The sequence below is a fragment of the Microtus oregoni genome, unplaced genomic scaffold (assembly GCF_018167655.1).
Source record: "Microtus oregoni isolate MIOR12 unplaced genomic scaffold, Mior012 000052F_001, whole genome shotgun sequence".
NCBI lineage: Eukaryota > Metazoa > Chordata > Mammalia > Rodentia > Cricetidae > Microtus > Microtus oregoni.
In genome coordinates this window covers 126,976-199,064 of record NW_024543813.1, presented here as the reverse complement: position 1 = coordinate 199,064, position 72,089 = coordinate 126,976, and the positions used below count along the sequence as shown (strand labels likewise).

Below are 72,089 nucleotides of genomic sequence, written 5' to 3'. Positions count from 1 at the left end.
GAAAAGCAGGTAGAACATATGATGATGGCATACAGAAAAGACAGAACATCTGCATTTTCCGATCGAAATGGATACAAGAGTTACATATTTAACACTGATAAAGGATGCTGCAATTGCAGTATATTGCCCTACTTCATCCCTCAGCCAAGGAGCTTTCATAAATTATAGATTGATGCTGCAGAGCTGAAGTTGTAGAAAGGATCATCTTTGTAAAAGAAAAGAAAACATTTTCTATGAGAATGATGTTTAATTTCTCATTGCTGTCTCCTTTCATTTAAGCCCTAGGACTCACAAATAGCAAATTACCACCCAGTGTATCTGGAAGCTATGTACTTATTATGTTCAAAAAGCAAGAAGGTCACTTAAATACAAAAGGAAGCAGAAAATTCCTCTGAGCCACCAAAATAAACTAAAGAAATATACTCTGCCTAGCTCTTCTGTTTATTCATTACAGCTACTGAGCATGCGCACTTGCTCTGTGCCTAGAGTTTACTTTTGAACCCTTGCCTCTTATTTGTGGCATGAGTCAAACTGGAATAGATACCGGATTCCCATGTCCCACAGTCAGTGAAAAGCACCAAAGAAAATATAAAAAGCCTTAGCTGAAGCAGGCTGTTCTATCCCATTCGACTTCATTTGTCAATTCCAGCCATCATGGAAATTTGTCTTAAATGCCAAAGGATAAGCCAAGGCAGTGCCAATCTGGATTGCTGTATTTCACATTTGTGAAATGTGTTACATACAAATACACTGTGCACAAGAATTTGTATTCCTTTTTAGCCACAGCCAGTTAATGATCAGAGTGTAATAGCTAATGGAAAAAATATTCATTTCTCTTTCTGTACTTAAAAGGCAAAATCATTAACTAGGAGTAAGTGAAGGCATTTTATTACCAGGCAACGCTAATTCCCTTGCTTTAAATTTCAGCTTCTGAGCAGAACACATGTGGATTATTCTCACCAGCAGAGGGAGGTTCAAACCAGAAAGCTCACAATTGCTACATTTCAGCAGAAGTGAAGCTTTTCTGTAACGTGACTGAGGGGGCCCCTTTAGCAAAGCTGCCTAATTTACAGACATCAAGAAACATCTACTAAGGTAGGAAATTGAGCCAAACAGAACTACCCCACTGACTGCTTCTGTACATGGCTCCAAGAGAAGGTGAAGGAGAAGCTTAGCAATGTCTAAATCTTTCATTAGGACCACACACCCCTCTTATCCTTGAAACCATCGGCCCTGATTTTCAGGTGGAAAGATGTGCATTTCTACAGTGAGACTGAGGACATAAAGGTCTTGATTGGTTTCTTCTAATATTGACATCACTATGGATGAATCCACTTCTGTGGAAGGATCTGGATAATGGTCAGACAAACAGGCTAAGTTCTAGTTGCTTCAGTCCAACATGAGTCCAACAGAGACCTCAATGAGGGCTTGTAAAGGGTCATACCTCTTCAGATTCTCCCAGGAAAATACCTATCATACCAGTAACTAGAATATATAATTAACCACCTCATATCTATAGAGAAAGGGGTTGTGCATGAAGTAGCATTTTGTCAAATCATTAGCATGTTCTTGGAGGCAAGAACAAGAGAAGGCAGAGACAATCCAGCAGAAATCTTAGTTCTAATTTGAATTTGCTGTATAATCAGAGGACTTGAATGAGGAAGGCATAGTGTCTCTCTTTGCCTCGTTTTCTTTATCTGAAAATCAAGAGAAAAAGTGTAAGCTAGAAACTGATAATCTTTATGGGTCCCAATATTCTGAGCTCCACGAATCAACTGAAAGATCTGAATGTATGAATAGCACTGCCTTCCTGAACAAAAGTTAACATGGATGTATGTTTATGTACCATAAGAAAATAGACCCAACAATACCACTTTTGGGTATATACACAAAGGATAATCTATCATACTAAAATGATATGTGCTCAACTATGCTCATAGCAGCATTATTTGTCATAGCCAGAACCTGAAAACAACCTAAATGCTCCTCTACCAAAGAATGAAAAAAGAAGATGTGGTACATGTGATACAATGGACTACTACATAGTGAAAAAATAATGAAATCTTGAAATTTGTGGGCAAATGGCTGGAACTAGAAAACATCATATTGAGTAAGGTAACCCAGACCCAGAAAGACAAATATCAAATGTACTCATTCTTAAGTGGCTTTTAGACATAAAGCAAAGAAAACCAGCCTATAATTCACAATCCCCGAGAACCTAGACAACAGAGAGGACCCTAAGAGAGATATACATGGATCTAATCTACATGGGAATTAGAAAATGAAAATATCTTCTGAGTCAATTGGGAGCATGGGGACTAGAAGGGGAGGGGCAGGAAGGAAGGGGAGTGAAGAAAAATATATATCTCAATAAAAACAAGAAAAAAGAAAACTAAATAAAAAAGAATATATGATAGGCTGATTGCTGAAATTAAAATTAGTTAACCCTCCTTTGTGAATACACTTCCTCATCTACTCAATGTCTCCCTATGTAACTATACTTAGGAACAGGTAGCCTTGCTACTTTGAGCTAGCTGCCAACTCCTCTCAAGGAAATAACTCTTTTTAATTTGGGACAAGGACCATATTTGGTTATAAAGATGAGTCCCCTGGGCAGTGCCTGAATAGTCTTGGCTGAAATCAGATATCAGAGATAAACTACTTGCCATAAGGAAATTCAAAGGCTGGATGGTTGGAAAGAAATGAGCTAGAGAGAAAAAGAGAAAAGATAGAATGAGCAAGAAGTCAGGCATCCTTGGATAGCTATATCACGAACATAAAGGCTAATACATCTAGGGCATACACCCTAGGTAGACAAGAAGTCAGGCATCCTTGGATAGCTATATCACGAACATAAAGGGTAGTACATCTAGGGCATACACCCTAGGTAGACATGTCAAACTTAACTGGACACCTTGTATTTTAATTCCAAGTAAATAGAAATGAGTTTTTAGTGAAAGTAAGACCCAAATATAGCTTGAGTTATACAAACTTAATAGCAAAAACATTTTGTTTATCAGAAAATCTAGTGTTGCTAAATATCATAAATTTTTATTCACTAGATCAGATGATCCTACCATAAATAGAAATGATAAATATTTTTAGACCCTCAAGCTGAGATTGCTCAGCTGGAGTAGTATCAGACCTCTCTCTACACTGCCAAAGACCCACAGAGTTCAGGCTAATTAGGAAAAGGTACTCTTTTTTCTCAAGACCAGGTTAATACATGAGGCTTGTTGAGTAGTTCATGGGGTGGATTTAAACCACCATTGTCTCTTTAATCCTGTCTTCCTTCTCCACCTTTAAAGCTTTAGTAACAGCAGCTTTACAAAGCCCCAAATGAGGAATATGAGGATAGTGAAGGTCCCCTAGCACTAGAATGCAATAGCTATAGGCAGAAATTCAGCAAAGGAAAAGCAGATATATAACAAAAGATAATCTCTAGCGCAGGGGTAAAGATGCAATGGCCATAGAGGAAAATCCAAAGAAGAGCCAGCCGTTGGCCATCACCAAGAATTGGATTAGTGTTAATAATGAGGGCCAAAGTAAAGCATGAAGAAGAGATGGTCCAGAATATGAATGTGATTATAAAACTAAAGAAGGAAATAGACAAGTCATCAAGATGTAGAGGGCTGGAGAAAGTAGAATCCTCGAATCCTAACTCATCCTTTCTGACCAAAGTCAACTAACTATCACATGCTCTGCAAAGCTTTCCAGATAGCTCCAGACAAAATCATCTCTTCGTTCTTAATCTCTTCTATTCTTGGTACCTACCATTAGGGGTTTCACATAGAGAGAAACAGAAGAAAAATAATCTCTCTCTCCTCTCTCTCCTCTCTCTCTCTCCTCTCTCTCTCCCCACCCCTCTTCTTCTCCCTAGCCCTTTCTCTAGTTCATGAGTTCCTTGAAAATCACCAAGACTGACTTAGTAACTTGTTAATTATATGGTCCTAAAATTGACACATTTATGGAAAAGAGAAAATATGTATTAACTTTTAAATTAAGGCTGTAGGACATTATAATAATATTCTTCATTTATATCATGGCTTGTAATATTATAGCCCATGCTCAACAATGCTCTTTTTCTGAATTTCTCCTTAAATCTTACTCTTTCGTTGGAGAAAACAATAGGACAAACATCTCAAAGGAGAGAAGAGAGAACTAGCAGTAGAATGACACTAGTGGCAGGATAATCAACCTTTGGTGCATGCTTCTGAATCCGGGGGGGGGGGGGACTCCTTTACTTTGGTAAGTTTTTATGGTCCTCAGTCAAGTTCTCTTGAAATCCTGGAATCTTGAGTCCCATGACTCTGAGCTATAAATATAGAAGAAGCAAGGGCATCATTCTTCCTGTAAGCCAGTAGAGTCAATATTCCAGGTATAATGTTATGCTAATAGACAGGTGAACTATTACTTCAGAAACATTAACAAGATGATGTAGTTCCAAAGGGAAAATGGGGCCAGCCAGCCGTGGTACTCTGTTGGCACTGAAATATGAACTTTGATTCAACTCTGAACTTTTCCTTTAAGGAGGGAGCAATGGAATAGACTCTTGAAAGCTAATTCGGTCCTGTTGAGTAATCATCTTGTGTTAATTTTGGAAGTACTGGAACCGTCTGAACTCTCATATGAAAGAATTGTAAATAGACATCTGGAAAAAAAAGAAGGGAAGGACAGGTCAAGTCTCAGAATAATATTGCTAATAATGATCACAAGGAATTTTCCTGCCCTACAATATTACATAGAAGCTCTTTTCACCCTCTTCTGCTCATAGTCATCTTAGAGGGAACAATGCCTGCCTCCTTCCCAAGGTTAAGTTCACCCTACTCAGTTCTTTTGTTCACATTCCTCTTCAAGGTTTTCACTCTATTGGGTTTCTTTTTTCTCGCTCTTCTCTTTCCTTTTTAAAATTTTTCTTTCTCTGTTATATTTTTTTGGCCTATTCATACGCTTAGTGTTCTTCCAGGGTTAAGCTACCTCCTTCCCACCCAAACATAATTGATTCTGTAGTACTTGTCCACTAGTGCCCAGTTTGCTGATTCTTCCTGATGAACAAAATGTGCGTCACTCTTGCAGTTTGGTAGGCTCCTGTGGCTATTTCTGACCTATGAATTGTGAGTGGAGAGGAAATGGTGGCAGAAGCTAAGGAGTGCAAGCATGAATTACCAATGTACTCATTTTCTTTGTGTTCCAGACAATATAATAACAAATGATTCACATTTCTAAGTCAAGCAGAGACTTCTCTCCCAGGTTAAAATGATCACAATTGTAAGTGAGAAATCTGACTGCATATTATAATGCTCATATTCGGGCATTGTTTGGTGGGTCTGTTGTTGTGGACGTGGTGGGGGTGGTACTAGCAATTGAACTTAGGGCTTCACACAAGCTAGTCAAGTGCTGTACCACTAAACTATATTCCTAGTCCTGGGGCATTATTTGTGAGCCCATCATCACCTTGCCAGTTCCAATCAGTGCTATCTTCTTTTCTTCTTCTGCTTTCCTACCATGTTCATTCCAATAGTAACAGTCTTGGCAATGGTTCCCTAACAGATCTGAGAACAAGAAGCAAGCCCCGGAAAGCCCCACCAAGCATCCTATCTCCACCCATCCACTCCTGACATATGTGACCAAACCCAACTTTTCCACATGGGTGCTAGATACCCCAACTCATGTCTTCACGCTTGCATAGTAAATGCAGCTCTTCACCAATCCATTTGCCCAGCTCTTTGGTTGATCATTTCTGAGACTTGAGGAAAAATCTGTTCCGTCCTCCTCTGACTGTTGTGGTCATGTGCCTCTTCACAATTATGTATTTGTTTCCAAACTTATCCTTTCTCATAAAAGCACCATTCTTATTACATATTCACTCAGTGAATAACATGATCCCCTCTCTGAGTGTGATCCACTTGCTTCCAACCATAAGTTTTATAAACCTTTGATTTTTTTTTTACAGTTACTCAAGGGTCTTTCTTAGCAAAGAGCTAAGAAAAACTCACTGCACAAATAGTGCACACTGAGGGAGGTAAATGTTGGGGGAGAGAGAGTAGATGGATGTATGGGAGATGCTACAGTGAAGATCTATGATTGTTCTGTTTTCACATTTCCAACTTCATCTTTGATATCTTCACTCAGAAATTTAACCAACACTACAAGACTAACATTTAAAAAACACACAAAAACCTTATCTCCTTGTGAATCAATGATGCTATGTATTTCTGTGAGTGATATATTCTCCTCTTCACCCAGGCCTGCAAACTCTCTGTAATCTGTTTCCTATCCATTTCATCCCCAACATTTCATCTGTTACCAAGTCATCATTAGAACTCTCTTGATACATCTATCAATACTGCTTCTCTTGCCTTACTACCACACATAATCCCTACTCAAATACAATGATCTAACTCCCTTCAACATTTTCACAACGTTGTACAGGATGCAATCACACACATGTTCTTAATGAGAGCAGTCTGATTAGCTTTGGAGACTACCTCTACTTATCTTTCCAATCTCATTTCTTCTGCATTACTTATCACTGAAATGTAACCCACAGTTTTCAGTCCCTTCCTATGCCTTCATTTTTTCAGATGAGAAGCCGTGTATTTACTGAGAGCATGTGATACAGCATTTAGCTTGCACTCCTCTGTGCTATAATTAGAGTACCTCAAATTCAGAAAATCCAGTTCAGAAGACATTTGTTGAATTGAAGTGTATGGTACTCTATACTTTATAAAAGATGCATCATTAGTCTTCAGATTTGCCCTTTAACATTCTATGATCTTCTCAACGTGAACCATTAAATTCTTCATGGTTTTTAACCCTGAGCTAATACAACCAGGGAATTGAGAACAAGTAGCCGTAAGAGCATGCTTCTTGCCCAGTGAAGCGTGCCAGGGAATGCAGAGGAAGGCTGTACTAAAGAAATTATTTGAGGCACTAATTTCAACTTCTTGTATCTTTTTCTCCTATTCGTTTGTCCTGCATGCTTATCTAGCTTTCAGAAAGCACTGACTTCCAGGGTCCTAACCTATTTGATCAATACTCTGGTTATTTAGCCCCCTTTCACCATCCCTCGTTATAAATTATATTCTTCTTCCAGACACAACTTTCTTAGACTCAGATCTAAGACAACATTTGGGGTGGCCCCAGAACCTCAAGACTAGAAATGAGTACTCTAGCCTTTTTCTGTTAGGGACCAAACAATTATGGGGCTACTTTCCGATTTTGTGCTCCAGGGTCAAAATGCTGCCAGCCTCCTTTAACATGACATAATATGGCTTTAACATAATATATCTTGGAAGTGCCCATGTGCCCAACCGCCCATCAGTTATTCCTGAAATTTTGGGTCCTTCTGTGGAAGGTTGTGGAGACCAAAGCTAATTGGTTGGTCCCTTAGCAAAATCTCCTCTGGCACCTCTGTGGTTATTGACCATCGAGGGGCTTTGCATTGATTGCCACCATTGTGTGTGGTATCCTTATCACTTCCCAGCATGCAGCTCTTTTATTGATACTTTTTTCTAGACTGAAAAAAAAAAAGCTAACATCTGTTTTTCCCCATTCTCCACTGCTAAAAATCCTGTCATGTGCTTATGTTTCTGAGATGAGTGATAAGAAGGTCTTGTCTACAGGGCTCCAGGACACTAATCCTGGCAAAGGGCAGATCTAGTTCCAAAGCATGTGTTCTGTTTCTGCCTTCACAGCTTCTGAATCAAAAACAGGGGGTCATGAGGGGCACATTCTCTTGTCCATTCCACAAATAATTAAGGATCTAACCATTACAGTAACCACAGGGAATCCAGATCTTTCCTGCTACAAGTCGTTTAGAGCATAGTAGAGAAGTATCAAATAAATAATTTCTATTCCTTTTATAACCACTATAAACAAGAATTTCTTCATATTTGAGAGACTTCTATTTATCTTATCATCAACTTTTGCCATTTTTGTTGCAAAGGAAATTATAGTCTGACTTAGGGAATTCTGCATTCAGATCCAGTATGCAAAAAAAAAAAACAAAGTATTTCCAAGGTAGTAACTTATTTATATCCTTTCTTTACAGGAATTATACATCCACAGAAAATATTCCATTCGTAAAGAGTTTAATTAATTCCATCTCCCTTTCTTCCATTTCTGTTTTGTGAAAACCCTATTGTAAAAGAACGCAAACTTTAAACTGCCCCATTTTAATGAAGAGATCACACTTACCATTGAGAGCAGATCAGAGATAAAGAGAAGGCTATGGTGCCATAGAAACACAAGCAAACAGGCTTGATACTAAATCTATAGGCTCAGGAATCAGAAAAGTGTTCTTACAGATGTCTTGTAAGCTAACTCTAGGAAACTGAGGGAGTAGAAGAGAGTAAATCAGCTTACACAGTCCAGGAGAAAGGAGAACCTTAGTCCAAGCAGAGAAGAGAGTAGGAACAAAGGCTTGGAGAGAAGAATAGCAAATAACCAACGGCACATGATGTGCGATTCCCCTCTGTGTTCTGTGAATACCATTGGTTAATAAAAAAAAAAAACTGTGTTGACCTGTGATAGGGCAAAAGAGTAGAGCTAGGCAGGGAAAACTAAACTGAATGCTGGGAGAAGAAAGGAGGCAGAGTCAGAGAAAAGCCATGGAGCCTCCGCTAGAGACAGACACACCAGAACCTTGCTAGTAGGCCACAAGCATCGTAATAAAATATAAAACAATGAAAATGGATTAAATTAAGATTAAAAGCTAGCCAATAAGAAGTTAGAGCGAATAGGCCAAGCAGTGATTTAATTAATACAGTTTCTATGTCATTATTTCAGGAGTCTGGGCAGCCAGAAAACAAACAAGCAGCCTCCTCCTACAAGCACATATGGATCTCTGGGATGCTAAGACACAGGACACAAGGCTGGTATGATAGACTGTGTCAGTTCCCCGGTTCCTTAGAAAATAGAAACAACAAAATATATGCAAGTTCTCTACCACTAGTATTTGGGAAAATTTTTCTTCCCGTGTTGCTTTCTCCCATAATGGGATAATAATCATTCTGAGTAGTCTGGGTACCAGTGTCATTTGGGTGTTTCTTAAGTTACTGAAGACATTTTAAATGATGATCAAAGTCACTTGATCTCCTTTGAAAGGACAGAGAGCTTAGGTCCTTCTAGGAATGTATCAAATAATAGTGTTCAATTGTCAAAACTAAAGGACAAGTTCTCATATGAGAGGTAGACCACGTGAGAGGTAAAGTCACTACAGGTGGAGTGATAAAAAGGAAGGTCTCACAAATGGGAACAAAGACAAGATGAGTTGGAAGGAGGAGACAAACCACTCTGAAGTGAACAGTAAATTGGAGGCAGAGCTCTCAGCATGGTCCTTTGGAGATGGTAGATACAGTGAAGCAGCAATGAGGAAAGCAAGATAGAGCCACCTCCAGGCAGATGAGCAAGTTCAGTGAGAAACCAATGGACAACCCAGCACATGACAGGTAGGATTAGTTACCACAAAGTTCAAAACCAGAAAAAATAGATACTTTTTCACAATTAAATGGCCAGCAATTCAAAAACAAGATGTGACCAGGGATGTACTTCCTATAGAGGTTATAGATGACTTCCTCTTTGCCAGGTTTAGATTCTGATAACATGCCTTAACTTTTGTCCACATGATTCCAATTTGGCTCCATCTTCACAGATCTTTGTCCTGTACTGTTCCTATTGTTTCCCTCTTTGTCCCAAATAAAGACACCTGTCCTTATATTTTCTCTGGTAGATAATCCAAAATGATCTCATCATGAGATCCTTAAATTAATGTTTTACAAAGGCTTCTCTTCTAAGTCTCACATTTGTAAGTACTAGCACTTAAGACATGGGTGCATATTTTAAACAAACACTAATAAACCTATATATAAAATGAAAGTGGGGGCTGGGAAGGTAACTCAGTAAAATGCTTTGTTATACAAGCATGAGTACTTGACTTTAAGACTTGAGTTCAGATTCTGAGCATCCATGCTCAAAATAAAAACAAGCCAAGTATGGTTGCATAGTTGTATGTGCTTTTAATTCCAGAATTAAGAGACAGAAATTTTAAGAGTTTCAAGAGTGTACATGTTATCTAGTCCAGCCAATTGGTGAGCTCCAGATTCAGTGAGTGACTCTGTCTCACAAAAATAAGGTGGACAAGTGAGATATAAAGACATCTGATATCAACCTTTGGCCTCCACACACATGTTATATAAACAAACATATCTACATAAATGTGTATACATCAGAGAGAAAGAAAAAGTAAATGTACCCCCAACTAGAATTACTTTCTGAAGTTTAGAAGGAAAAGAAAATTAGTGCAAAAGAAATAAACAAGATTTCAGGTTATTCTGAAAGAAAAATAGCATTTTCTGAGTATGTCCATTCTCATGCACCTTTTAAAATAACTTTTGAAATATTTTTAAGATTATAATATAATTATATCGTCCTCCTTTCCTTTTCCTCTTTCCAACACCTCCCATGTAGCAACACCTTTGTCCTTTCAAATTCATGTCATCTTTTACACTGAGTTGTTCCATATACAAAGGTTGTTATACATATGTATGATTGTATGTATTCATAAACACATAAATACAACTGGCTCAATCTGTATAATGTCCAACTTATCTCTCAATATTAAATGACAATAGAACTATGAATCCATTACTACACAGAAGGGAAGCATGCCAGCATCATCAGTGTCTCTCTCTTTCTCTCTCCCATCACAATTTCCCTTAGACTCATCATAGCACGTATTTATGGAGGAATTTATATATAGCTTACTTGTCTAAGAGTACGATTCATTCCACCATGACATCTTCTAAGGGAGCACATACACTATACATCTTATTCTTCCACTAATTTATCTGTTATCTCTTAGACAGAAAAGCTCTCATTAATCAGCACTCTGTGTTTGTGACTGCATAAAAATTAACCAAGAAAATATTTCAGTAGGTAAAGGAGAAAGTGCCTAAATTTCATATGCCTAGCCAAAAAAATAAATAAATAAATAAATAAGAAGGCTTCACCACACCTGACAGGATCAAGAATTAAACTTTCTCCCTGAAAGGCATTATACACAGAAACTGGATTTGGGGGGGGGGAAGAAACTGGATTTGGGGAAATTAATACCAAATTATATTTTAAAAATTATGTAGTCCAACTGCTACATGACCTTTTCTTCATTCCAGTATTTTGTTTTCAAAGCAAGGTTTACACGAAGAAACAAATCCCAGGAACAATGCTTGGAATGATTCAATCAGCCCTCGTGGCTCTGCCCCATTTGGGAGCTGAGAGGCAATTAGTGATGTCTCTATGCACTCCAGTTAACCACAGAAGAACTCAATTCTGAGAGGCCAACTGTTGCTTACTTGCTCCAATTAAAAGGCTGTGCTTAAATCTGCTCCAGGCCATATTTTCAAAATGGGCCTTTGTGAGCAAAATTCTCAGAAGGAGAAAGTCAGTGAAAATTAATTAGTACTATTCCTAGGTACCAGCAAGGATGTTGCTATTCCACTGTGCTTTGTGAAAGCTCAGCTGGGTTTTGAAGCCCTGCTCCCACAGTGCATTATCTCACCTATTTTTAAAGTTGATTCTTACAAGTGACAGATATTGGCAGGTCAGCTCAGGAAAAGTCAAACTCAAAGAGCACAGCAGTAAGAGTCGGGCTACTACAATATACCTGGTCTTAACCCTCTGCTTTCGAATAGGTCTGTATATCAAAACTAGCTCTTCAGACAAGCAGAGATATGGAAGCTGCTTCTAAGTTGTCAGTGGTGACATGACATTTAATGGTGACAAAAGGAAAGGTAGCACTCAAGTCCACTGTTATGCAACCTGTTGTTAAATGTCAGAATAAATGATGTCACATGTTCAAATGGCTAGCTGTCCCTGCCCCTCGATGCAAAACTTTCTATCTCTCTCCTGTCCCAACTGCTCCCCACACACACCGCAGAAAAAGGCAGCACCCTGAACTGACCTGTCATGAGCATGGAAATCAGCACTGTCTTTATTATAAAATACTGCCCTCGCAGGAACAGAAATTGCCTCCGTTGTAAAATTTGCTGTGACACACTGCCCCTGCTCACTCTCTCCTTCGCTTCTTGCAGTCAAGCAAACTTTGAGGAGATTGTCTCCCACCAAACTTAAAAGACACGTGGAGAGTCCCTAACAGACAGCTGACTGCGAGGGCCTCCCCACCCAGTGAGGGGTCAAAGCCTCATAAACTGGAGGGACTTGTGTTCTGTTCTGTGTCCATCTCACTGTCTAGCACACATTTGGGGCCTCTCAGAGCCCCAAACTGGCTTCTCCTTTTTTTAAAAAAAAAAATATTTATTCTTCTCTCATATATTACATCCTGACCACAGTTTCCCCTCCCTCCTCACCTCACAGATTTCCCCTCCTCCCTCCCATCCCCATTTGTCCTTTCTCCCTTTCTCTTCACAAAAGGGCAGCCCTCCCATGGATATCAACCAAACACAGCACTGCCCCTCACATTAAGGCTGGACAAAGTAACTCAGTAGGAGTAGAGGGGTCCCAAAAGCAGGCAAAAGAGTCAGAGGGAATCCCTGTTCCCACTGTTAGGAGCCCCACAAGAAGACCAAGGTACACAACTGTAACATGTATGCAGAGGGCTTAGTCAGACCCATGCGGGTTCCCTGGTTGTCAGTTCAGTCTCTGAGAGCCCCTATGAACCATGGTTAGTTGATTCTTTGAGTTTTCTTGTGATGTCCTTGATCTCTCTGGCTCCTACAGTCCTTCCGCCCTCTCTTCCATAGGATTCCCTGAGCTTTGCCCAATGTTTGTGTTTGGCTGTGGGTCTCTGCCTCAGTTTCCATTAGTGGCTGGATGGCTGTCTTCTCTTTTTCAATAAGTCCTGCTAGCTATTTCAAATTCCTTTGTCCTTTAAAGAATCAGGGGGTCCCAATCTTTGGACATCTTCTCTCTTTGGTTTCATTTCATGATAGTGACAAACCCAAGACTTTACAGCCACTACTCAAGTGCTCTGCCACAGAACTATAGACTCAGTTTCATGCTTGCTTTTCCTTCAGCAGTTTCCTTTGTCTCCTGCCCTTCAATTCTAACAGGCAACTTCCAAACAGAGACACACTGTCTAGGAGGCAGATGACTGATTCCACCTATCTCCTCATTACTTCTACTTCAATATATCAATAGGCGCTTAACAGCTGTTTTGCACGTTCTATGCTTCATCAGTAAGAAAATCTGTAAAAAATGCATTTTCAGTACTTTTAGGATACAACCAGAATCCCTTTGTTTTTCATAGCCTCCTTTATATCTCCTGGTATAGCCACTATAGTTTATGGCCAGCCTGCTCATTGGCCTGTCTCTGCTCTTGACCACTCAGTCTGTGCAACAGTCAGATTGATCACTAGAGCATGTATCACGTCCTTGCAAAAACCTCTTGTGGTTCCCTATTTTCCCAAAACAGCAACTAAAGTCCCCGTGTTGGCCTGTATGGTTCTCTGTGATCTAGACCATGATGATGCAGTTCCTAACATTATCTCCTATTAAAACAATGCCTCCCTTTCCTCTAGACACATTGTCTCAACAACTTGGCCCAAATCAGAGCCTTTGTGACTATCATACCTAATCTGAAATGTTCTTTTCCTTAGGTATCTGCTTGTATCGGTCCCTGACCTTCACAATGCAAATGGTCCACTTTCAGTGAGGTCTCCCTTTTCTGTTGATTACCAAATGATACCCTCTCCCATCTGCCACGTGAGGTCTCCATCCCACTAGCTAACTTTAGCCCACAATAGTTACCACTAACATACCATATACTTCATATTTTGTTAAAAATGTCTCCCCTGACATATGAAGATTGGCCTGTTCTGTGAAATCAAGAGTTATGTCCATCCTATTCCCTATTCTATCTTAGGCACCTAGACCAGAATACCCAACTCATGAGGAATAATCAATAAGCATATGGATTAGGTTCCCCAGATGAATTAGTCAATTAAAGTATATATACAGAGGGATGGAAGAGATGGCTCAGTGATTAAGAGCACTTGATACTCTTACAGAGGTCCTAGGTTTGGTTCCCAATTTCTACATAACAGCTTTCAGTATCTTTAAGTACAGTCTCAAGGAACCCTGCGCCATCTTCTGGCCCCCTCAGGAACAGCATTCACATGGTGCGCAGACATGTAAAAGCAAAGCACCCACATAAAATAAAAATAAATAAATCTTTAAATATGTATATACACAAGATAAAAACATCTAATAAAATGAATCTTCAAGTGACTGTTAAGTTATCCAAATTGAGAAAAAGATAAAAAAAAGAAAACTTGTTAGCACTGAAGCAATAAAGTCAAGAATGGGAAAGGGTTATCTGAGTGGCTGTGTCCCCAGAACCTTGATCTCTACAAAGGAAACAAAGCCCAATTCTGCAGACCTAAGCAACTTACCAAGTTTATGGTGATGTGTTATTGGTAATTTAATTTCCATACCAAAAATTATACAAATAAACAAAATTACCAAGCCTAATTATTTATCTGGTAGTTCATCACCAATAAAAACAGAAAAGACTCAATAAAAAGAAAGTGATAGATGCCATAGGAGGAAAATGTGGCTCAGCAATTGATGCATAATCACGTTTGTCATTTCTACTCTAAAGTCTTGCTATCCTTGCCACTCATTTCTGTCACTTTATTGGAAAAATTATCTCTACAAAAAATTAAGCCAAGAAATTCATCTCTACCTGCATTTTATTTTTTTTCTTTTTGATGTTTTTATTCCAAGACATACTTTACTCTAACAGAATTTGTCAGATGAAAGCAAAGTTCAAGATAGGTTACTACACACAAGTCTAATTAAAGATTTGAGAAAAATGTGTCTTTTGACCCAGAAAAACACACACAAAAAAATGTATTCATTTCATTTCTAGCAAACCAAATTTTTTAAGGTAGAAGTTTAAAATGGTTGAACAAATACTAAGTATAAACATAGCATATCTGCTGAGGTGGCGTGGTTGGATGGGAACACTGTCGAGGACCCAGAGTCTTGTCGTTCATCCCAAATGATACTGGGAGGTGCAAATACAGAAATGAGTGGCATGTGGCTCCATTATGAAGTACTGTCCTTACACGTCACATTACTGAGAGAAGAACTAGGTAGGGGGTTTTGACTTTGTTCCCAATCTGGGGAGCAAATACAGTTGCTAAACTATAGAGAAGGTATAAGTTTTGAACGGCTCACAAATTTCTTTCATCTTATCTGTTATCTCTTTGGAAACAATATGAGACTTACCTTCTAAGCCACAGCTTTGAGGGAGAATAACTTAAGAATTTCAGAAAAGCTAATGGGCTTCTCTTAGATCTTTTTTTTAATATTCAGGCATAAATGCTTTGCTCTCCATTTGTGTCACAGTAATTGAGCCTGAGTGGCTAGCTGACTTGTAATTGGCCATACCCTTTAAATACAACCCTTGAATCCACAGCGCAGGGTACCACAACTAACCATTTTTAAGAGCCTGGGGTGCATGTCCAGTCAGGCTACTTGCATACTACTGCTGTTTAGGTCAAAAATCTTGAAACCTAACGTGTATAGAACGGTGACCTATGTGTCCCCTTTTATCTCTGCAGTCACTTTATGCCGAGCTACTCTGCTTTGTTTTCTCTGGGGGCTTTTGTTCACCTGAAGATTCTTGTAGAGGTCTTTGATCATGATCAATAGTTGTTCTACCTGTAATTTATAAATAGAGAAGATACTGCTGAACATGTCTCTGCAGTTGAAATGCAAGTGTGCTTCCTCCTGAAATCATCCACTGATACAAACCCCCTTTTCCAAACCATAAAAATGAATGGTCTAAGCTCCCTGGCAGAGCCCAGCTCCTATATACCTGGTGTTGTTGGAAATCACCCTCCTCCCCCCACCACTACCAATGCACTGAGGAAGTTCCATGGCTAGGGCCCCCTCCACTCAGAAACACTCAACGAGACTCCATAATAGTTGTGAATTTTAGCTTCCACTCTAGTGCTCTAAGTATTTAACAAAGATCCAAGTTTTAAGATTATTAAAGAAAAAATAACATTTTATTGAAAACTTACCAAATGAAAAGGACTTCATAGACATTATCTCATTCACTTACTCATGAGTAACCTATTAACTGTCTGACAATTGACCATAAGCAAAATAAAGGGTGCTTCTGCCTCCACATAGCTTGCAATCAAATGTGAAAGGCACATGCCTTCAAATCATCATCTACTTCTTCTTCTAGGTACAATGCAATAAGTCACAGCAAAGAAAGACTCCTGCAGTATTAACTATTTAAACACGACTACATTATAGAAATGATACTCTAAATGCCTGTCTGAGAGAGCTTCGGTACAACTGGGACTAGATGAACTAAACTTCTAGAGAATAGGCAAGCATTCCAAGCCCTGCAATGTACAAAAGAATAAAAGGCACTCTGCAGACAGAAGAAAAGGAAACTACATAGCAACAGAAATTCAGGAAGAAATGAAGAAGAGAATAGGCTCGTATGTGTGGGAATATCAATAAATATTCACTTCATATGGCAATAGTAATACTTTTTATAAACTACATATTAAATAAAAACAATAAAACAAAAACAATATCAAAATGCCCTAAGGTTTCTATGTAGATATGGCAAAATAATAATTTTATTACAGAAAAATAATCCACACATGCATGTTAGAAAATCTAGGGTAACCTCTTAAGTATAACGTATCACTGGGCAGTAGTGGTACACACCTTTAATCTTAGCACTCAGGGGGTAGAGGGAGGCAGAACTCTGAGGTTGAGGGCAGCCTGGTCTACAGAGTGAGTTCCAGGACAGTCCTGGCTACACAGAGAAACTCTGTCTTAAAACAAACAAAAAGAATGCATAAGAAAGTATCAGTAGGCAAATGAACTTTTTACTATTTTGATCAGTATTAACTTGAGAGAAAAGGAGTTTAGAAAATGAACCTAGAATTTTGTGCCCTGCAGCTTGTTCTGCCCCTGAGTTATCTAACTAGTCTGCAACATGCTCTTAAATTAATCCAAATAACAGTAAGAATGACTCTCAAAAAACAAAATGAAGTTAAAAGACATTCTCCCCAATAATAAAATTTACTTCCAAGCCACAGGAATTAAAACATTGTAATGCTGATGTACAGAAAGATGAATGGAATGCAACTGAGAACCAGTCTGTCAATGTTTCAAAACAGTAAACATAACCACCTATAATCTCAGCAGTCTTTCTCTTAGCTGTATACCCAAAGGAGTTAGAAACCTTTAACGTAAATTTTTCAAGACTGGCGAGGTGGGTTAGCCAATAAAGATGCATGCAGCCAAACCTCCAGGTACTGTGAGTTTAATTTGTAAAATGAATATGGTAGGAGGAGAGAACCGAATCCTCCAACAAACTGTCCTTTGATTTTGGTAAACAAATATTCATACACACATACACACACACACATACATAATGAAAGTAAGTGTTTGTAGTACCATTATTCAATATATATGTTCATCAATTAATGAATAAACACTAAATGTTATGCCCATCCACTGGTAACTTTTTAACATAAAAAGTAACAAAATATATATTTTTATACAAGATAACTTCAAATGCATTACACACATTAAGGGAAAGACATATTGAAGACCAAATTTTATTAACTGGCCAAAATAGCCTAATCCAGAAGCAGATAACTTGATGTTTTCTGGGATTTTGCACTGGAGGAAAATTTAAAATGAGTTAATGAGTATAGTTTCCATTAGAGGTGACACAAATATTCTAAAACTAATAATGGTGGTTTCCCTATTCTGAATCAGTCTAAAATTCACTGAACTGAATACATGAAAAGAATGAATTTCATAATATGGAAATTATATCTCAATGTTGTTATGATTTTTAAACTAACTATGATAACATATTTTTAAATGAACACATACGGTCACAAATTAAATAAATATAATATAATAAAATTTTAATGGGCTGCTCAGTATGTAAAAGTGCCTATCACCAAGCCAGATGATCCCCAGTCCCTGGCACCCACATGGTAGAAGGAGAGAACCAACTCCCACAAGCTGTCCTCTGACCTATACATAGACACACATGCACACAAAATAGAAAAATGTTATAATTTTTTAAAAAATTAAAGGGACACAAAAAATAGAACTTTGTTATAATAAAAAGATGGAAAAATAAATCATTCGAACATTAGCCTAAGGAAGCCTGGCTGTCAAAATTCTGTAAATATCAAATAAAGTAAATTAGAAACCAATATTCATTATTACAGATAAAGATTGAATATTAAAAAGAAATCAAAATCCTTCAATACCTTTATAATAGTACGAGGTCAATATCTTATATCAATATCATATAGATATGAGGTGCTGGGAATCAAATCCATAGCTTTCCTGCATGCTAAGCAAGTACTCTATCAATGTCCCATCCCCTAAGAATTCATATTTTTCTCATTGGCACATTTTGGACTTTAAATTTGGAGAATACTGGTTTTCCTTGCTAACTAAGAAGTCATTTGATAAGCAGTCTTATTTTTCAGGTACACTGTGCAATATATATATATATATATATATATATATATATATATATTATGCCTGGCTGAGCTAATCTGAAAATAATGAATATGATTTCTTCCTCATTACACATTTATTCTCATGCCATTTTCATTGATTGTTTTCTCAACTTCTAAAATAAATTATCTATTCATTTTAGTAATCTTTGTATTTGATCATTGTTCTTCTTCAATAGACTGGGGGGTATCAGTTACCTACCATTTTAATCCAAAAACTCTTGTTTTGAGTTGATTCTGTTTCCCACTCAAACTGCTTACCATTTAGCATTGAATTATGTCATCATCTCACTATAATGGGCTAGAGAGATGGCTCAGCAGTTAAGAACACTGGTTGTTCTTCCAGAGGTCCTGAGTTCAATTCCCAGAATTCACATGGTGTCCCACAATTGTCTACAACTAAAGTTCCATAGGATATGATATTCCCTTCTGGTATGCAAATTTTTTCAATGCAGACAAAACACCCATACACATAAATACATAAATCATTCTTAAAAGCTCAATGTGGAAACTTCTCTGGATCATATTTTGGGGTACTCCTTTGAACTCTGAGCATGTTCTAACAACTGTACACAAATCAGTTTCTGAATTATGCCAAAAGATCAAATTGATAGTTGACAAGGATTTAATGCAAATATTTAATATTCTTAAACTTCTATCTTCCTATAAACCAATCAGTTTGAATCAAAGTGTGGCTAACATATATTAGAAGAATGAGCTAATATAAGTTATAAGAGTTAATAAGAAGCCTGAGCTAATGGGCCAATCAGTTTATAACTAATGTAGACCTCTGTGTGATTTCTTTGGGACTTAACAATTGTGGGAACCAGGTAGGACAGAAAACTCAGACTACAAATGGTGCCCACGTGGACAACTGCATCCACATAAAGCCTGACAGAGCTTGGGAAGTAATTCTAGACAGAAAAAAATAGAGTTAAGCATGGTTTATTGATAGCAGCATTTTCTCAGGTGGGCTCTGCTTGCTAGAGGCAAGAGCTCTCATTTAAGAGAGGCTTCCTGACTCAGCATTAGCTCCAAAACCATGCAACTCTTTAAGAGGCCCTACCACGAAACACTTAAATGGTGTTGATGAAAGGCTGGCTGCATGCTTTTTGGTTTTCAGCTGTAGCAGGAAAAAAGCTGTGCCATTTTAAAATGCCAGCTTTCTGAACCATCCTGCCAGCACAAACTCTGACTCTTTCAGGCAGGAGGTCCACTACAGAGCATTTGAGTGTGGTTTGTGAGAAGACTGCCTCAGCTTGCTTGGTGGCAGGGACCTGGAAATGCCATAGAGTTGTGGCAATAAACATGGCTACAGCCAGTACCTCTGCCATGAGCCTGGAATCTCAGAAAGCTAAGGAATGGGCTGCATCCAGCCGTCAAAGCCACGCTTTAATCTTCTCCATATTGCTTAGCAAATTAAAGGCTCATGAGGTCACAAAAAGAGAGAGAGATACAGTAAAGAGAGATGCAAAGATGAAAAAACCTCTAAATGGTTTACAGTGTGCTAAAAATATATGCAAGCTTGGGAGAGTAAAGAAAACGGTTGAAGTCCTTAAAATAAAAAAGAGAGTACTTTAATCCCAACACTTGAAAGACAGAGGTGGGCAGACCTCTACAAGGCATTGTGGCACATAACTTTAACCCCAACACTTGGGAGGCAGAGGCAGGCAGATCTCTGTGAGTTCAAGGACAACCTGGTATACAGAGTAAATTCCAGGACAAAGATATACAGAGAAATTCTATCTCAAAAAGCCAAAAATTAAAAGTGAAAATAAAAGAAATAGAGGTTAAAATAAAGCCACATAAAGATAAAAACAGAGAGTCTGGATACTGTATGTTATTATGCTCTCTTTGAATTGTTTGAATGCTGAGGAAGGAACAACAGCTGCTAAAAAGTATTTGTTTATAAATGCTGTTAAATTAATACTAGATAGGTATTTTGAAAATACCCTGACTTCATAATTGAAGTCAAAACATATGTCACTTTGGAAAAGCGGTTTTGCTTTTGTTTCCACAGGAAATGAGGGATTGTGGGTTCATTCCAGGTTAAGAAAAATCAGGTTTGATAAAGGAAGACCACCTGAGAAATCTCTGGTAGGAACAGATGGCCCAGATGTTTGAGTTCTACATCCAGAACAGATTCAAGATGCTGCCTGAGATGATCAAGCCTCAGAGGATACTCCAGTCAGGACTTGATCATAATTCTAAATTTTCTTTAGGTCCCCATAATATTATCAGTGCCCCCAACCAGCAGGAAGTAGCCTGGAATACTACACCCACATTCCCCCAAAATGGACTATGTATATTTTCCTTTGTTTAAAAAAAAAAGAGGGGGAAGTGATATGGTCTGTATTCTGTCAATTGTATTTTAAATAAATGCTGATTGGCCAGTAGCCAGGCAGGAAGTAGAGGTGGGTCAATGATAACAGGAGAATTCTGGGAAGAAGGAAACCCATTCCTCTGCAGTCCTGGCCAAAACACAGAAGAAGCAAGATGTAACTGCCTCGCTGAAAAAAGTACCCAGCCATATGGCTAGCATAGACAAGAATAATGGGCTAATATAAGTTATAAGAGTTAATAAGAAGCATGAGCTAATGGGCCAATCAGTTTATAACTAATGTAGACCTCTGTGTGATTTCTTTGTGACTTAATGATTGCAGGAACTGGGTAGGACAGAAACCTCAGACAACATCAAAGTCATTATGGTCCTGGGCAATTTGCCATCTTACCTAAAACTCTTGGTCATGGGAACCTGAAGTGAACTCATATAAACTGTGGCCTAGTGCTTGAGGGATATTGTTTTGCCAGTCTTACTTTGGTGTTAAAGCCTTGGTTAATTTAATGCTAAAATCACAGAGACAAGTGAAGATGAAGCTTTAAAAGAGTCACACAAAGCTGGACCCAAGTCAAAGCTGTGACTTTGAGCAAAGTATGTCACCATTTTGAGTCTCATCTCATCTATGAAGTAAAAAGAGAAAAAGAAACAAGTTCAAATCAAAATGTCAAGAAAATGAAAAGCAAATAAGGTGAAGGAACTGGCAAATCACCCGTGTATGGTTCCAATAGTCAGGCATTTCTGAGATGTTGCACACGTTTGAATTAAGTCTCAGCAGTAGCTGATCACACACAAGTTACCACTATCAACTGTGAATACTACTTGGATTGCTTCATCAACTATCTTACTTTCCCTTTATTAATTCATTTCATTCATTTCTGACAATCACTCTGTGAGACAGTATGAACCATAGGAGCTAACCGTTACAAGAGCTTTACAGTCTCAGCCATCTGGATCTGAATTGTAACTCCTCAACTTAGTAGCCATGCAACCTTGGGCAAGCTCTAAACCCCTCAGCTAAAGAGTATCAGTGTCATGATCTGTGAGAGGAATGGAATTACTTCTTTGTGGTACTCTTGGAAGGATTTGAGAATGTTGTATAAATAAAGTTCCTTACACATAACAGGTGTTTAATGCTGGACTACTTCCCCCTCTCTTTCCCAATTTAATAGGAATATGACAACTGTTTTATAGTACTTTATCACTTACTAAATCTCAAAAAAACTAGTTTGTAGAAATAAATGTGGCAAAGAAATTAAAACTCAAAATCATCCTATAAGAAACAGACAGTATAAAATGAGATGTTTTTTTATCTCAGGATTTTTCAGTATTACCCTTGAAAATGGTGTTATTTTTATTGAATGTGGTGTTATTTCTCAGTTTTATTCATTTGACAACTACTTCAATAGTGTTTCCTTGGGGTTGTGTTTACTGAATGAAAACATATTGTGACATTTTAAAAAACCATTTATAGAGGCCCCATGTTGGCCAAATGTAGACGATATAGATGTCAGGCAAGCAGAATAAGAAATCAACCCCGTAGCTAATTTCAACAAGTCTCAAATGTCAATTCCCAGAAATGCTCTAGCTGGCCTCTACCCAGAACTCTGGGACAGGATTCGACCTTGGACAGAAAACTGTTCACAAACTTGTTTCTTCAACTCCCCTCACCCATTCTGAACCTTTATTTCTTACTCCAACTCCTTTCATCCACTGACCTGACAATTCTAACTTTAAATTATCCCATAGTGGAGAGTAGGGGGTAGATAATAAAAGAAGATTCATTAGCAAAAAGGTAAAATGTTTCAGATAGGAGGACTGGGCTCTGCTGATGAATTTCACAGCATAGTAATAGTAGTTAATATAGCATGTCATAGGACTGGAGAGATGGCTCTGGGGTTAAGAACACTTATTATTCTTCCAGAGGACCTAGGTTCAACTCCTACCACCTACATAGCAGCTCATGACTTTCTGTAACTCCCATTCCAGGGGATCCAAAGCCCTCTTCTGGCCTCTGAGGGCACTGCCCACATGTGGCACATAGACAAACAAGCAGGCAAAACAAAACAAAAAGATTCTAAGAGCTAGAAATGGTGAATGACTCCAAGGAAACAACATCTTCCAGATACAAGAGGACTGATGTGCCAATGGACTCACGGAGATTGTGACAGCATGCACAAGACTTGTACAGGTTCAAACCAGACAGAACCCCAGCCCTGGGAAAGAGAAGTAGACACAAAGTCCCACCTATAACCAAGAAGCCATTTGCTCAGGTCTAGCCAGAGTGGAGCATGCCTTTAAAACACAGCATTCAGAAGGCAGTGGCAGGTAGATCTCTGTGAATTCCAGGCCTGGTCTACAGAGTGAGTTCTACAGCCAGAGCTGTATAAAGAGATTTTTCCTCCGGCCAAAAAAAAAAAAAAAAAAAAAAAAAAAAAAAAGGAAAAAAAAGAGGAGGGGGAGGAGGAGGAGAAGAAGGAGGGGGGAGAGGAAGCATCTATACTGATACCTGCTAGAGAAGGGAAATCAATTTTCTCCAACAGAATGTCCCTGGATATATCCACCACATTCCAGAGCAGGCCCAGAAGTAGTTAGCCAACACAAACTAGGTATGTGCTTGTTTTGTTCTTGTATTTTTGCCTTATTAGGCTTTTTTATTAGTTTTTGTTTGTTGATGCTGGAGAGATAGCTCAGCAGCTGCTCTTCCTGGAGGACCTGAGTTCAAATCCTAGCACCCATATGGGAGCTCACAACTGTCTGTAATTCCGGTTTCAGGAATCCAACACCCTCACACAGACATGCATGGAGGTAAAACACCAATGCATATAAAATAAAAATCAACAAGTTATTATATTTTTTTAAAAAAATCTTGTTTAGGCTTTCATTTTTTTCAAGACAGAGGGTTTTTCTGTGTAACCCTGCCTGGGTGTCCTGGAACTTGCTTTGTAAACAGGATGGCCTCAAACACAGAGATCCCCCTGCCTCTTCCTGTCTCTGCCTCCTGAGTGCTGGGATTAAAGCCGTGCACCACCACAGCCACCCCATAATATTTTTTTGAGAGAGAGAGAGAGAGAGAGAGAGAGAGAGAGAGAGAGAGAGAGAGAGAACATAAAGTTGGGTGGGTAAGGAGGTAGGAGAGATATGGGAGAAAGTGGGGGAAGGGAAAGAATCTGATTAAATTATGCTGTATAAAATAATTACTTCCCTTATAGGTGAGATTATAATATAATTGCATCATTTCCCCTTCTCATTCTTTCCTCTAAACCTTCCTGGATCTCTTTCAAATCCATGGCCTCTTTTTTCATTTTTCTTATATAAGTAAACACAAAGATATTCCTATATATAACATGCTCAATCTATATACTGTTACTTGTATATACATATTCAGGACTGATCATTTGGAAATGGATAGCCAATTCATGTGCTCCTCTCCAGGGGAAACTATTTCTACTTCTCCCTACATTATTTGCCTGTAGTTCTTTATGAAGGGTTGAAGTCTCATGGACTTTCCCCTGTCCACTTTGGCATGTGTATTGGTGTTGTCCTTGTTAATATCATGTTTAGGCAGCCATGTTGGTGACACTTTGTAAGTGTCACTTCTGGCATTATCAGGAAACACAATCTCACAATAAACTCCCCAATCCTCTGGCTCTTCCAATCTTTCTACCCCGTTGTCAGAAATGTTCCCTGAGTTTTAGGTGGGGGGATTTTCTTGTAGATATACTCACTATGACTAGGCTCTACAAATTTTTAATTGTCGGTGGTCTTCTGTAATGATCTCTGTGTGTTGCAAAAGAGAAGTTTCTTGGATGATGTGTGAGATCTACACTTATCTGTCAGTATAAGGATAAATATTTAGAATGTAGTTAGGGGTTATGCTAGCTTAGCAAAGTAGTTCGCCTCCAAGATCTATGACTTCTCTAGCCCTTGGTAGTTGGCTAGATTTCTAGTACCAGTAATAGTTTCCCTCTTGTCAAATGGGTCTTGATTCCAACTGTTGGTTGGCGCCAAGGTACGTAGGACACTACTGCACCCTTAGATTATCATGCCATATTGGTCTTTGTTCTGATTCATAGGCATTATAACTGTGTAGGGTTCTTGGTTGCTTCCCATCTTTGGAAAGTTTCATGGTATCTTCTGGTACCATGAAAGCTAGTCCTCAAGAAGCAGGCATTCTGGTTAGAGGCCTCTGAGCCCTGTGTCTGAAATGCATGGTATCTTAAATGATAGGGACTTACCTTCCACCTCTTGCAGGACAACCAACGGCAATAGAAATAGTCTGTAATGTTCTAGTAGTCTCTTAGAAAGCTCCAAGAACTCAAAAGAGGGTTTCTCATATTCACTATTTGGATTTCTGTTAGGTGGTCTTCAAGCTTAAAGGGAGCATTGTCAGCCCAAATGAAAAAATAGCATTTAAACTATATAGTGTATATATACATAGAATTACATGCATTATTATTTTAGGTTAATATGATTCTTGATGACTTTTTCAGACATTCTTACTGTTAATTGACCCTCCTCCCTCCCTGTATTCTGTATTTATCACCCTCCCACACTGTAATTAAAGCCTTTCTTTTCTTCATATAAAAATTAAAAACCTATATACACAAAATAAATCTATAATAACAATAATAATAATAACATATAATATAATCCAGAATTCCTGAAAAGTTGATTTTAAATGTTTTTACCATAAAGAAAAGATGATTGTACAAAGTGATATAGGTTCATTAATTATTCTGCTTTGATCATTGTACAATAAACTATGAATGAAAATATAACATTGTAAACCATAAATATTTACTATTATTTTTTCAACTGAAGAGATAAGACTTTTTTAATTGATCCCTTTCCTATTTGAGTTTCTTTTTTCTTAGGATAAACTATTAACTGAAAACCATTTGGGGGAGGAATTTTTTCTTACAATTCCATGTTATGGTCCATCGCTGAGGGAAATCAGAGCAGGAACTCAAGCGGAGACTATGGATGAATGGTGCTTATTGGCTTGATTCCCATTGCTTGTTCTCAGCCTGCTTACTTATACAACAAGGATCTCCTGCCCAAGGGTAATACAGTTCACAGTGGGCTACACCATGCCATGTTAATCAATTATCCCCCCATTCTTCCATCATCTGTGAAAAAGGAGCATCTCAGAGATTTCCATTTAGTTTTTGGTTTTGTTTCCTTATAAGTTAATACCAGGTTTATCTTCCCTCACACCTGCCTAGAGCAGAGGCAACAATAGGAGGCGTGAGGAATAAACTTTATGGGGCTTCTGTACTGTATTTAAGTATGTTAGCTCTAGTAGTTTTATTCTTTGGTTATTTTAATAAATAGTCCTTATCAATTTTTAAGAATTAATGAACAACAGCATTTGGGAGGCAGAGACAGGTGGATCTCTGCAAGTTCGGGGCCAGCCTGGTTTACAAGAGCTAGTTGCAAGACAGGCTCCAAAGTTACAGAGAAACCCAGTATTGAAAAAGGAAATAATAATAATAATAATAATGAACAAGTGATAAAGCATACTTAATAATTAATAATACCCTAGAATGGGGAAAAGAACACTTGTAAATATACATGGATTTGCCAAAGTCAATTATATATGCATAGAGATCATAATTACATTAACATGATGATTTTTCTCTCACTTAACAATTGTATTTTCCCATAGCTATTATTCATCCTTATCATCCTTCTATTTTGATTTGGTATACATTCATTATATATAATGTTTCAAGAATATCATGTATTTCATATGTTTTCCCATAACCACACTCTCATACTTTCTCTTCTTTCCCCCTATTTTTAACTTTTATTTTAACTTTTTATTGATTCCTTGTGGATTTCACATCATGTGCCCCATCCCAATTATCTCTCTGTCCCTTCATATCCTCCCTCTGACCTTGCAACCTCCCCCTAAAATACAAAGTTTAAAAAAAAATCTCTCATAGATTACAATGAGTCTTTAGTCTGGTTCAAGGTCTCTGACTTCTGCTACACTATTAATACGGTATGCTCCCTGGAACTCCTATTGGATATCCAGCTGCTGCCCTGTGTTGTGGAGATCTGCAACTTTAGATCTGCAAAAGCTGCCCCTTCACATGCTCCAACAGCTCATGTTGGGGTGAGCCAACTCAGAGCTTTTTTTTTATTTAAATTTATTTATTTATTAAGGATTTCTGCCTCGTCCCCGCAACCGCTTCCCATTTCCCTCCCCCTCCCCTGATCAAGTCCCCCTCCCTCATCTGCTCGAAGAAGAATCAGGGTTCCCTGACCTGTGGGAAGCCCAAGGACTGCCCACCTCTATCCAGGTCTCGTAAGGTGAGCATCCAAACTGCCTAGGCTCCCACAAAACCAGTACGTGCAGTAGGATCAAAAACCCACTGCAATTGTTCTTGAATTCTCAGTATTCCTCATTGTCCGCTATGTTCAGCTAGTCCGGATTTATCCCATGCTTTTTCAGACCTAAGCCAGCTGGCCTTGGTGAGATCCCAATAGAACATCCCCATTGTCTTAGTGTGTGGGTGCACCCCTCGTGGTCCTGAGTTCCTTGCTCGTGCTCCATCTCCTTCTGCTCCTGATTTGGACCTTGAGATTTCTGTCCTGTGCTCCCATGTGGGTCTCTGTCTCCTTTCATCGCCTGATGAAGGTTAATATTCATGAGGATGCCTATGTGTTTGTCTTTGGATTCACCTTCTTATTTAGCTTCTCTAGGAACATGAATTATAAGCTCAATGTCCTTTATTTATGGCTAGAAACCAAATATGAGTGAGTACATCCCATGTTCCTCTTTTTGGGTCTGGCTTACCTCACTCAGGATAGTGTTTTCTATTTCCATCCATTTGTATGCAAAATTCAAGAAGTCCTTGTTTTTTACTGCTGAGTAATACTCTAATATGTATATATTCCATACTTTCTTCATCCATTCTTCCGTTGTTGATCTCCAAAATATATAAAGAACTCAAGAAACTAGACCGCAAAAGGCTAATCAACCCAATTATAAAATGGGGCACTGAGCTGAACAGAGAATTCTCAACAGAAGAACTTCAAATGGCCAAAAGACACTTAAGGTCATGCTCAACTTCCTTAGCGATCAGGGAAATGCAAATCAAGACAACTTTAAGATACCACCTTACACCTGTCAGAATGGCTAAAATAAAAAACACCAATGATAGCCTTTGCTGGAGAGGTTGTGGAGAAAGGGGTACACTCACCCATTGCTGGTGGGAATGCAAACTTGTGCAACCACTCTGGAAAGCAGTGTTTCGGTTTCTCGGGAAATTCGGGATCAACCTACCCCTGGATCCAGCAATACCACTCTTGGGAATATACCCAAGAGAGGCCCTATCATACAACAAAAGTATATGCTCAACTTTGTTCATGGCAGCATTGTTTGTAATAGCCAGAACCTGGAAACAACCTAGATGCCCTTCAACTCAGAGCTCTTGTTCTGGGCCCGGGTGGTAGTGGGTTAGTCAACCCACCAGCTTTCCCTCATTCTCACCACCAGGGTGAGCTCTCCAACACTGTCTCAGCTAGCTCACACAATGTAGCAGGCAACAAGGCACAGGGCCATTTCTCCCACTCTTATGTCCTCCAACAGCTCAATGGCACACACACCCACACACACACCCACACCACCAGGGCCAGCTCTACTGTGTTGCTCAGGTGAGGTGCAAGGTGCCTGATCTCCCAAGTGCTACAGCTGGTGAGAGACAGTACCAGCTCTCCTGCTCTTTGTCCCCTGAGGCCAGCTCTCCTTCCTGCTGCAGGTGGCAAGAGATAAGTATGGGGCACAAGGGAGGAGCATCTTTCTCCCACATCACCAAGTGGCAGCTGAGGGGGAGGAGCAAGGCCAACTATCCTGCTCTCTCATCCTTGGAACTGCTTGCCCTCCTGTCACAGGTAGCAGGGGGAGGGTGGGAGTGGGGAAAAGGGGTTATCTTTTCCCTGTTTACTAGTTATCTTCCTCCTCTCAGTCTCCCCTTTACTTCATGTCATACGCATATACATAAAATGTATATATACACCTTAAGTATTGATGTATACAATCTAGTATGCACAGATTTTTATTTTGTAAATTTCAGATGTCATTAAGCTTTCTTGAAATTAAAACAACTGCTCCAGTTTAAGGTTATTGGAAACTATGTTATTTTTAGATTTTTGTAAGCATTTATTAAGACCATAGTTCATATTCCACACTAATAACCAGTACAAGGTATACAATTTAATAATTTTAACACCTTAATAATTCCATTATTTCAATGAATTTAAAAACATTCTGACCATCAGTAACATCAATGCCCCTTTTCTTCCTGGTTTTCCCCTTAGGTTCTTAGCAGTTACTTATCTTTCTGTCTCTGTGGATTTGCCTCTTTCAAACCTTGTATATAACTTGAAAGATATAATATGTCTCTTTTCTGATTGACTTCCATGAGTTAGAATAATTGTTTCAAGGTTTACCCATGTTGTAGCATTTTTAAATATTTCATTTCTATTAATTCCTGGACTATATTCCATTGCATGGATAGGCCATATTTTCTGAACCATTTGTCTGTTTGATGGATACTTGTGTATTTGTGCTTTGGGACTACAATAATAACTACAATAAATATCCTATGGTGCAATTATTTTGTGCTGTCATAATCAACAGAACTTGTAGAAAATGGGCAAAGATGATAAACAGACAACTTACCAAAGAGAGAACACGAAAGTATAAAAAGCATAAAAAATATATGCTAAACATGCATATATTACCACTTTAATCCATTTTAAATCAGAAAACAATATAAATAGGATAATAACATCAATTGGCAGGCGTGAGCAGTATAAAAGTCTACATTCACTCCTGGTACAGCCAATCTGGAGAGCAGCAGCTGGTGATATGTAGGCAAGGTAGTGCAATAACTGCACTAATAGAAGAAAATAGCTTCGGGTAGTAGCACACACCTTTAATCCCAGCACTTGGGACATAGGTGCAAGGAGATCTCTGTGTGTTCAAGATCAGCCTGGTCTACAGAGCGTGACCCAGTCTCAAAAGATAAATAATTAACTGTGCTTGTACCAGCTACTGTGTTACTGGATATAAACCCCATGAAGAGTACCACACTGTCTCCTCAAGGTACTCATAAGAAGTAATCAGTATTTTGGAATTTGGGTGTTGGTTACTGAAAATTTACAGTATTATACATGCCAGACAGTAGTCAGACTCATTAGATAGGCATATAGAAATAAAAATGGTTATTAAGTTGATAATACTGCTTTTTAAACTTAAGAAAAATAGGCATACTGCATAAGACCTGTATAAGAGCAAGCCAAAGGGCTCCCAAGGACACACCTCTAGCTGTGGAGGGAGTTATTGACAGTTGATGGCTGTTTAGGGAGGAAGAGTCTCCTTTCTTTGAGGATGTTGCTCTTGATAGCTTGCCCATGACCTAGTAGACGCACACATCCCCATCCATACAAAGTCAGTACTAACTGAACTTGGAGTCCATAGCACAGCAGAAATAAGAGAGACCTTGGATCTTAGTTAGCTTTTCTATTGCTGTGAAGAGACAACATGACCACAGCAACTCTTATAAAGGAAAAGATTTAACTGAGGTAGTGGCTTACAATTCAGATATTCAGTCCTTTATCATCATGGTAGGAAGCATGGCCGAATGCAGCAGACATGGTGCTGACTACATCTTGATCAGAAGGCAACAGGAAGTGTACTGTGATACCTGGCAATATTTGAGCATAGGAGACCTCAGAGACCACCCCCATGGTAACACACTTCCTCCAACAAGGTCACATGCACTCCAAAAAGACCACACTTCCTAATAGTGCAATTACCTAGCTTTATGGGATCAATTACATTCAAACTACCACATTCCACTCCCTGGCTCCCATAATCTTGTAAACATATCATAATATAAAATTTATTTAGTCCAACTTCAAAAGTCCCCATAGTCTGTCACAGTCACAATGTTTAAAAGTCTGAAGTTCAAAGTCTCTTCTGAGATTCATGCAATCTTTTAACTGTAATCCCCTGTAAAAGAAACATAAAGGCACAGGATATACATTACTATTCCAAAATATGGGGAAATGAGCATAGTGAGGAAATACTGAACCAAAGCAAGATTGAAAACCAGCTAAGCAAACTCCAAACTCTGCATCTTCATGTCTGACTTGTAAGTCCTCTTCAGATCTCCAACTCCTGCAGTTGTGTTAACTGCAACACACTTTCTCTTGGACTGGTTCCATGCCCCATTAGCAGCTCTCCTTGGAAGGTATCCCATAACTGTGGAATCTCTAATCTCTTGGGGTCTCCAAGGCAATCTAGGCTTCAACTTCACAGCTTCATACAATGAACTCTCTAGGCCTCCATTCAGGGACACCTCTGACAGATGCCTGACCTCAGCGGCTTTCCCTAGGTATGGAGGAAAATTCCATAGCTCCTTTCTTCTATCTTTAATTCTAAAGGCAGAACCACTTAGCCAGAGTTTCTACCAAGTTCTGATACTTGCTGGGTCTGGAACATTGCTTGCCTTTTCAACTACATCTTCAAAATCTTTCCATCTTTCACTGCTTAAGCCTGGCAGTCCTGCAACTTCTCTGTAGACTAAACTGGCCTCAAATACAGAGATCTGTCAGCCTCTTCCTTCCCAGTACTAGGATTAAAGGCAGACACCACACCTGGCCCTAAGCTTTTCTTTAGTTCCTTTTCATAAATTGGAAACTTAACTTGGTAGGATCTTACCCTGAGGTCACCACTCCTTTTATTCCATTTCTTAATCTGTTTATCTTCTTAGACAAGAAACTTAGCTCCATTCCACTTTATGGTGCTCTTTTTCTCCTCAAATATTTTTCATTGTTCAGCTTGCTCCTTTCCACTATAAAAATCTTTATCAAGTTAATACTAATAACCACATGAGAGTCTATACTAGGCTGTTTTAGGATTTCCACAAAACATTCCAAAGGAATTAATCCAAAATTCATCACTTTAGCCTCAGGAAGACTTTTAAGACAAGAGCAAAAAGCAGCCACTTTCTTCACTGAAATAATCTCAAAACCAATCTCTAAGCAACATGCTAAAATTCCTCTCCTCTGAACTCTCTTGAAACAGCCCCACATATTCCAAATCATTCTTAGCAGCATTGTCTTCCATGCTCCTGCTAGTATGGCCCATTAAGCTGTGTTTAAAGCATTCCACTGCTTTCCAAACCTTAAGTACCAAAATCCAAATTCCTCCAAACAAAAACATTGTCAGGCCTTTCACAGAAATACCCCAGTCCCTGGTACCAACTTCTGTCTTAGTTAGGATTTTTATTGCTGTGAAGAGTCACTATGACCATGGCAACTCTTATTTAAAAAAAAAAAAAAACAAACATTTAATTGAGGCTGGCTTACAGTTTCAGAGGTTTAGTTCATTATCATCATGGTGAGACATGGCAGCATTCAGGCAGACATGGCATTGGCTACATCTTGATCAAAAGGTAATAGGAAGCAGACTGTGACACTACGTGGTATCTTGAGCATAGAAGACCTCAAAGCCTACCCCTACAGTGACATACTTCCTCCAACAAGTTTATGCCTACTTCAACAAGGTCACAACTTCTTAATAGTGCCACTCCCTATGAGCTTATGGGGGCCAGTTACATTCAAACTAGCATACATGTTTCAAAAAATAAGGTTGAAGGACAAAAACAACTCCTAAAAGTTGTCTCTGAACTCTACACTATACACATGCACACCAATACACACATACACATCCAAATGAATAAATACGAATAATGAAAATAAGTAATCACTAAGATGCACAAACTATCACAAATTATATTACAAAGCTATAGTGACAAAGACAGCATGGTACTGGGACAGAAAAACAGATGTATCTTAAAAAAAAAAACAGAAGAGAAGACCCAAAAATAAGCCCATATATATATTGTCTTAGTTAAGGTTTCTATTGCTGCAACAAAACACCATGACTAAAGCATCTTGCAGGGGAAAGAGTTTACACAGCTTATGCTTCCACAACACTGTTCATCATTGAAGGAAGTCAGAACAAGAACTAAAACAGGGCAGGAACCTGGAGGCAGGAATTGATACAGAAGACATGGAGGGGTGCTGCTTACTGGCTTGTTCTCCATGGCTTGCTCACCCTAGTTCTTTAAAGAACCCAGGACCACCAGCCCAAGTCCAGCATTACACACAATGGAGTGGACCCTCCCCTATTAACCACTAATTAATAAAATGCCTTTTAGGCTTGCCTACAACCTGACCCTATGGAAGCATTTTCTCAATTGAGATTGCCACCTCTTTGATGACTCTAACTTGTGTCAAGTTGACATAAAACTAGCCAGTACATATGGCTACCTAATATTTGACAAAGCTATCAGAAATATAAATGGAGAAAGAGCCCGTTCAACAAACATCACTGATGAAACTCAATATTCATCTGCAGAAGAATAAAATTATATCCCTCTCTGTCTGTCACTTTGCCCAAAAAAACACTTCAAAATGGATCAAAGACTTCATTTAGAATGTGAAACAGTTAGAGGAAAACATGAGTGAAATACTGGAAGATGTAAGAGCTAGGGGGACTGTTGACTTTTCTCCCATTAGAACCTGTATAGCACCTTCCAGTACTGTGAAAGCTAGCTAGCAGATTAGTTCCAGCTTCATTTCTTTATATCCTGCAGCCAAAATATGTGACATCTTTAGGCATAGGATCTTGCTATCTAGCTCTGGTGAGCAACTAAGGGCAATGGCAAGGGCCTATATTGTTTCAGGAGGCTCTAAAACAGCTCTGACCAATAATTCATCTGAAAAATTTCCAAACCTTAAAGTAGGATTTGTATTTAATAACCTATGGTTTCTAGAAGCATCATTATCCACCTATTTCTCTGCATACTAATAAAAACTAAACAAAATAAAAATTAAAATGCACTATCTGCTTACCAGTAAAATCGTATTTAAGAGGGGGGAAGGTTAAGGCACCAAAATCAAAGCAAGATTTCACACTTCACTTGAAGTGTTAAAATACTAATACAACAGACTACAGCAAGTGACATAACAATATTTTAATACCCACAGTGATTGCTTCAAAAATTATATAAGATATTCTTTTAAAAACTATAAATAAAACAAGATGGAATCTTCAAACTCCCACAGAAATACGTGAAATAAAAGCAGACAGTAAAAACTAGAGGTGCAAGAAGACAAATAAGAAGTAGGGGATCCCAATTAGCCCTGCTTAGGAGTACCCGAATTGCTCAGTAGCTCCTGAACCATGTGAGAAATCCCCTACTTAGGCTCACATACACACTCTGGAAACCAATTCCCGGGCTGCCAGCCTCCTGCACAAGGCCTATATCTACAAATAGCTCCGAGAAATTTTGGTCGAGGAGTCCAGTTGTCACAGTTTCCTGCAGCAAATAGGTGAGTCCCACATCCCCCGCTGAGGCCTCTCTGCTACCCTAGGATTTCCTGCACCAAAAACCCAGCCTTCGTGACCTTCTGAACCCTTCCACTGACTAGGCCCACCTTCACTGCCCAGAAACCATGCTCCAGCCTTCTGCAGAGTCCAGGATTTGCTCCTAGAGCACAGCCCATTCAGCGTCCTGCGGTAAATAGGAGACTCTAACTTGCCTTGTTTAGGTGCACCTATGCCACTCGAGAACTTCCTGTCCAGTGTCCTTGTTTGCTTCTCTATTTCTGTGATAAATACCATGACCAAAAACAATTTGAAGAGGAAAGGGTTTATTATCTTTTACAGGTTAAGTCAGGGCAGTAGTTCAAGATAGGAACCCGGTGGCAGGAATTGAAGCAGACACCATGCTTCTTACTGGTTTGCTCAATCATCTTATCCAACCCAGGCTCACCTGCCCAGAGATAGCACCACCCCCAGTAGGCTATCCTTTCCCACATCAATCAGCCGTCAGAAAATGCCCCACAGACTTGCCTGCAGGCCTGTCTGATGGAGGCATTTTCCCAGCTGAGATTCCCTCTCCCAAGTACGTCTAGGTTTCTGCCAAGTTCACAAAAATTATAACAACCAGCCAAACAAAGAAAAACTTGCTCAGCAGGCTTTATTTATATATTTATAAATATATATTTATATGTATGTATATATGTATGTATATAGCATGTATATAGCAACAATTAAAGAAAGGAAGGCCATGAATTTGAAGGACAGCAGGGAGTACATGGGATGGGTTGGAGGAAAGAACAGGAAAGGGTAAATTATGATTATATTATAATATCAAATAATAAAAATATAATTAAAAAATAAATAAGATGTTGAAAAATAAAATTAGGAACAATATATGGATGTCTGCTCTCTCCAGTCCTGTCCAATATAGTCACTGAAGTCTCAGCTAGAACAATAACACAATAAAAGGAGATACAGAGAATAAAATAGGAAAGGGAGAGATCAAAGTATACTTATTTACAGATGATATAACTCTATACATAAAAGACACAAAGGACTCCACAAGAAAATTTCTGCAGCTGATCAATACATTCAGCAGAGTAAAAGCATACAAAATTAATATAGAAAAATCAGTGCCCTTCCTACAAACCAATGACAAACATACTGAGAAAGAAATCAGGGAACTATTTCCACTCATAGTAGCCTCAAAGAAATATTATAATATATCTAACCAAGGAAGTATAAGAAAGAAAGGACCCTGAAGAAAGAAACTGATAGAAAGACACCCCTGTGCCTGTGGATCAGTAGAGTTAATGTTGTGAAATGGTCATTCTACCAAAAGCAATCTACAGGTTTAGTGCAATCTGTCGAAATTCCAATGCAATTGAAAAAAAAATATTAAATTTCATATGAAAACTCAAAAGATCCAGGATACCCAAAACAATTCTGAACAATGAAAACAGTGCCAATATTACCATCCCTGATTTCAATTAATATTAAAGAGCTATAGTAATGTTAAAAAGCATGATTCTGAGGCATATATGTGTGTGTGTATGTATGTACAAACTCATACACCTGACCCTAAGGGGAATTCCAAGGCATGTAACAATATTCAATAATCAATCAAATGAAATCCACATTTTCAAGAAGTTAAAAAAATAAATAAGACTCGATAGCTTAGGCCTATACTCCCAGCTACTTGAGAGGATAAGGCAGAAGGATCAGAAGTTCTAGGATACAGAGTGCATTCAAGATCAGCTTGTGTAACTTAGAGATGCTGTTTCTTAAAATGAATACTTAGAAATGAGTCTGAGAAACTTGCCTGGTAAATGTGATGCCCAAGATTCAATCCTTAGTGAGGAGGTGAAAAAATATAGTTGTATTGGTTGCATGACATCAAAAACACAAATCTACCCAAAGTCTGGAACTAGCATCATATTTATTATAGAATGACTAAATAGTCTCCCCAACAAGACCAGGAAAAATCAAGGGATTTTTGTTCTCACCACTATAATTCAACATAGTAGTAGGCAAGCTAGTAACTGAGCAAGCAAGAAAATATATAATAGCATATAAACTGCACATGAATAAATAAAAGGATTTTGCAAGTAATATGTCTATTTGTTGATAACTTCAAGTAACTTTCAAAAAGGAAAAAATGTCTCCTGCAACTAATAACTAAATTCTGCAAGGCCAGAATGTAAATCAATGGGTAAAATCAATTAGGCCCTTCTTCCAGACTGTTGATACAATATGTCCAGCTGACCTCCTGCAGCCAGGCCTTCCCCACTATGATAGAAATGCATTCATCCCCTCAAACTGTGAGCCAGAATACGCCTTTCTTTCCTTTAAAAAAAAAACAGTTGGATTCTTGCTTAGTAAAACTGAATATGTGAAAACATAAATTAAAACCCCAGTAGCAAAAACCCCTAGAGTAAATTATTAGTGATTAGAACAAGGTTGCAGGACACAAGGCTAAAATATAAAAGTCAACTGCTTTCTCATTTAGTAGCAGTGAACGAGTGGAATCTGGCATTTAAAACACAAAAGGCCATTCAGATTAACATCATCAAAAACAAAATACTTAAATATAAAGATAACAAAATAGCTACAAGATTTATATGAAGAAAACTCTAAACTTTGATGGAAGAAATCAAGGAACCAAATAGAGATATTCCATGTTCATTACTAAGACTCAATACTGTCAAGATGTCAGTTCTTCCCAAGACAATCTATACATTCATTGCAATTCATATTTAAAAAATAACAGCAAGCCATTTTATGGCTGTCAAAAGACTAATTATCAAGGTTATATGGAAGCATAATAAACCTAGAAAGAGAAGCAAGAACCCAAATGCTGATTTTACTGTACTCCAAGGCTTACTGTAAAGCTACAGCAGTCATTAAGTATGGTACCCTTGAAAGAATATATAAATAGATATATGGAATAAACAAAGAGCCTAGAAACTGCTCTACATAATACAGTCAACTGATCTTTGACACAGGAACAAATATTTCAACAAATAAGGAAGGACAAATGAACAATCACAAACAAAAAAAAGAGTTTAAGTACATACTTCATACACTTGAAAATTTCATCTCAAAACTTACATTTACAGACTTAAATGTAAGTTACAAAACTCCTAGAAGATAATATAGGAGAAAATAGAAATGGCCATAGGTTTGAGGGGAACTTTCTACATGAGACACTAAAGACAAAATTCATGAAAGAAAAAAGAACCTATTGTCAAGTAAATGTAAGGGAAAAGCCACAGAGTGGGAGAAGATGCCTGTAAAGAAACATCTGAACAGAGGCCCTTGTCCAAAATAAAGAACTCAAACTTCAATAACAAGAAAACAAAGATTCTCATTAAAACATGGGACAGGGACCTTAAGACACATTTCTCCAAAGATATACAGGTGACAAAAAAAAATGTTGGGCATTTTGTCACTAAGGAATTTCAAATTGAAACAACATGGCATCACTACATAAACCTCTTAGAATGGCCAAAATCCAGAATACTGACAACACCAAGTATTTGGAAGGAAGTGTGCAAGAGGAAATCTCATTTAGTGCTGTGAGGAATGCAGAAAGACAGATTGGGTTTGTGGAGATGCAACTTCAGATCCCAGTACTCACCCATATGAAAAAGCAGTCCTCCTGGAAGTGCTCCCACAGTTCACACACGTAATTGATCCCAACTCCATACACAAAAGCACAGAAGTAGTTGGACTTCGTAAGATATTTTTAAAAAGAAAAGAAGATAAAGTTGGAAGATCTAAATTTGAGATCTAAAATTGAGAAGGTAATGTGTTAGTGATGGGGTGTGGAAACGTAAATGGTGGCTTATTTCATCTTATTTCATTGAATGTGTATAGGAAATCTCTCAAAGAATAAAAAAAAAACACAAAAGCCAGGCATGATGACATGCACCTATCTTGGTCATTCTGACAGGTGTAAGATGGTATTTCAGAGTCATTTTGATTTGCGTTTCCCTAATGATTAAGAATGTTGAGCGATTCCTTAAATACCTTTGAGCCATTGGAGATTCTTCTGCTCAAGAACTCTAGACTGACAGCTGAGAAACCTGCATGGAACTGACCTAGACCCTCTGCATGTGGATGACAGTTGTGTAGCTTGGTCTGTTTGTGGGGTCCCTGGAAGTGGGACCATGATCTGTCCTTGGCACCTGAGCTGGCATTTTGGAACATATTCCCTATGGTGGGATGCCTTGCTCAGTCTTGAAGCAGTGAGGAGAAGCTTGGTCCTGCCTCAACTTGATGTGCCAGGATGTTTTGACTCCCCATTGAAGGATTTACGCCTTTGAGGAATGGATGGTGGGGAAAGCAGGTGGTGGAAGGAACAGGAGGATAGAAGGAAGGGGAAACTGTGGTAGATATGTAAAAATAAATATTTTTTTTAAAAAAAAGTAATAGAAGAAGATATCTGAATTTAATTTCTGGCCTCCACACATGCATACACAGGTGATAGCACACAAACACACACACACACATACATACACACAGAATCCGTGTCTCATAAAAGGAAACATTTTTCTGTCACATGGATCTCCATTCTTCATTATTTTCTAGAATTTTTCCACATCTTAATAAATACCAAACCACAGGTCCACAAATCTCAATGAATCTCAAGAACACCATATATTATTATAGTCATTTTCTGAAAAAAATGTAGTAAAATAGTATCACCTTCTCATCAGAAATAATGCCCCCTGGAAAACAATAACTTATTTAATATTCTGAATGAGAGAAACTTTCTCAACCTTATTCTATAACCATCCAAATATTTTAATGAAGGTAAAACAAAGACATTTTCAAATAAGCACAAACTGAGAAAACTGTATCATGGCTCCTACACTATGAAAATTCTTCAGAGTGATGGAAATAGCGCAGCTGATTGGATTTTGCTTCTATACATAAAGAGCTCCAGAATGGAGATATCTGCTCAAACGTAACAGATCTCCCTTCATTTGTAATTTCTGTGAAAGACTGTTAGCTGTTTACAAGCAGCAAAAGTGTAAATGATATAATTTAAGATTTCTAAGATATATAGAAGTAAACTATATCAGAACAATATCACATGAGGCTGGAGAAAGGGCTCTGTAGTTAAGAACACTTGTTCCTATAGAGAACCAGGCTTCAATTCCCAACACCTCGATAACAACCTACAACTGTCCGTAACTCCAGTTCTAAGGGGACTCTGACACCCTCATCTGGCTTCCATTGGACACTGTGCACACACATGGAGCACAGACATACATGCAAGCAAATAAACAAACACTTAAAATAAAAATAAGTTTCTAAAAACACCTGTAGCACCCAGAGACAGAAACTGGGGTTCAACCTGAAGGTCAGAAAAACAAAACAGCCAGCCACTGGCTCTTACCTCTACCTCAGTCAGAAAATGGCTATCCTACCTCCAGGAATCTCGGAATTAGACCATGACTGACACCTGCCTCCTCCTGTCTTATATTCCTCTCTAGGGATGGTATTAAAGGCATGTACCACTACCACCTGGTTTCTATGCAAACTAGTGTGGTTACTGGGATTAAAGGCGTGTGTCACCACTGTAAGGCTGATCGGTACAGCTGTTTTATTCCCTGAACTTCAGGCAAGCTTTATTTATTAAAATACAAATAAAATATCACTACAAATACCACAAAGAAATACAGGTAATTTGAAATATAATATTCTGAGATTTTTCTATTGGAAATAAGAGTCATCACCTCTAGTTCTTAAACTCTGTCTACTATTACACAGTGTTCCCTTAGCTGTCACGGAAGGGACATTTAGGGCTGAGTGTTCTAAGGTCTCTCATTGTCTATGTAAATTCTTGCTGTGGGTCTCTGCATTTTTTCCCATCTGCTGCAGGAGAAAGCTTCTCTGATGATGGCTGAGCAAGGCACTGATCTGTGAGTAATAGCAGAATGTCGCATGTTGCTACAGTCTTTTATCAAACAGTAACATTTGGTTTCACCCTGAGTCTCCAGGCTATCTAGTCTCAGGCTCTTGATCACATGAGCAGTGTCAGGAATGGGTTCCATCTCATGGAGGGGGCCTTAAATCAAAACAGATATTGATCGGTTACGTCCGTAACCTTTGTGCTGCCATTGCACTGGCTTATCTAGCAGGCAGAACACCATTGTAGATCAAATGTTTTCTGACTGGGTTGGTGTTTCTTTCTCCTTTGTTAGGGTTCAGAGTACTTTCCTGTACCAAAGACACTAGCACATAGGGGTGAAGGCCGTAGTTAGGCTCGACTTACATATGTCCAAGAATTATGTACGTACTCTCTTCAGCAACTGAGCATACTATCCGCTTGTGGAGAGTGGCAACAGCCTGGTTGTTCAGGGCTTCCCATGCGACCTCTTTGGCCAACAACCCATTAAGAGGTAGTCTGGTACTTGAAGCTTCCTTTGGTAATAAGAAACGTCCAGTTGGAGGTGTGACTCCCCCATTATTAGGCTATTTTCTTTATATTGCCCTCATATATGTATTCATTTTACTGTATTAGGTTTCCATACCACCCCTCAAATGGCTCTTAATTTTAGCTGTATCTTTCCACATTCCCCCTCCCTCACCCCATCCCCCCAACTTGATTCTCCTGTTTTGGCCACTCCCTAAATCTATTCATAACTATCTATTCTATTTCCTTTCCTAAGGAGAAGTATCTGTCCTCCCTAGTCCTTTATTCTATACCTAAATTCTGTGGTTCTATGGATTGTAGCTTTGTTATCATCGGCATGATAGCTAATATCCACATGTAAGTGAATACATACCATATATGCCTTTCTGGGTCTGGGATACCTTGCTCAGGATGATTTCTTTCTAGTTCCATCCATTTATATGTAAAATTCATGGTTTCTTTTTTTAATGATTGCCATTGTGTAGATGAACCACATTTTCTTTATACATTCTGCTGACGGGCATATAGCTTTTTTTCCAATTTCTAGATCTTATGAAATACAGCAGCAGTGAATATGGTTGAGCAAGTTTCTCTGTGGTTAAAAAAAAAAGAAGTAGCCTTTGGGTATATGTCCAAGAACTGGCTCTTGTTGTAAATTGATTCCCATATTTCTGAGGAACCACCACACTGATTTTCATGGTGAATGTACAAGTGTGCCCTCCCATCAGTAATGTATGAGTGTTCCTCTTACTCCATATGAGCTGTTTTATTAAACTTAGTCATTATGACATTGTAAGATGAAATCTCAAAGTAGTTTTGATTTGCATTTCCCTGATGACTAAGGACATTGAACATTTCCTTAAGTGTTTCTTGGCCATTTGAATTTGCTATTTTGAGAATTCTCTTTATATCTATATGCCATTTTTAATTGAGTTGTTTTCTTGATGTCTAGTTTTTTGAGGTCTTTATATATTTTGGATATTAGTCCTCTATCAGATGTGGAGTTGGTAAAATCTTTTCCCACTCTGTAATCTGTTGGTTTGTCCCATTGACAGTATCCTTTGCCTTACAGAAGCTTTTCCGTTTCTGGAGGTCCCATTTATTAACTGCTGATCTGAGTGTTCAGAAAGTCATCTCCTGTGACAATGTATTCAAGGTTATACCTCATTTTCTTTTCTATCAACTCCAGTGTATCTGACCTTTGATCCATACAAAGTTGAGTACTGTGTGGTATAAATCTATTTGGATTCTTCTATACGCAGCCATTCAGTTTAACCAGCACCAATTTTTGAAGAGGCTGTCTTTTTTTTTTCAGTGTCTATTTTTGGCTTCTTTACCAAAAACCAGGCATCCATAGGTGTATGTATTTATGTCTAGGTCTTTAATTTCATTTATTAATATGTCTATGTTTACCATACTATTTTTTTACAGTTCTGTAGTACAATCTGAGTCAGAGACTAGCAGTTTTTTTATTTTCAGAATTGTTTTAGCTAACCTGAGTTTGTGTGCGTGTGTGTGTGTGTGTGTGTGTGCATGTGTGTGTTTCCATTTGAAGCTGAAAACTGTCCTATGTGTGAAGAATTGTGTTGGAATTTTGATGGGGATTGCATGGATGTTGTATAGATATACATGTATATTTCTACATAAATACATACACATATAGAGACAGGATCTATATGTGTTACTATACTGGCACATGGCACAAGAAAGATTGTAAATTATTGCAATAAAGGGAATAGCATATCTTTCAGAATTATAATTTGTAAATTCAGTTTATAAACATACTTAACATATTTTAATATAAAGGATCAAATAAAGGATTCCCTTTTAATGTTTAAGTTTTATAGTATTGCTCTATGACAAAGATAAAATTATTTCCAACTGATAAACCTTGCTGTCAGCCAACGGTAGCCCTGCCCCAGTGACAAAAGCCCATGAAACCCAAGGTGCGCTTCAATGATGAATCCTGCTCATTCTCTTCACTTGACCTAAGAAACCTCTGGAAAGAGCCCAAAGGCCCACTGAGGGATCTGAACAGGAATTTCCCAGAAGTAAATCCAGTTCAACTTGGACTTTGGAATGATTGATCAGCTCTGACACTTGCACAATCCACTAACAAAGGTCATGCAGCACCTGAACACCATCATGGCAGAATCACCGGGCCTCATCACTGTCTTCCTTTTGGGGTATCTACTCGGCGCTGAATGTGCAGGTTTGTTTCCTTTTCAAAGCTACATTGAATCTGCTTCTCTTTCAGATACAGAAATATTTAGAACCGTTGCTTTCAACTAACCAAGATTCCGTGATTTGACGCTATAGTTTCGATTCTAGCAGGCAGCATGTCAGCTGGCAAATATCGGCTGTCCGGTAACTTCACCTTCATTTTAAAAATGAGCTACATTTACAGTGCTTGTGATTCATTTGTATTTAATAGATACAGTTATTCTGATTATTTGACAATACAATTTCTCTTAAAATTTCTTTGTCCTTGGTTTTAAAAAAATGAAAGTGGAAAAATCTCTTAACAAAGAAATTGCTGAAGAAACAGAAAACCCTGTTATTTTGGGATTTTAGACTCACCACCTTGAAATCAAAAGGGGAAACATCAAAACCACAGTGATCTTATTTACAGAAAAAGTATTTCTTGATCTACATGTGTTTCAATGCTTTAGAGGTAGATGGCAAGGCATTGTTAGAATATATAAAAGTATATCTTTCCTGTTGAATTTGTCAATTAAAATTGGAAGATCAACCTTTCTTTATTAAGTTATCTGTTTATTAAGCTTTTCCATGGATGGGAATAAACAAGCTCCTCTGTGAGTTCACAAGTCTCAGAACTGTTGTTTAGAGAACCCTAGTACTTATTTAGCGACCTCCCCAGGGGACAACGCAAGTCAAGTATACAAATGGCTAGAAGGAGTAGGAACTTAGTTCATACAAAGTACAACACAGTTGGTTTTTGTTTGGTTTCCTTTTTGCAACAACAGTGACTTTCCTCCCCAGGGAGAGGTGCACAGGGAAAAACTTACTGCATTTAGACAAACAGCCTGCTCACTCGGGATGCATTTATCACGCTTACTTGTAACAGCAACTCCAGCAGCTGACAGTGCCAGGATCAGGGGTGCCAACCCTGGACATCCCCAGAAAACAGGCTGCTCTTCTGGTTTCCACTCCAGACATGATGTCAACTGTGGAATCAGACTGAAAGGCTGAAGTGATGACAGGAAAATGTGAAGGTTAAACTGCTCTAGCAAAGTGGGTAGAGTAAGAGATGAAAAATACATGTTTGACAGCTCATTGCGTGGATCATAAAGGCAGGTCATTCAACACAACTAAGTGAGGACAAAAGAACCTAACACTTTTTTATAAATTAGTGCTAAGGGGATGGTGTGCATCAGAGGCCTGCTGCCCACCAGAAGACCTTGGATAATGGTAAGATAATAGAAGAGTCAAGATTTCAGAGCTGCAGCAATGATGACTAGAGATAATCCTAAAGAGATGTACTAAGGATTTTAGCATCATTGCAATCAGGAAGCCGGCAGCACTGTATTCTGTTAAACTGTCATGGAGCTTCTGCATGTTCATGACTAGTGCCTTAGTGTGCCAATTTAGAATTGGAAATCAAAATTAGTCTGTGAAATGAATTTGATTTTACTAAGTATACAGATCAAAACTGTCTTTCATGCATTCAGGTATGTTAAGACATTCATTACTGTTAAGGTGCCTGGTACCATGACGATCTTGCTCCTCAAGGCTGCTCCGCCCGCTTTCTTACACATCCCAGAACTACCAGTGCAGGGGTGGCATAGGCCACAGTGAGCCTGGCCTTCCTATATAAATTATCAATCAAAAAACACCCCACAGGCTTGCTCACAGGCCAATTTTATGGGGGCATATTTCAAAAGAGGTTCCCTCTTCCAAAATGACTCTAGCTTTTTGTCAAGTTAATATAAAACTAGCCAGAACACACACATCCACCCATCTACACACTCCACATACACATGTATATGTATAATATCATATATATAATCATATAGAGAGAGCAATAAAAATAATCACTAATGTTGGCATTTTATGTAGATAGTAACCCTCACACAGAAAGAGCCACATCCACAGTAATGTAAGTATTCCAGAAGTTCTGTCTGGTTTGAATATTAACTGTTAGAAGTGAGGCAAGAAAATGAGATGAACTAGATCATAATACTTTTTAAAAAGGGTCCTAATCTAAAGAGATTGAACAGTAGAGAGCAATGTGGAGGTGTAACAAATGTAAGTGTAAGAAGCACACCCCTACCTGTGTTACAATGCTCAGTGTGGTGACACTCTAGAACTGATGAGGCTCCAGGCTAGCAGGTCCAACCTTAAGTCTCTTGCAATTATCCAAAGGAATCAAAAGATCAGAATCTGGACAGTAGCCATAGAAAGAAGACAGACAACGGAAGTGGTAATAATGAAACAGAGCTGAAGTGGTTCAATAGCCACATGCTCATGAAAGGGTTAGGAGACATACATAGAGGATCTGAAGGATCGAGTGCAGTGTGTTGATACCAACACAGCACAGGGTCTGGAGTCTGGCTTTTGACTTGAAATCCAGGGCTAATCCTCTGTTGTGTGACAGGAAGTAGTCAGGAAATACATGAAGTCAAAATGATTCTTTACAAGATTGCTACCAATAATGACAATAATAATTTCCTTGCACAGAGGGCAGGGAGGAAGTAAAGGTACTACAAAGTGCGTAGCAGAACTGGAGAAAAGAGGAAAGCTCAGAGGAAAAGAAAAACAGCATGCAAAACATGGGGGGAAGAGAGTAACCAGGGATACACTGGCTTATAATTTATCTCAGAGATCCTGTCAACATGATGATGAATACACACTTAACACTGTTGCTACGCCCATTTTATATTTGAGAAAGTTAAGGTCCAGGCATTATAAGTCTTATCTATGTTCACACAGTAAAAAAAAAAAAGTCAGATACATGATGATTCAAATCCTGTTCTATCTAATTGCAAACCTTGTTTTTCCATTCGTCCACATTATAAATTACTACCATCACAGATGTTCTATATGAATGGCTTGAACCAAGCAAATAAATTGCGGTGGGAACTTAGATATAAATACACAAAGGTACCCATAGGCAATTTGGTGAAATACAAACCTGCCTCGCCTCGAGACTGCCTGGCAAGAAAAGTGCTAACAAGGAATGGAATGAGTTGGGGAAGTTGGCAAGGGAAGAATGATGGGAAGATACTTAAAGTAAATTCAGGGATTGGAGAAGTGTTCCCAAATGGATTCAGAGATCAAGGATGTCAATGGACTAGAATGTTCCATAAAGAAAATTACTTCCACAAAAAAATAAGGTAATAAAATTAAGTTCCATTTCTCCCTGTTTTTGTTAATGAAAAACTAGTACTAAATGCCCTAGAGAGTTCAGTTTGAAATATTATCAGCTACATTGATGCTGTCTCTAAGATTTATTTATTATTTTTATTTGTGCCTGCATATGAGATTAAGTTTATGTACATCACATCCATGCTGGTACCTATCTATAGAGGCCAGAGGACATCAGATCCCCTGGTACTGGATGGAGTTACAGGTAGTGGTGAGCCACCTGATACAAATACTTATGTGATGTGATGATTATGTGATGGGAATTAAACCCAGATCCTCTATGAAATCAGTGTTTTTAGCCACTGAACAATTTCTCTAGCCCCAGTATAGCTTCTAAGGAAAGGAGCAACTCCAAGCAGCTTTTCGGGTTCCTGTTATTGATTATATACATTATATACATGCATCAACATATGTAAACATATACACATATATGCCTACACATATACATGTATATATGCAGAGGGAGAGATACAGAGAGATAGGAATAGATACAAAGATGCAAGGAGAAGGAAAGGGAAGAAGGCAGAAAATTCAAAGTCTTCAGTACTCAAAAAAAAAAAAAACAAAAAACAAAAACCAGAAGTGTCCTACAGAGTAGGCAGGCAGCGATACCTAAAAGAAACCACATCATAAATTTCAGTGAAATGTTTCCATCACTGGAATTCATATACCAACTAAAGACATCATCTTCCTGAAGATAAACTCAATTACTGCATGATTGTTTCTCAATAGCCCATGAGAGGCACTGGGGTCCCATCTGCAGCTGGCCTACAGTTGGGATTTTGTTGATGTTGTTGCTTAATATATTTTGGTATAAAATACTCTGATTATCTTTCCCCTCTCCAGCTCTTCCTAGATCCTCCCTATCTCTTTACCTACCCAACTTCCAACTTCATGTTCTCATCTACTCCCCTACCTACCTATTATCTATTTATCACCTATCTATCTCCCAAAACAAAAACAAAACAAAACAAAAATCAAAGCAAATAAAGACAGGCTTCTGTTTTTCACCAGATATTTGTTGCAAAGTCACTGGGAGACTACGTCCTGGAAGCAGCGCAGTCATAGTGATGATGGATCACCTTGCAAGGATCCTGCACTGAGCTATTTGCAAGTGATGACGAAGTGTGAAGTTACTACTTATTTGAGAACTTTCTTTTTCATCCAAAGTTAAATACAAGTATGGCTGAAAATGTGACCTTTGATTATTAAAGCTCTACTGACTAAAAGTAAAATTGAATTTTAATTCCTAAATCTCAATGTGTATATAGTACTGTGAGAACATTGAAGATTTTGGCTCCATTCCCCAAAGAGAAATTGGCTATAGAATTACTTGGATTGAAAATAAACATTTTCTTAAAAGACATATATCATTTTCAGAGTGCTCTCTCTCGCTCGCTCTCTCTCTCTCTCTCTCTCTCTCTCTCTCTCTCTCTCTCTCTCTCTCTCTCTCTGTCTTTCTCTCTCCCTTAAAACTAAAGAAAGGCTCTTTTAAATTTCAGTTTTCCTTGATCGTGAAAATGCTACCAAAATTCTTATCCGTCCAAAAAGATATAATTCAGGGAAACTGGAAGAGTTTGTTCAAGGAAACCTTGAGAGAGAATGTGTAGAAGAAAGGTGTAGCTTTGAAGAAGCGCGAGAAGTTTTTGAAAACACTGAAAAAACTGTGAGTATACCCACATCATACCAGAGCAATATGTCCCCAAGCAAAATATGGAAACCTTCATTTTAAAAAGGGAGTGGGGAACTTGAAAGATGGCTTCATGTCCTATTCCAGAGGACATAGGTGAGATTTCAAGTGTCCACATGGAAGCAGACAAACATCTCTAACTACAGCTCTGGGAGCTCCAACACCCTCTTCTGGCCTCTGTGAGTATTGCATGCACATAGTGCCTGTATGCAGGAAGCCAGAACACCCATACACATAAAATAAAATGAAAACTATTTTAAACCGATTTTAAAAGAAAGAAAATTGTATTTGAAATCTTAAAATATCAGTACATATTAAATCACAAATGTTATAAAAGAAAATGAATCCACATCAAAAATTCTTTAAACACTATCATTAAGTTGTCCTCTTTTTTTTTTCTTACAGACTGAGTTTTGGAAGCAGTACGTTGGTAAGCAATTCATTTTATTTCCTAGCTGCTATCTGAGACATTTGAGAATTGTGCTTTTTTTTCTTTATATAAGTAGAGGTTGTAAAATCTCAGTAACAAACTATAAACATAGAAAGAAAGCAAAACAATTACATCTCAGAGCTGAATGAAAGTTCGCTGTCATTAGTGGAGTTAAAGTTGCTGACTACCAATGCTTTCTATGTTAAATCCTAATCATTGGGATGGTCTTCAATGCCCTCCATGGCTTGACTGTCCAGCCCTTCCTGTTGCCCTTCTGCCCACCTCTACTCCTACTCTCACTCCACAGCCCAGCCCCTGCACATCCTAGCAGTGTTCCCATGTTACAAGACTTAGTTATCTGCTATCCCTGTTAGCTGACTCTCCCCAGCTTCTGCTAGGTTCACTTCCTTACCTTGCCCAAATTCCTCCAACTCAATGAGTTCTCCCTTTATCATATATTAATACTTCAACCTGTTCCCTGGCAGCTCTGCCATTTTAGACACTTGTGTCCTGGTTTTTGGATTTTTTTAAATATTTACTTATTATGTATACAATATTTTGTCTACATGTATGTTTGCAGGCCAGAAGAGGGCACTAGACCTCATTACAGATGGTTGTGAGCCACCATGTGGTTGCTGGGAATTGAACTCAGGACCTTTGGAAGAGCAGGCAATGCTCTTAACCTCTGAGCCATCTCTCCAGCCCTGTTTTTTTTTTAACTACAGGTTTGGTACCCCTTATCTAATATACTTGCAAACAAAAGGTCTTTAAATATGTAGTCTGAAGATCATGTCATACAATAATTTTAATAATTTTGTTTATGAAGTAATTTCACAGCATGGGATTTTCCACTCATAGTATCATGTTGGTACCCCAAAAGTTTTAGATTTTGGCGTGGTTTTGAATTTGAGCTTTGAAATTGAGGCTACTCAACCTGCAGCATTTTCAACACCAATTTATTGTCCATTTTCCCACTCTATAGAATGCAAGCTTAGTTTTGTTAAGAACTAACCTCACTTACGGATGGGTCTTGACACCTACAGCAGTATCTGCAATGGAGGCAGGCAGTTAATATCTGCCCCACGAACTGACCCAAAGGAAGAAATGTAACGCTTTCACAACAACCAACTTCTTACATTATATCTTTGTACATTTTTAAATTTTGCCTGCAAATACAAATTTTAAAGAATTTAAATCCAGATGTAGAATTTTGAGGGAACTTTCACAGGTTCACCTCCTTTATGCTATCTGCTTAGACAGAAACAAATGAACTGGGATGCCTATTCATTGAGCTCCACCAACTTAAGGTCCAATTTGATTTTTCTACAGTTCCTTTTGTGGAGGAAAATAGACAGTTCCATACCCTCAGAACTCCTTCTTGTTTCTCCATGCCCCGTTTGAAGTCATGGAAGGAAAGAGGTTCACTCTGTCTTTCCTCCTTCTCAAGGATGAAAGCTGCCATGCTCTTTTCTTCTGAGTGGCCCCTAAAACTTCATCCAAACTCTATTTACACTGAAGTTAAAACTTTGAAGTTTATGGATTGTTTTTCTGTTTTTCTTTTGTTTTGTTTTTTAAAGCAAACCATGGGCTTGGGGAAGCAAAGTACGTTTTGTTGCTTTAATAAACACATAACCAAAATGCCACTCGGGGAAGAAATCAGTTATTTGACTTTCTTTTTTCCCTCACTTTTTATTGATTTTTATTGAGCTCTACATTTTTCTCCATTTTTCTCTGCTCCTCTCCCTGCTTCTCCCCTCCTCTTCAACCCTCTCCCAAGATCCCTATGCTCCCAATTTCCTCAGGAGATCTTGCCTTTTTCTACTTCCCATGTAGATTAGATCTATGGATGTCTCTCTTAGGGTCCTCGTTGCTGTCTAGGTTCTCTGGGCTTGTGATTTGTGGGCTGGTTATTGGACTTTCACTTACTGGTCAGATTGAGGGAAGTCCGGGAAGGAACTGAAGATGGAGCAATGAAAAGAACTGCTTACTGGCTTGCTCAACTATGTTTCTTACACAACCCGCATGGAGCTGGGCCCTCCCACATCAATCATTAATCATAAAGATGCCCCACACACCTGCCCACAAGCCAGTTTGATGGAGGCATTTTCTCAATTGAGATTCTTTTTTCTAAGATGGCACTGGCTTTTGTCAAGTTAACAAACAAACAAACAAACAAACAAACAACAAATTGTTCAGCCAGCATAGATGAAAACCTGAGTTTAATCCTCATCACCAACCAGTTTAGTTATTTGTATGTATTTGGTATAGTTTCAGGACTGACCATTTTGTACTAGATAACCAATAAAGAAGGACGATTCTTAGAGAGTCTCTCTCTCTCTCTCTCTCTCTCTCTCTCTCTCTCTCTCTCTCTCTGCAGTTGCCTGTAAGTCTTTGTCTAGGATGGAGACTTTTTCCCCCTCCCACATTAACATGTCCATTAATACTGCCATTGTCTAGATCTTGTGTATGTAGCCATTTCTAGGAGAGACTATTTCACAGCAGACTTTCTGGTATTCTGGCTCTTACAATCTTTCCCTCTTCTGTGATGCTCACTGAGGCTGTGATACAAATGCATTTACTGGGTCTGCCCTCCCCGTGATCCATTGATCTCTGCATTGTGTCCAGTGGTGTTTTCTGTGATTGTCCCCATTTGCTGTACAGAGAGTCTTCTTTGATGAAGGGTGGGAGCCACACTTGCCAGGTAACTACACTAAAGAAAGGATTTAGGATAAAGTTAGAAATTATTCTCGTCCAGCAAAGTGGCAATAGTAGATTCTCTTCTAAGATCTATTAGTTTAATAAACCTGAAATCATACATACAAAGAAAAGAAAAGGCTGTAGGGATAAGTCCCGCCCCTTAGGGGGCGTGTTCGCCTCGGGCTAATGTTGGCCTATAAATTTGGCAAGTGTCTCTTTCTGCTTTCCTGGTCTCCGCTGGAACGGTGGTTCTGTAAGTCTATTTCGCCATTAAAGCTATATATATTTTTACAATCTGTCTGCATTCGTTTACGCCGTTACAAAAGGCCCTAGTAGGTTGTAGTTAAATATTTTTTCTTGGATATGCATGCATGTATGTATGTATGTATGTATGTATGTATGTATTTTAGCAGTAATAATCAAAAAAAGATTACCAATCACCCAGGATTGACTTCTACATACATACATATATACATACATACATACATACACACACACACACACACACACACACACCAAAGAAGCAAAACTCATATCAGCCTTTACTTTAGCTACACTTGAACTTTTATGATTCCTTCACACTGCCAATTAGCATACAAGCCAGTCCCAGTCCCAGTCCCAGCTCCTGCCCTAGTCCCAGTCCCTGCTCTAGTTCCAGCCCCTGTCCCTGCCCTAGCTCCTGCCCCAGTCCCAGCCCCTGACCCAGAGCCAACCCCTGCCCCTGTCCCAGTCCCTGCAAAATATTTTTAAGTTGGGCAATGGCTTTCTCGGTGAGCTAGATGCAATGTTTGCTATACCTTGATCACAAATACCCATGAAACATCAAGGCATACTTCTGTCTCTACTATTTTCACTACCAAAACCTAAACAACACAAACAAGCACAGAAAAGGAAAAAAAACATGCCTGTTTTCACATGTAGTTAAGATTCGATAAAACTAGCCTGTGCTACTCAGAAATAGCCTGGGCCCGGGCTCCTTATTGCTGTGTCATTCTCTAACATGGCCTCATCAGACAAAGAGCCTGAGGAAACTAGCGTCTGTCAGGCACCTTGTAGAGTACAGCTCACAGAAGCAGTCTACAGAATGCCTAGCACATTTAACCCTCACACATTCCCACGTATGAAGCACTGTGAATTTCGCTTCACAGAGAAGGAAACAGGCATAGAAGGGGTAAGGGATTTGCCTTGGGTTACCCAGCTGGAGAGTCACAAGACCTGGAAGAAAATCCAAGTTCTCTTCCCAACCCCTTTCTTTCAGTACAACACCTCATGACATTGGAATCTGAATGTTCTTATTCATTAAATAGAAGCCCAATAGTCTGTTGTTGCTGTTGCTTCTGTTGTTGTTGCTGCTGCTGCTGTTGTTGTGGGTTTATTTCTTTTCATTTGATGTACATAAGTATTTTGTTTATATGTATGTATTGTACCATGTGTGTGCCTGGTAACCACAGAGGCAAGAAAAGTGGCATCAGATCCCCTGGAACTGGAGTTATAAACTGTAATAAACAACCATGTGTGTGGTGGGAACTGAACCCAGGTCCTCTGAAGAAGCAGCAAGTGTCCTTAACCACTGAGCAACCTCTCCAGCTCCAAAACCCAGCAGAATTAAAAGAGAATCTCACATGTCTTGTCTTGTCTTGTCTCCTGTTGTCTTTGACCCCTACTAACTATGATTTTTTCCTGGTCTATAGTACACAAAGATAGGAACCCAAAGGAGGACTAAATGCAAAATATAATGACACTCATTTTGAAGATATGTCTCAGCAAATGAGTTTCCTGTGTGGCTGGCTGCAAGCCCAGACCCTTCCACTGAAACACCCTAAATAATTCAGATTCATTGGTCTATAATATAAAGTGCAAATGTAGCTCGTTTTTAGACCAGTTCTGAACATCAATAATAATAAACCAGAGATAATGTATTTTGTTTTCATAGAATTGGAACAAATTGCAGTATCTGTGCAAAAGCACATTGGATCAAGGGGCAGAGAGGGCAAGGTCTAATTTTTACAGCAATCCAATTTTCCAGAGAGTTTATTTCTGAAAAGGATTCTATTCCCTTAGTCAACAGAACATAGACAATAGACACATGCTGCTATCAGACAGTAGGGAAAGAATATGAGAACCTACACAATTATGTACCCAGGAGTTTGGCTATATATAAGAATGACTAATAACTGGAAATTTCTCTTTGATTCCTCCTTTTTTTCTCTCTTTGATTTTGATACCATTTTATTTCATTGTTTCCTTCTCATATGTGGAGTCCTACAGGCCTAGTTCGCAATTTTTCTATAGCTCAAAATGCATAACTCTCTCCTTCTGGTTGGATTCACCCTCTCCCTGTGAAGCTTTCTTAATAGTATGAACGGAGGCCAAACACTAAGGAAGAAGACTTAAAGGTTTCCTTCTGCTCCCCTATTGCCTATTCCTTCTTCCTGTTTTTTGTTTGTTTTGCTGTCATTGTCTTCAAAGACCATAAATGTAGCAACTTCAGAAAACAGAATGGAGACAGCAAATCCATTCATAAAGCACACCCAACAGTACTTTTAAGTTTCTGATGATGCGCTGACCATGGTTGTCCACTCAGAACCTAACTGGTAGGCAGACAACTATCTTTAAGCTTCTGGCACCTTCCCTGTTCTCACAGACTCTTGCTTCATATGATAGGTAAGTTGATACATTTGCCCTGTACCTGCGCTGCCAGTTCCTTGTGTGAAAACATCTTTATTGTCTAACACAGCTTGCTCTGCAATACCTGCATTAAAATGTCCTCATATGAAGTATAAATAGTAATTATTGAAGTGGATGAGTTTGATTGACTTGCGGTTAACCTGTTTCCATTCCATAAAGAAACATGAACAACCTCCCTTGTTGTCTGCTCATATAGTAATTTCCATGCAAACATATCTCCCCTCTTCCTTTGGATTGAATAAACTGTGTGTGTCTCCCTATGTGCAACTTTCAGGATAGCATTGGCCTTTGCTTCAGTGGATTTTAGAAGCTCAGAAAAACAAGTGCATCACTTGCCCATATGCAGTTAGCTTGCAGCACAGTGGTTCTTCTCTGATCCTAAAATCAGACATCTATTCAGGGGAGGACTAAGCAATTTATCTAATAATTCCATTTTCTAACCTGTCTTAAAGATGGAGATCAGTGTGAGTCAAATCCTTGTTTAAATGGTGGAAAATGCAAGGATGATATTAATTCCTATGAATGTTGGTGCCAAGCTGGATTTGAAGGAAGGAACTGTGAATTAGGTAAGTAACATTTTTATTATTCATGGTTCAAAGTTTCCTTCTTAAACCAGATGAAACAGGAAATTGAAATATTTATGTACCTATCATTTCTCCTAAAACAAACTTTCAAAGCTTATAAGCATTCATGTTCTCTGTAGTCAGTTTTCAGGGTATGAATTCAGTCTAGTATTGAGTGGTAATGTTCCATTCCCTTTACTTATTAATCCTTAATACAGTCATATGTGCTCAGTACCATTATTATCCCCGTTTGAGGAACATTAGAAGACGACAGCACAAACAGAAGAGGTATAAATGGTTGAGCCAGGAAGTGAACTTCAGCTGAACTGTGCACAAAACTGCATCTATAAAATAATTTGAACTTGTGGCTGAGTCGCTTTTGATCTAGGCTGTGGAAGTAGATAGTCTATATAGATCTCGGCATGACAGGTCCCAATGTAATAGGAATTCTTCCAGATAGATAAAACATTTTATATGTTAAATTTGTTATAAAAATCAGAAATTGTTCCTCAATTCATCATTATTGATTATATCAAAGAGTAACAGGGGAAAAGTAACTTGCAAATGTAAGGTTTTGTTTACCTTTTCATTGCCTAGAATCTTTTTTTTTCTTGAGATATTTGTAATTTGAGCAGTAAACCCCAAAGTCCTTTACCTGCTGATTACTCTGGATGCAGTATTTCAGACATTGTGACTGAGAAAAGCACGTGGTACCAAGAAAAGACTTTGTTCTCTGAAACTCTAGGAGAATAGATGTGCAATCTGAGGGAAGGAATTTAACAGCACAGGTTTCATGGCTAAGGATAAAGGGTAGAAAAGTATCAGGACACTCTTAAGGCTATATAGCCATCTCTCTGACAGATGAACAAGGCAGGAGATGAAATGAAAGGCGGCAGCTGCACTTGTCCTATTGAGAAAGGGGATAAAAGTCCCTGGAAGATTGTTCAGGACCACGGGAAAGTTCATTGATCATCTTCCTTTGAGATCTGAAAGATCTCAGAATGAAAAGAAAAGTTGAAAGGGCAAAGGAATTTAAAAAGAAAGAATGAATGCACGCGGGGGAACTAAAATGCTCAGGCTGGACTTCCATTTGTTTAGCATCCCTGGTGTAGCAATAAACCACAGCTTGGGTTTCCCCTCCTGGGGCTGTGTTAATTGGCTCAAGATCTCTAAAGTGCCATTTGTTCTGAAAGATTCTAATTTCAAACTCAGACTTACTTAGTGAAATTTAGTCCTCCTATGCCAGGTATATACGGGAATACTTTGAGTAGTTACTCATTATTGCCTCAAATGATGAAACTATTGGAGTGAAGGGAATAGATAACTCAGTCTGTTATAATTGAAGGACACAGTGTAGTAGATGATCGTTGCAAGCATAAAGGTTGGGATGGAGAGATGATTCAACAGTTAAGAGCATTGGCTGCTCTTCTAGAGGACCTGTTCAGTTCCCAGAGCCTACATGGTGTCTCACAACTAGCTGTACTTCTTCAGCATCCGCAGGCTCAGATATGCACGGGGTACATAAATTTATATGCATATAAAACTTACCCATGCATATAAAAATATAGTGATGAAATAATTGTAAAACCATGTCTATCTACTTTGATATATTTATTTTTATTTTATGCTTAAGGATGTTTTTTCAGCATGAATAAGTGGGTACCATGTCCATGCAATGCCCAAAGAAGCCAGAAGGTGGCAGGGGATCCTCTGGAACAGGAGTTAAAAGTGGCTGTGAGCATCCACGTGGATTTTAGAAACCTAACTTGGTTCCCCGGGGAAAGCAGCAAATGCTCTTAACCAGTGAGCCAGCTCTCCGGTTCTCTACCTCGTTTTAAAACAGACAGTTTAAAAGGAGGACGAGAACAGCCTCGAGGAATACGAACATAAGTTCAAAAATGTTCTAACAATACGAAAGAGGTTACAGTCCATAGAGAAAAAGTGCTGGCAACATCTCAATGCCCCTTGGTTCCCACGTTTCTGTTTGGCCAGGGCTCTGTAGCTGTACTACAGCCACCGCCACACTTAGCCTCTGGGGTATATTGATCAGATTCAACCAATTCGATAAAGGGTTTTTTAAAAAAATATTAGCTCAGCTGATTCAGAAACAAAATGGGAATTCTGTCAGAATGCTCTTCATCACAGACACTAGAGGAGAGCAGCAACAAAGTATATCCAAACTCCCGCTTAAGCTTCTCGCCTCAAGCTGACTGAACGTGCCCCTGAGAAGTCATGAGGCAGCACAGCAGCCAGGTGTGTGGGTCCATGCCTCACCCTGCCTAGGAAATGCCTGGATTTCCACTAGTGTGGCTTTTTGATTTCTCCCCCACCACACCCTCCGTTTATCAGAGCTCTTAGTCAGGGGAGTGGGGAGCAAACATTTGGGGCATGCCTTCTAGTCAGAAAAAAAAAAAACAAGAATTAATTGGCTACTGGCTCTCTTTGGCTAGAATAAAGATCTCCGGATTTCCTCTGCTGCAGAAGAAATCCAAATACCCATTATCAGGAAGATCAAGGTCTTTGAGACTCTAGCCACCCTTTCCTCCTAAAGAATATGAGAAACATTTCCAGACAGAAAAACAGAGTGGGAAGAAAAAATTACAAACAAAAGAATATTCTCTGAGGTTGTTTTTATGGTTTGGGGGTTTGTTTGTTTTTGGCTTTGTTCTAATTTTTGCAGGACACCACAGACCCAACTTTCTCATTTACTATGGTTTTTTTTAATAGGAAAAATGTTTTGTTTAGCTGAATAGCATCATGTTTTCTGGAAAACCTATTCGACAGAACAAAATTTTGTTAAGGCTCTGGCGGGCAACCTGATGCTGTCAAAACCAAGGAAAATCCAATACCCAACCTAGTGTTTGCCGTCTAAGTGCTCAGTAGCTGACGAATGAGCTCCGTGCTCTTTCCCAGGTCTCGCTCTATTGACCTCTTCCCTGGAATGTCTTGTGCTATAATTCTATTTCTAGAATCCTGAGCCTTTGGCCACAGGCAAAAGATCGTTGATGCTTCAGCAACACATCCCCCTATGTGCACCAACCAGGCCAGGGATCAAGAGCAACACGCTGAGCCAGAAAGGGCAATGGCAAATTAAGGAAATGATTGAGAGGTCTGGTTGCTTAACCAAGGACACGGAAGCAGAATGGAGAAATCCCACCAAGTTTACTCATTACTGTCACACTTGCCCTGGACACAACTAGTCTGTTCTCACCGCCCACCTCTGTTACCTTATCACCATCTCCTATTGATGGAACATTCTCTACAAGTGGTATTTGATTTTGGCTGAACACTTTAGTATTGCTTTGTAGCAATGATATGATAGCTAGGAACAGGAAAAGAGCCAGAGATGCTATCAACATTCATGAGGGAAAAGGTCCTAAAAACTAACTAAATGCAAAAGACCAGATGCCATTTTTTTTTATCATGCACTTAGTGGATTATTGGTAGCAAAAACGAAATCTCAGGTTGGTTCCTCTATTCCCTTCCCCAATAACAGTTTATCTTCCTCTCCTGATTTACTGGGCTACCAGTAAGCACTATGAGCTATTTATCAGATGAACTTTAAACAAGTAAAATAAATAAACATATGGAAATGGTGCTGAATATGGAAACAATATGTAAATACCAGTTGTGTTTATACCAGAATAAACAGAAAATAAGTTGTGGAACAGAGTGAAAATTAAGTGCTTAGTAATAAAAGAAAGATGTACAAATACTCTAAACACACTCTGGCTTCTGTGGATACCACACACACACACACACACACACACACACACACACACGCACATTAGTAGTTTTAAAAAATAATAGAATAGATAGATAAAATTGTATTAATACAATGGCCTACTACACAGAAATATAAAGGAAGTATTGCTATACAAAAGCTTATAGATGAATCACACAAATACATTGCTAAAAGAGAAGAATATATATGTTGTTTACATGAAGTTCATGAACTACCAAAGCTATTTACCATGTTTGAAGCCCAGGCAGTGACAGAGTCTGTAAAAGAGGAAGGGTAGTATGATTGGGAGGGAACATTAAGGGACTTGTGTGGGTTGATAACACCGTATGCATGAACCTGTGCGGCATTTGAACCAGTGTTATACATAAATAAATAAGCGTCTAGTCGGAGCTCATGATTTAGCCAAAGTACAATATCGAGTTATTTGATCATATGCAGAATCAAAATATTGCCATCACCATCTTCATGAATTACTGAGAGTGTTATTTTACCTCATTTTCTACTCTTAGCTCAAGGCTTCCAGATTGTTTCAACTAATGTTTAACATACACATGAGCCAATAGTTCTGTGTAATTTTGAAATATATGTCAGACAAGACATTAGTTTTTTTTCTTTTCTTTTAGATGCAACATGTAACATTAAAAATGGCAGGTGCACGCAGTTTTGTAAAAATGGTGCTAATAACAAGGTAATTTGTTCCTGCACTGAGGGATACCAACTTGCAGAAGACCAGAAGTCTTGTGAACCATCAGGTCAAAACCTAAATAAGTTGTTTAACAAAAATCTGTGTTTGAATCTTTAACACTTAAACTACTTTATTTTAGACTTGTAAAAGGATTTATTTATTTTTATTATATATATATATGTATGTCTTGTGTACATACATATATATATATATATGAGTGTCTTGTGTGCATGTATGCATTATACAAGTGTGCAATACCCATGGAAGTAAGAAGAGGGCATCAGATCCCCTGAAGTGGAGTTATGGAGGCTGAGTGGGTTAACACGTAGGTGCTTCACTAACCCTCTATAACTCTAGTTATAACCCAGATTCAGGTCCTCTGCAGAAGCAGTGCTCCTAACCACCGAAAAAAATCTCTTCAGCCCCCCTAATACCTTATTTCAATACTTACTTGTATCTACTCCTTTTTGAAACTGAACAAAAGATTAGTAGCTTGAAATGAACAAATTGATTTTCCAAATGGCACCATCACTTAAGTTCAATAATTATGTACAGCCTGAATTCTTTTCTGAGACCATGTTTTTTTCTCTGATTTCTGTATCACAAAGAAATTGACATGTGTGACATCTATGTGCAATATTTGAGATTCGGCAGATCTAACTAATAATATACTACCATAGCATAAAAGTCATATAAATACTTGGCTGATTAGTAAATTTCTAATGAAAAGATGTTAAGTCTAAGTCTGTTGGAGGCCTAGTTAGTTCCATCTATTAAAATTACTTCCTGACTTGAGTCATCAACTGGGGTTCTATACTTTCTGTCAGACTGGATCCAGCAATAGTTTATGCTCTCCTAGCCCGAGGCACACAAGCCTTTACAGTAAAGGGCAAAGTAATGTTTCATAGTTGTGTGAGCATGCCACCATGTTGACAGATAATTGTTGTGTTTCAAATAGCTCCACATTCATTGGTCACCTCTGAAGCCATAATTTTGATTTGGGGAGGAGGGAGACAAGCTTTACAAGACTAAAAGAAGGAAAGTAAAATGCTTGGTGTGCACACATGAGGACCTGGGTTCAGATTCCCAGTGCAGAAAAGCCAGGCAGTGTAAATCCATGGCCCCAGCACTGAAGGGAAAGATAGGACCAGTCAGAAATAGCGAGCTCCAGGTTTGGTGAGAGGCCCGGTCTCCAAAAGTAATTTATAAAGCAGAGAAATAAATGAGGACACTTTATGTCCACCTCTGACTTCAACACCTGAAGGCTTGGGCACTCATACCCACACACATCCACCACACCCACAAATGAAAAAAAGAAGAACAATTTTGAAGCAAGCCAGGTACAGTTTCTCTTGCATTTCCAGGGCAAGATCTTTTATTAAATTGGTACATTAAATTATGAACCATTCCTCTATAGCTGTGGGCTTGATACCTATCTCAGCAATGTACCAGGCAGAGGAAATTAAAGACAGGCCCAGCATACAAGAGTGTGTCTGCTGCAAGCAAAGGGGAGAGTCTCAGATGCTTCACCTTCTGCCTGCTTCTTCACATACATTGCCTTATGCACAGCTTGCCTTAGGAGACTGTGTGTGTGTGTGTGTGTGTGTGTGTGTGTGTGTGTGTGTATGTGCACGTGCAATTAACATTAAAAAGGCTAACTTCCAATGAAGGCAGCTGGCACTGAAGCTTAGCCCTTAGAAGCCTTTCTATGTTCTAAGAGAGGAAAACTAAGATTGAAAAGCACCTCCAACTATTAAGAGTTCCATTTGAATGTAGCCTTACTTTGGCAGCGTAAGTAGGCCAACCCTAAAATAAGCCGCTCTGCCTTTTCAAAGATAACAGTCCTTTTTCTCAAGACATTGTTGATCCTGTATACTTATGCATACGTATTTTAAACTAATTTTCTATTTTTTCAACCACAAACTGTCTTCATGATACTTAACCATAGCTAATTGCTATAGAAATAGCTGGTATAAGAGATGTAACTGGAATGAGAGGAAAACATGAAAATGAAGTGTGAGGTGACTTTGTTTGACTAAAAAATTGCCATTCCCAGTGTATCAGCAGCTGATTTGTTGGGAAATAAATGAAAGCAGGGGGAGGGGGAAAAGATAGTCAGATCCAAGTAAATGTAGCTTTGGTTATCATATTTGTAACCTATACCCATTTGGTAAATTTTCGACAAACACAATTGAATCACAATGAGCTTTCTTCAAAAATTCCATGTTGGAACCTCTGCTGCATTAATGGTCTACAAAAGAAAGCCTGTTAATAACAATCAGTAGAAGCCCCTTTTACCTTATCCTAAAAGGAAAGTTACACAGAATTCCTTCCGGATTTCCATTAGAGGACAGTAAGACTTTAAGAAGCTCGGGAGACAGTAGTAAGATTTGATTTCAGAACACCTATTTTATTTCCATAAAGATGGTGGATTCCAGAGCCAAATGCTCTCACCCATGGAAGTTTTAAAAACTTTGCATAAAAATAATACGGTCAGCCTTTTAGTTTCTTTCAGCGTTGATGGGCCTACTTCTCCAAAGTGACAGCAACGAATGAGCTTCCTTCTCAATGTTTGTAATGCAGTTCCATTTCCTACTGTGAAATATCAGAATAATGTTCTTTTTTTCTATTTCTGTAGTTCCATTTCCATGTGGAAGAGTTTCTGTTTCATACGGTTCTAAGCTCACCCGTGTAGAGACTACTTTTTCTGATATGAGCTATGAAAACTCTACTGAAGCTGACTTCTTTCTGGATGACTTCACTAACAGTACCATTCTGGATAATGTCACTGAAAATAGTGAACCATATGATGACTTCCGTCGAGTTGTTGGTGGAGAAAACACCAAACCAGGTCAAATCCCTTGGCAGGTACTCTTTATTGACAGTGCGTTTAAAAGCTCGAGCTCAGATGGCAAGAGAGAGGCCAGATGAGGAATGGTGCTAGGACATTAGAAAGACCTGTGGGGATTGTAAGATGTATTTAGGCAGATTTCACCACTCAGCAAAAGAAAAACCCCTATAGGTAAGCATCTGGTGGAAGGCATGTCCGGGGATGGCTACCAGACAGGGTCAAAAAGGAATTCAGTACCAAACAAATAGTACAGTAGGATTCTGAAAACTGCTCAGCAATAGCAATGCTTACAAATGAGCTCTCTCTCTCTCTCTCTCTCTCTCTCTCTCTCTCTCTCTCTCTCTCTCACACACACACACACACACACACACACACACACACACACACACATACACACAGAGAGACACACACACACAGAGACACACACACACACACTGGGACTGGGACTCAACAAACACCTTCAGCCCCTGTGGGGAGGAAAGTAGTAAAGAAGTCCCTAGGCCCAGACAACCTGATGGGAATAGAGAAAAGGACTCACATTGAAAGGGTGAAAGCAAAACCTAGTTTCCTGGAATGAACATATGAGGCCTGATCTACTGCCACGTTTCTCAAAGACAGACAGTATGTCCAGATCCCCAAGAATTTGTTAGGCATGCGCTCTCACACCTCATCCAGTTCTCACTGGATTTGAACCGCTAGAGGGAGGGGCTCAGCAAGCTGCTGGGGTCAAAGAAGCACTCCAGGTCATTCTGGTGTATACTTTAGCTTGAAAAACCATGTTTCTAAAGGAAGCATACAGAAACCAGCCCCCCAAATGCCAATCGACTCAATCTACTCAGCCCTCCAAGTGTGTTCTGCACACAAACCGCATATACAGTATTTGCTGCCTGTATTTTTTCTATATATAACCAAGAGTTAGATTAGTAGCAAACCAAGGACTTAACTATACATTTAGCCAAAGCTTAAGTGATTCCATCTGTGAGGAGAGACAGGCCAACTCCTCCCACCTCAACATAAGGAGCTAGTTACATGAAACTGGACTGGTCCATAAGTAATCAGCACATGTGGTCACTTAAATTTACTGGCTAAAAAGATTTGGTTCCTCTGTCACTTCTGCCACACTTCCAGGGAATAGTGGCCACAAGTGTCTGGTGACTATTCCACTGGACTAGGTAGGTATAAAGAGAATATTTCCATAGTTGCATGTATCTCTGGTGGATAGAAAAGGTCATGCGTGGTTTTGTCTAGTTTAAAACCCCTTAGGCCATGATCAAAATTTGGTACTGATTTCAATGATTTTAATGATCCTTCACACCAAAATATTATCTCTACTGAAGTATGGACTTTGATTGTCAGAAACCAATAGCTTGGCTGGCACTGCAATCTTCAAATTAGCTGGGCAGGTTTCACATGAGACTTGTTTGAGCAAATGCTTTGGAACTGTTGAGTGGCCGAGCCCTTCTGACGGCAGGAGCAGCAGTCCAGATGAAAATCCGTGGGCACAGGCTAGGGGACTCGGGGAGCCTGGTAACCATGTCTCTCTCATTTCTCACCTTATTCCCAGGCTTCCACTTCATTTGCCTGGCCTACAGCAAGAGCCTAAGGGACCTATCAGGACAGGTTGACAGGATTACTCCCTTGGAACTCTAGGGGTCCTAGGCTGCGCAGCTACCCAGTTCAGTCTCAGAATCCTCCCCTCCTCTCCACCCAGGCCAAAGGTGCAAACCAAGCAGAAGAGCTCTTTCCTTTTTGTTCTTGTGCAGGGAGATCAGAGCTCCTTGGAAAAGAAGCAGGGACTTGGAAGGAACACTTCAGGGCGTAAGAGGGGAAGCTAGAGAGTTAAGTGCACCACACGGTAACAGAAACACATTTTTCTTAGAGACCGTATCTAGCCGACTGAGAAACTAAAACAGCTATATAGGAAAAAATAAAAGCTTTGGAACATTAGGGGGCAGGAAAGGCAAACTGTAACGCCTATATTACTAGATCACTTTCATCAACAACTCTAAAGCAGAGGTTTGAGAAAACAAAAAGGTGCCCGTCTAAAGCTTTAATTGAATTGTTTTTCTCCCACAATCATGGCTAGGCGGACAGCTCTGAGCACGCGCAAATCTCTTCTGCTTTCTGCTAAGGCCTGTGTAGCTTCACCTAAGAAATAGCTGCCTTTTTAAAAGATGGATTTTTATCTTGATTTTGTAGTCTTGGCATAAATGTTCTCCTTAAATACCTTCATTTCCCCATTCTCAGCTTTCCCCAGATGAGTGCCCAAGCTATCACTGAAGTGACCTGCACAGATCTACTCCTTCAACCCCATGACAAACAGCAAACTTAAAATATGAATAAGCCAGAGATGTTTTCTTTTACATGACGATCATAGTTCTACAGAAATGGTTTACTTCTCTATGTGTGGTTATGCACACCTTTAGTCCCAGCATTTCAGAGGCAGAAGTACATGGGTATCTGTGAGTCCGAGGCCAGCCTAATTTGTATACTAAGTTCCAGGACATCCAGGGCCACATAGAGAGACTCTGTCTCAAAAACAAAACAAGAGCAGGTAGTGGTAGCTCACACCTTTAATCTCAGCACGCAGGAGGCAGAGGCAGGCAGATCTCTGTGAGTTTGAGGGCATCCTGGTCTACAAAGCTAGTTCCAGGACAACCAGGCTATCAAAGAATCTCTGTCTCAAAAAAGAAAAAGAAAGAAAAGAAAAGCAGGAAGAACTAAAAGAAATGTCTTACCTGGAAAAGACAATCTTGTATTGTTCCTAGCTCAGATGATAAAATTCCAATTCGGGGAAGAAAGAAAATAACACGTGTAATCTCGCCTGCATCTACAAAGCTAGTTTTAACAGACCATTTGAGCTATTAACCTGCAGTATTGTTTTATGAAGTACACATCAATGGCCATTGTATTTAATGATTATAGTTAACCATTATAAACCAAAATGAGTATCCCTTATGTACCCAACAAAATAACCTATTGCCATGAATTTGGTGAGTAACAGCCATAGCCTAACAAACAGTACATCATGTATTTTACTTTGTATAATAGAAAATTAGAATAAATGGTGTTATTAAAAAGCTAGAACAGATGACAAAAGAGAATAAGGGTTTTAGTGAACTCAGGGAAAGGCTAGGCTGGAATTAAAGGTGCAAAAGAGAACAAACAATGAGACAGCTGCTATTGTGGGCTGCCATTGCCATGGAGAACAGAAGTACAAACTTTTGTATTTTGTCATTGTATATAGGTGTGTTGGAGAGGGGGCGGTGATGCACAGAAGAAGGCTCTAGACTGTGGCCATGAAAATAATTGACAGATCAGAACTCAGATGTTTTGCTCAGAATATATGCTTTCCTATTTTTTCCCCATCATTCTCTGAAGTGTTGCAAGAACTTTTCTTTGGCTAAGCAAATAGCTCATCTTCCAAGTAGCTAATATTGAGATAGCTATGGTCTTTAGGTGGCCAAGCAAGCATTCCAAACCACGCATTTGTAATATTTTAATTGTAAATATATCTTAGTTCCTTTTTCTTGGCAAAGGTGTTCGCTAAAATTTCTAATACCAATTAGGGATTGGCAAAGAACGCTCTTCAGGCTTAAAAGGACACAACCATATTTCTCAGTCAGGCACTGGAAAACAGCAGAATCTCCAGGCAGCATCCCTTTGGGAAAGTCATATAAAATATGTTATTGTCTATGTGCCCAGGGGCTGGCTATCCTTCACGTTGACCTACCCTAACCCACTAACTGGGAAGTGTTCAGTAATCCTACATTAGTACCTAAAAACATTCCGTTTTGTCATGCTAATTCTACTTCCAGAGAAAGACATGCTGGATTGTAATATTCAGGATAGAACCATGTTACCCAAATTTCCTTGATGGTAAAATTATTTGGAATCAGAATCGGCCACTTCATCTTTTGAACTTGTCCAGTGTCTATAATGAGAAGAGTCTCATATCAAAGGTTTAAGTGGCTTGTATTTGTGCTCCATAACAGAAGTCTAAGGAGACAATAGAACATGTGGTGAGGGCCTGGACCCCTGGCTTGTTGCAGTCACATCTTTTTTCACCTCCCATTCTCCTACCCATGGTGCCTCATAGAGCCTAGTTGCCCAGGACCATTGCCAATCCCCAACCTATGGTACTCATGAAAACTTCTCAGTGTTTCAACCCAAATGTCAAGGCTGTGCTCCCTTCCTAACACCGTTGGCACAAGCAGAGGGAAAATTGAGGTCAAGTGCACATACTCTATATCATTTGTGGAAAGATGCATAATCCATTCACATCTCCAGACCCAGAATATGCCTCTCCCAGCACATTCGGAGAGGGAGCAGGAGCTTCCAGGGCCCATCCACATTCTGACATGAAAGTGCATTTATTCGGGAATCACTTCCCTTGATGGGTGTGGTAGTCTATCAAGGGAAGACTGGCCTCCTCATCCTTGTTGGGAGTGGCGTGAGGACTGTGTGGATCATCTGGAGCTAGTAGACAGTGGGATATCAAGACCACATGTGAAGGCTTGGAGTCAGCCAGCCAATGTTCCCATGCTGGAAGGAATATAGCACTAAATAAGCTTTAAATGATGGGTTAGAAAAGCTACCCTAGAAGCAAAAGGAACACTTTCTATTTCAATATCTTCAACAGCGATTTTATCCAGGCTTTTATCAGATGTTTGCTTCCCATTTACCCTACAAAGCATGTTCCCAGCCTGAGTGAACATTTTTAACCCATAAAGATTACCAAGCTATGAGAATCTGGATTCACTAGCTATGTAACACTTCTCAAATGTAAGCACTCGAGGAATGGAGTTCCACTTTCTCCAGTGCTACCCACAAAATATTCTCATTAAATCTCTATGACCCCCCCAATCTGTTTTTATAAGAAACTGAGATTTTCTCTGACATTTGGTTCTTAGACCACATCTAAGATATTCTGAATGTTCAGGAACATAAACACTGGGGCCAGGCAAGTGTATGTAACACACATAGGCCACAGCACACATGTGGAGGTCAAAGGACAGCTTGCAGGAATCGGGTCCCAGGGACTGAACTAAGGTCACTAGGCTTGGTGGCAAGCACTTTTACCCACTGTGTCATCTCAGTAGCATGAGTGCTTATGTATTTTTAAACCTCAGTTTGCTCACTGAGCATGTACAGAGTAATATTTCACAATGATTGTGTTTGGGGTTACAAATGTGTATAAGTAATACAATCATTAGCCTCAAATAATCATTCAATAAATGCATAAAATTAGGAAGATTGTTAAATCTGGGTGGTAGAAATGCTGGTGTTTATTATATCATTATTGTTTTTTTTTGCATTTTTGCAATTTTTCAAAATGTAAAGCAATAGCTAAAAAGAGCCAGAGAGCCTGAGAGTGGGAAAGGGGTCAGAGGGTTGTGACAGTTGGGTGACCCTCTCAGGACTTTAGCTACAAAGCTCGTGCTTCAGAGTCCAGGACAAAGTGGCCATTAAGTAAGTTGAATTTGGGCCCAGAACAAGTCCTTCAAAAGGACCATCTGTGCCCCATATACAAAAGAACCAAAACCCCCACCCCTTTGTCGTGTTTAGGGACAGGTTTCGCTGAAGGGCTACTTAAGACTTAGGCTAAGGGCATCAGTTCACAGAGGCTAATGGGCTTCTGAAAAGAGTTTACTGAATGCTGAGTGTGCCCTCTAGTGTCCACACTTCTCAGCTTTACCTCTGAAAGTGTGGATCAAAAAATGCCTTTGTTTACAATGGAACTGAAATTCTCTAAGTTGATTTAGACATTGATGTGGCAAAAAAAGAAAAGAAAAAGAAAAGGAAGAGAGAGAGAGAGAGAGAGAGAGAGAGAGAAAGAGAGAGAGAGAGAGAAATTGATGGTCCTCTTTATGCTGTGAATGTGGACAAGAAAGAATGGATTAGCCTCTTATCCAATAACGTACATGTTTAAGGTCACACTCCAGATAATTTTGTTCACATTGTCTCAAAGTCAAGCACAGCAAAGCAGACTTTTTAGAACAAGGACAGCCTCCATCTGTAGCCAGAGGACGCTGGCTGTGATTAAGGGAGCTGGAAGGAACGTGTGAGTCCTGCTGGTGGTCAGCACCTAGGTGACTAGGAAACGCAGCCCCTGTGGAGTCCTTAGGTCTCATTTTATAACATTCTCATTTGGAGGTTTGAAACAACTCCTGAGAAACTGGTCAGTTTTTTTTCTTTCAAGTGACCTGTAGCAAAGAGATGTCCTCATAGGTCCTCATAGAAGGCAAGAGACTCAATACTGATTATTCATCCTGGGGAGTTAGTATTTTCTCCCATATCCACTGTAGCTCCTTGAAACGTGTGCCAGGAGGCTCTAAATAGCATGGTAAAAGGAGCTCAAGGGCCCCACATCACAGAAAGTAGCCACTCGTCAGATTTGCCTCACCCGGAGCACTATCCCTGCCACACTAGTTCTCATTCTGTATTCACTTCGAGATCAATAGAGAAACAGTAGTTTGGTCTGTGCTCCAGAAACACTAACTCATCTGCAGAGCCGACACTTTCCAGAAATCCTCTGCTTCTGCCAGCACCAAACAGCCAACTTTTCCTCACTCCCGAAAACAGCATATGTATTCATTTTTCTCTGGATCAGATACCATCTGCAGTGAGATTCTTAATTTTATTTCCACAGGTCATTTTAAATGGTGAGGTTAAGGCATTCTGTGGAGGTGCCATCATTAATGAAAAATGGGTGGTAACTGCTGCCCACTGCCTTAAACCTGGTGATAAAATTGAGGTTGTTGCAGGTAAGGAAACAAAATAGATAATAATTGGCAACATCAGCATTATGATGGACATATCCTATTGTACAAAGGTCCAATAGGATTGCTACTGAATAAATTGGGCTAATGGTAGCGGGGTCATAATTTCAAATTCTAACTTATTCCATCTTCCTAGCCCCATATTTCTTTTTGTGAACCCATAAGACACCCTCGGCATAGTACAATTATTTATTGGTGCATGAATTTTCCCACCCACTGTATTAGATCATTGAGACTTGGTTGCTAGTGTTCACTGACCCCAAGCCAAATGTAGACCCACGGGAAATGTGTCTATACAAAAGACAATAAACTATGAGATTTGTTTTCAACAGGTGATTATAACATTGATGAAAAGGAAGACACGGAGCAAAGGCGAAATGTGATTCAAACTATTCCTCATTACCACTACAATGCAGCTGTTAATAGGTACAGCCATGACATTGCCTTGCTGGAGCTGGATCAGCCTTTACTTCTAAACAGCTATGTAACACCTATCTGTGTTGCCAATAGGGAATATACCAACATCTTCCTTAAATTTGGTTCTGGCTATGTAAGTGGCTGGGGGAAAGTCTTCAACAAAGGGAGACAGGCTTCCATTCTTCAATACCTGAGAGTTCCACTGGTCGACCGAGCCACATGCCTTCGGTCCACAACATTCAGCATCTATAACAACATGTTCTGTGCTGGTTACCGTGAGGGAGGCAAAGATTCTTGTGAAGGGGATAGCGGGGGACCTCATGTTACTGAAGTGGAAGGGACCAGTTTCTTAACTGGCATTATTAGCTGGGGTGAAGAGTGTGCTATAAAAGGAAAATATGGAATATATACTAAAGTTTCCCGGTATGTCAACTGGATTAAGGAAAAAACAAAGCTAACTTAATGAAAAACCTATTTACAAAGGAAATTCACTGGGATTGAAAATAGACCAAGCCCTTTACTAAACTAGTCATTTTTTCCAACTCTTGTTAAATATATAAGTTCGATAAACACTGGTTTCTCTGTGCAGAGGAAGAACCCATCTAGAATCTATATTGTACTAGATCGAGTAGGTTATCAAATGTAATCACTAAAGAAATAGTTTGGTAAGAGATTTTACTGTCTCCCTAAGTCCAGCCCTTGGTAAAATGAAAAAGTGATGTTTTCCATGGTGCCCAGCAGGAACCCTAGTCCTCAACTGTGATGACTTATCCCATTCTCCTTCTTAGCGGCAATCTATGTTTTAGAGATCCCTTGCCTCTCTCAAATTTATTGATTGTGAATCCAGAATCTTTAGCCCATTTAAGGCCAGCAGCACACAGGAGCAGCTAATAGGTCAAAACTCATCAAATGCGCTACTTCCTCTCCTTTTTTCCCCCCTGGATACTGCATCTTTTCAAACTCCCAACCCCCAAATCAATGTTCCCCTCCCCCACTCCCACGCCTTTGGAGAAAGAAGACAGTCTTTTTTTAATGCTGTACACATATATACACGACCACCAACCCCATACTTACTTCCAGATTGGTCTCAAACTTCCTTTGAATAATATGGGGATGAGGTACACTGCCTAAAATCATAAGAGGAACTTTCCCTTTAATACCCTATCCAGGATAGTTCCCCAAGAATGTGTAATTGGTGATCATGGAGGCCTGACCAGGGATGGTTCTGAGAAGGCAAATTTACATGGCATTGCAAGTATAAAAAGCAATGACATTGATCAAAATATATTGGCCCCATCTGATAAAAAAATTCATGGTAATAGAAAGTTAATGATGAACCAGACAGAGTGGTGCATGCCTTTAATCTCAGCACTCAGGAGGCAGAGGCAAGTAGATTTCTGAGTTCGAGGCCAGCCTGGTCTACAGAGTGAATTCCAGGACAGCCAGGACTATACAGAGAAACCCTATCTTGAAGAAAACAAACAAGAAAGAAAAAGTGAATGATAAATTTAGCCATATAATTACACTGTGTATAGTAGCATACTGGTAAATATCTGAGCAAGAAGATCTCTTAAAAATACCTCAGAACCTTATTTGTAACAATCGCTCATTTCTATTGTAGAAATCCCCTTACCTTGGTAGACTTCAAGCTATTAGCATGAAGTTATTGAACAAGGAAGTTGAGAAAACATGCAAAATTGATCTTAAAACAGTGATTTAGTCCATATTTAGCCTAGAACTAGCTGAGTGTTCAAGGACTAGTTTAACAGTGTGTCTCCAGCATTCTCCAGTGTCTTAGACAAGACAACTTGCCTAAGCGAAACAACCAGCATTAAGTGTCATGCCACCCGCAGCAGGCTCAAGGATGGGAGTCATTGCAAATGGTCAACCAAATGGCCCATTTCTGGTTTTCAGCTCACCTGTGAGCTTTGTTACTATAACTAATCTTGTTATATTGAATTTTTAGAGGATTGCTGACAGTCCAACATGTTTCTCACCTGTGACTTAATGAACTTGTATTTTAACTCTTATCTAGATCTCTGTATAAACGTATTTGATATTGACTACTTAATGATGTATAAATGGAACAAATGTCAAAAGCATGATTTGAACCCTTTGGCACTGTCGCCTGCTCCCACCAAACAAACCGTACTCACTACTGCCGATTTTACTTAAGTTCTATTACTTACTGCCTCTTTTTTGTCTTGCAAGAAGTATCAATAAACATCATTCCAAATTTCTCCATTTCTTGTTAAATCATTTAGAGGCATAGCCCAAAGAACACAATCAGCAAAACCCTGAAAAGAATGCATCTGATGAAATATGTAATACTGTCTTTATGCTTCAATGTCTCCCAACTTCATGAGATTTGCACTACATCTGAAGAGAACAATGCCCTGAATCCACTTGCAGGTCTAATGAACTATGTGTATGTCCTTGGATAAGTCATATACCCTGTAGGTGGAAGCTGCTCATTCATTTCCCAGCCGCACAGACCCAAAATAATCACACAGAAACTGTATTAATTAAAACACTGCTTGGTCTATTAGCTTGTGCATATTTTTAGCTATCTCTTACATCTTAAATTAACCCATTTCTATTAATCTGTGTATCGTCGTGTGGTTGTGTCCTACAGGTAAGGGTTCCGTGCAGTGTCCGGTGTCTGTCTTGTCTGTTACTACATGGTTTCTCTCTGACTCTGCCTACTCTCTTCTCCTCTATCTGCTTGGAATTTCCACCTTGCCCTATTTTTCACTGCAATAGGCCCAAAGCAGATTCTTTATTAGCCAATGGTATTCACAGCATACAGAGGGGAATTCCACAACAATACCCTTTGAGGAATTAATATCTCCATCTGTATGAGGGAATTTGAGAGGACCCTGTTCAAAGGCCTTTGAGATGTTAATAATGTGTAGTTTTTTCTTCTCCATTCCTTCAACAAATATTCAAGTAGGCATTCCCTGTGCAGCATTACCAATAATGCTAATTACATTTTGAAATAGGTATATTTGCATTTGAAAAGTTTCTTAAAAGTATGTGAATTACCACTAGTGCCTACTGCACTAGGATATAGCAGTTGCCCAAAAAATGTTAGCTGGAGCTCCAGAGATGGCTCAGTGGTTAAGAGCATTTGCTATAGCACTTGCTTTTTGTCAGTGACCCAGGTTCAATTACCACCTCCACATCAAGAGGCTCACAGCCATTTGTAACTCCAGCTCCAGGAGATGTGATGCTCCCTTCTGGCCTCCATGGGCACTGCACATGTGTGGTGCACTACAGACAAGCAGGCACATGCAGATACACATGAATAAAAATAAATGATTTTTAAATGTTAGATGGATTGGAGTGATAGCAATTAGCCATGCACTGAGCACCCTAAAAAGGGACCAAACCTAGATTACAGAAATCAGTTCTGTTATCATTGAC

At 39.1% G+C, this 72,089-nt stretch overlaps 1 protein-coding gene across 2 annotated transcripts; it reads left to right on the top strand.

The window, feature by feature from the left end:
• Nucleotides 1-42,851: 42,851 nt before the first annotated feature.
• F9 (coagulation factor IX) lies at nt 42,852-70,903 on the top strand. Of its 2 annotated transcripts, XM_041637235.1 has the most exons (8): nt 42,852-42,939; nt 47,618-47,781; nt 48,211-48,235; nt 54,073-54,186; nt 58,552-58,680; nt 61,252-61,481; nt 68,117-68,231; nt 68,579-70,903. In XM_041637235.1, the coding sequence occupies exons 1-8, from the start codon at nt 42,852-42,854 to the stop codon at nt 69,124-69,126; spliced, it is 1,413 nt and encodes a 470-aa protein (XP_041493169.1). In that variant the 3' UTR covers nt 69,127-70,903. The 2 variants fall into 2 exon arrangements, with proteins under 2 accessions (XP_041493169.1, XP_041493170.1); XM_041637236.1 differs by lacking the exon at nt 58,552-58,680.
• Nucleotides 70,904-72,089: the final 1,186 nt, after the last annotated feature.

Coding starts and splice junctions, on each gene's coding strand:
- F9 (XM_041637235.1), top strand. CDS start 42,852: ATGCAGCACCTGAACACCATCATGGCAGAATCACCGGGCCTCATCACT. Junction 42,940..47,617: donor ACTCGGCGCTGAATGTGCAG/GTTTGTTTCCTT, acceptor TTTAAATTTCAG/TTTTCCTTGATCGTGAAAAT. Junction 48,236..54,072: donor GTTTTGGAAGCAGTACGTTG/GTAAGCAATTCA, acceptor CCTGTCTTAAAG/ATGGAGATCAGTGTGAGTCA.